Source organism: Ahaetulla prasina, chromosome 3, assembly GCF_028640845.1.
Source record: "Ahaetulla prasina isolate Xishuangbanna chromosome 3, ASM2864084v1, whole genome shotgun sequence".
Taxonomy (NCBI): Eukaryota; Metazoa; Chordata; class Lepidosauria; order Squamata; family Colubridae; genus Ahaetulla; species Ahaetulla prasina.
The window spans coordinates 12804629-12876717 of NC_080541.1; positions in this window are offsets into that span (position 1 = coordinate 12804629).

The window sequence follows — 72089 nt, forward strand, 5'->3', positions numbered from 1 at the left end:
TTCCCATCACCCATCTCCTTCCACTTATGACTGTATGACTGTAATTTTGTTGCTGGCAATCCTTATGATTTATATTGATATATTGACCATCATTTGTGTTGTAAATGTTGTACCTTGATGAACATATCTTTTCTTTTATGTACACTGAGAGCATATGCACCAAGACAAATTCCTTGTGTGTCCAATCATACTTGGCCAATAAAAAATTCTATTCTATTCTATTACACCACATAGATCCTCCAAAGATCCTCCAACCTTTTCTTTATAGATTACTGCCTCATGTTCCTTGCCTCTCTGTACGCTAAAAGCATGAAGGCAGCTTTTATAGGGAACCTCCCCTGAACCTTTTCCAATTTGTCTGAGTTCTTTTTAAAGTACAGTGGCCAGAACTGGACACAGTACAGAAGATGAGGCTTCGACTAGTACAAAATACTGAAGAAAGGTTACTTGCCAAAATTTGGTGATGAGGTCCATTGATTCAGACTATAACTGTCTGTGGGGAGCATCCGAAGGACCAGCAGTGGAAAATTTTAGTGCAAAAGAAAATAATCTCTCCATTTCTATCCCCAACGTAGTCCCAAATTCAAAAGCGACCTGACAAAGAGAATATTTGCAGCTCAGAATTGATCTGTAGACTCCTTGGTGCTCTCTGACATCGGTTGTTTTCTTGCAGATGTTTTATTACCAAACTAAGTAACACCATCAGGGCCAGTTAGAGTCCAGGAGATTGATTGATTGATTGATTGATTGATTGATTTTGTCACACAGTATATATCAGCATAAGCATGAAATAACTATACGATATATAAGCATATATATAAGTATGGGCATGTAATAACTATATTAATTGGATATAACGAAAGGAAACAATAGGACAAGAACAGTAGGCATACTTGTGCTCTTATGCACACCCCTTACAGACCTCTTAGGAATGGGGTGAGGTCAATGGTAGATAGTTTTTGGTTGAAGCTCTGGGGATTTTGGGAAGAGACCACAGAGTCAGGTAGTTTATTCCAAGTATTAACAACTCTGTTACTGAAGTCATATTTTCTGCAATCAAGATTGGAGCGGTTAACATTAAGCTTAAATCTATTGTGTGCTCGTGTATTGTTGCAATTGAAGCTGAAGTAGTCTTCGACAGGAAGGACAAAACCCAGTGGTTTGCAAGGGAGTTGAAAATCTAAGCATAGTACACAAAATTGTCCGCTACAACGTCTTATCTGTCAACGACTTCTTCAGCTTCAACCACAATAATACAGGGGCAAACAACAGATACAAACTGAAGGTTTCAAACTCGATTGCAGAAAATATGACTTCAGCAACAGAATGGTCAACGCCTGGAATGCTCTACCCAACTCCGTTGTTACAGCCTCAAACCCTCACAGCTTCAACCTCAAACTATCTACCGTGGACCTCACCCCATTCCTAAGAGGTCCGTAAAGGGGGCGTGCATAAGTGCACCAGCGTGCCTACCGTCCCTATCCTATTGTCCCCATTTATCTGTACTTACTTCCTTTGTTTATGTTTATAGAATAGAATAGAATAGAATAGAATTTTTTATTGGCCAAGTGTGATTGGACACACAAGGAATTTGTCTTGGTGCATATGCTCTCAGTGTACATAAAAGAAAAGATACGTTCATCAAGGTACAACATTTACAACACAATTGATGATCAATATATCAATATAAATCATAAGGATTGCCAGCAACAAGTTATAGTCATACAGTCATATTTATACCTATACCTGCTATTTTGTACATGTTTGACAAATACATAAATAAAATGGTTAAAGACATGAATTCTAACATGCAAGAACGACTAAGAAGGCCATGTAGGTGTTTTTTGGTTTTTTTTAATATAAAAAAGTTTTATTTTTACATTCATGTCCAATAACATATTTAATGTACGGTCATATACAATTAATCGGGCCTGCCCAGTCACCATCCTGTTCCTTTGACTCTCTTCCCTTCTCTACCTTCTTCTACATTCCACAACCTTCCTCCCCTTCTCTTATCTACATCCTTTCCTCCCTCCCCCCTACTCCTTTCTTCTCCCTCCTCTATCCCTCTTTCTTCCTTTCCTCTTTCCCCTTCCTCCTCCTTATCCCTTCTTCCTCCTCTTCTCTTTCCTACCTCCTTCTCTCTTCTCCTTTCTCCCTTCCCACCATTCTGAAATGGTAGCCGGGCAGCCCCGACCTTACATTAATTATACATCTTCAATCATCCCTGTACATTAACCATCAATCCATTTTAGGGGCATGTAGGTGGTGTTGTTGTTAGTTGCAAAGTCATGTATGTAGGTATGTAGGTAGGAAGTGCCATTTTGAGGTAGAGCTCAGAAGAGCTTTCCAGATATAGGTAGCCCAACCACAGTTGCAAATGTCCAACCTGGTGGTGACTAGGGCATAAGTAACTATGAGTAGAGCCTCTTGATCAGGAACAGGTGTAACTGGTGTACACTGTGAAGTTATGCAAAGACCCTCCTAGCCACGACTGCCATTTGTCCTAGACCAGGGGTCATGAGCAGTTGTTGCTGTTAGTTGAGAAGTCATGTCCGACCCATTGCGACCCCATGGACAACATTCCTCCAGGCCTTCCTGTCCTCTACCATCAGCATACTAAGTCTGTCTGTTATTAACACAGCTGCTTGCAATTACTGCAAGTTCAAGTCCCACCAGGCCCAAGGTTGACTCAGCCTTCCATCCTTTATAAGGTAGGTAAAATGAGGACCCAGATTGTTGGGGGCAATAAAATTGACTTTGTATATAATATACAAATGGATGAAGACTATTGATTAACACAATGTAAGCCGCCCTGAGTCTTCGGAGAAGGGCGGGATATAATTTTTTTTAAAAAAAATAAGCTCACGCCAACTGCTTTAGTGACTCCATCCAGCTGCCTCCTTCTCTGTCGTCCCCTTCTTCTTTTGCCCTCAAACTTTCCCATCATGAGGCTCTTCTCCAGGGAGTCCTTCCTTCTCATTAGGTGGCCAAAGTATTTGAGCTTCATCTTCAGGATCTGGCATTCTAAAGAACAGCCAGGGTTGATCTCCTCTAGGCTGACTTGTTCGTCTCATGAGCAGTAGTGGGTTTCACTCATGGACACACGCGCACTCTCACATGACACTTCAGTGCATGCACAGAGATGTCCAGGCAGGTGGGCGGAGCCACAACTGCCACTACCGGTTCACCCAATCCTGGGCAAACCGGTGGCAACCCACCACTGGTCATGAGTCCAGGAGAATACTCACATTGTGCATGGGGTCTATTTGGAGCAGTGTAGACTCACCCAGAACCTGTTGTGTCCCCCTCCCCCTCCGACAACCAGGTCTAGGAAGTCCGTATCAAGTGTGGCAACAAAGCCTCTGCAGCTTGTCAAATTCCTTCGAGGTTTCTCAGGGCAGGCAGGAGTCCAAGTTGTGACTTCAGCAATAGCAGCAAACTAGATGAGACTTTGCTTGACTCAAGGTTGGAATGCCAAAAGCAGGTCCTTTATATAGGCTGTGGGGTGTGGCTCCATGACTCAGCATTTATCCAGGCCTGCCCCTCCCTTCCTTCTGCTGGCATTGCCTCTCAGATCTCCAGAAGCGAGGATCCTCCCACTTGAATTCTCTTCAGCTGGATCTGCTGTCAGTAATTCTAGCACGTGGCTGGCTTCCTGCTCACACGCTGTAGGAGTGAAGTTTATCGGGCCAGGGCCAGGGACTGGAGGCACGACAGGCCGTTCATCTTCATTATCAGACTCGGAGTCTGATAACAGGCCCGGGTGTAAACGGGAGGGGCCCGGCTGAGGAGAGGAGGGAGGATGAGGCACAACAGAACCAAAGATGACATAGTCGCAGAATCGGAGGATCCCAAAACCCAAAGCCATTCGGTCTTGCCATGGTTCAGTTGCTGTTCTATCTGTTATTCGTTCTGGTTGCTCCACAGAGAATTTTACAATATGGATATCACAGATCACTTGTGAGATGCCGGTATTGGCCAGCCAGCACAGGACAGACTAAAGAAAGAGAAATAACATCAGAATATAGCATCCAACTTCGGAATGCTCCAGAGTAAAACCACATAGAAGAGTTTTGTTTTGTTTTTTAAATGAAAAATGACAAAATAATGAAAGAACCAGGCTGCAGTTCAAATTTTATGGACGTGAACCAATTTCCAGATTTGATCTCTGTGTCAGATGTGTCTGCTCTTTTCCCAGAGGGCTTCTAATGGAACTAGTCGGTTGCCTGTGTTTCATCAATGATGACACTATGTTTTCCAAATAGATCTGGTTATAATCTCTTTTCTCAGAATGTACTTTGTTTAAATAAAATGCCAGTTGTTTGCATTTACAGCCTCATTAATGCCATGGGCTCATTGGATGGATTTTGTCAGAAACCTGGTCCATAACAACAGGAGAATGGGACAATGGGATTGATTTGGGATTGTCAATTTTTTATTTTTGTTTTGAAAATGCCCAAGTCCTTGATGACAGAACAATTTATCAGTGGAACAACTTGGCTCCAGAAGTTGTAAATGCTCCAACACTGGAAGTGTTTAAGTGTTGCAGCCCCTTAGATATTGGAACACTGCTATCATGTCTCCTCTAGTCCTTCTTTTCATTAAACTAGATATACCCAATTCTTTCATATCCAAGTGGAGAGAAGTTCATGACATCACTTGGAACCACAAAATACCATTCATTATCACACTACTTAGCATACAGTCAATAGTACTTAGTTAAGTACATCATCTCCACAAGAATTATGTTTTATATAAAGGTCAGATGCTAATAATATTGCCAACTTTGCACACACTACATTACATCACACACACACACACATACAACGGCTAAATGAAACCTAAGCAAATCAGATTTCAACTTCGGCTAAAAATCCTAAAGCAAGTCATCCCCATAAGCCATAATGTGCCTTGTTTTCTTTCAGAATGGACTATAAATACAGCTATGGTCATTTGTAAACCTTGTTTGGTGCATCCTGTGTTATCACAACTGGTTAAGTACCGTCTGTCTGTTCTTTTTCAACTGCTTTCTTGCTGTTATGCTGAAGCTTAAAGATCTATTTGCAGGCAGGAGAAAATTTGGCTTGCTTCGACTTCAAGGATCAATTAAGTTTTGGCTTGCTTCCTCTTCGATAATCAATTAACATATCCTGCACAGTTACTGATTCTTTTCTACCACAGAGGTCTGACTTCTACAAGGCTGGCTGGTTTCCTTTCTAGGATGTTTAATTATTAGCAAAAGAAATTCACACACAGTAATTCTAGCACTCTAGCAGTCTTGGCAACTTTGAGATATGTGGGCCAACTAGCAAAATTTCCAAGCTAGCATAGGGAACAGGTCCTTACAGCCATGGCTGGCTGGGGAATTCTGTGTTGTGGTCCGCCAGCAGCCTGCAGAGCTGGCAGCGGAGTCGGACGGTGACAAGGCTGAGGAAGAACATGGGCCAGTCCTGGAGGCTAGGGAAGGCCCGGATGAGGGCTCTGCATCGGAGGCAGAGATGGGGCCAGGGCCATCTGGGAATGATGTGCAGACTCCAGAGCCTCCAGAGGCTGACAGTAGTGGGACAGAGGAACAGGAGGAGCCTGTTCCTAGCGCACGCATGAGAAGAGCTGCCAGAAGGCAAGATCAACTAAATCAAAGAGGACGACTTAGGAGTAGGGCCAAGAGATGATTGGCCCCTCCCATAAGGCTTAAAAGACCAGCAACGGCATTTGGGCTCTTTATCAGAAAACAACGTTGATAGTCTTGCTCCCTGTCTTGCTGCATTTATTTCTTGTCGGAACTGGTTGCGGCCTGGGAACGGGCCGCGGCGGGGGCCTTAGATCGTGTCGTGCCTTTGCGGCCTCTGACCCGGCGCAGGTCCCAAACGGCTCCTTGGTTCTCCGAGGAGCTGAGGGGGATGAAGCGCCGGAGAAGACGCCTGGAGAGTTCTTGGAGGTCCAGCCGCTCCGAGGCTGATCGGACGCTAGTGAAGTCCTATACTAGGACTTACCTAGTGGCACTGAGGAAGCAGGCGTTGCTACGCCTCCCTCATTGCGTCGGCAGATAACCGCCCAGCCGCCTGTTTGGTGACTCGTTCCCTCCTTCATCAGGGGCGGGATGACCCGTTGCAGGGGCGTGCTGAGAGTTTAACGTTATCTATCGATAAAATCGCTCAGCTGGGACGGTTTGGACCAAAATTGCAGTGGCCCAGGGGAGGCGTCCAAGGGTGGTCTTGGTGATATTTTATGGGATGAGTTTGACCTTGTGGCTCCCGAGGACATGGACAGGTTGTTGGGTAGGTTGAATGCCACCACATGTTTACTGGACCCGTGCCCCTCCTGGCTGGTGCTGGCCACCCAGGAGGTGACACGAGGCTGGCTCAGGCAATTCTGGCGCTTCCTTGGTGGAGAGTCTTCCGGCCGCCTTGAAAGAGGCGGTGGTGAGACCCTCCTCAAGAAGCCTGCCTTGGACCCAGCTGTTTTAGGTAATTATCGTCCGGTCTCCAACCTTGCCGCGGCGAAGGTTGTAGAGAGGTGGCATATCAGTTTCTACACCTGGATGAAACTGTCTATCTAGACCCGTTCCAGTCCGGTTTCCGGCCCGGTTACAACCGGAGCGGCTTTGGTCGCGTTGGTGGATGATCTCTGGAGGGCCAGGGATAGGGGGTGTTCCTCTGCCCTGGTCCTATTAGACCTCTCAGCGGCTTTTGATACCATCGACCATGGTATCCTGCTGCGCCGGTTGGAGGGATTGGGAGTGGGAGGCACCGTTTATCGGTGGTTCTCCTCCTATCTCTCGATCGGTCGCAGACGGTGTTGACAGGGGCAGAGGTCGGCTCCGAGGCGCCTCACTTGTGGGGTGCCGCGGGGTCGATTCTCTCGCCTTTGTTCAACATCTATATGAAGCCGCTGGGTGAGATCATCAGTGGCTTCGTGTGAGGTACCAGCTGTCGCTGATGACACCCAGCTGTACTTTTCACACGGGCCACCCCAATGAAGCTATTGAAGTGCTGTCCCGGTGTCTGGAAGCCGACGGGTCTGGATGGGGAGAAACAGGCTCAAGCTCAATCCCTCCAAGACAGAGTGGCTGTGGATGCGGCATCCCGGTACAGTCAGCTGCAACCGCGGCTGACTGTTGGCGAGTCATTGGCCCCGACGGAGAGGGTGCGAACTTGCCCTCCTGGATGAGCGGCTGTCCTTTGAAGATCATTTGGCGGCCGTCTCCAGGAGAGCTTTTACCAGGTTCGCCTGGTACGCCAGTTGCGCCTTTCTGGACGGGATGCCCTATGCACGGTCACTCACGCCCTCGTGACGTCTCGCCTGGATTACTGCAATGCTCTCTACATGGGGCTCCCTTGAAGGGCATCCGGAGACTGCAGTTAGTCAGAATGCGGCGCTGGTGATAGAAGGAGCCCTCGTGGCTCCCGGGTGACACCTATCCTGCGCAGACTGCACTGGCTACCTGTGGCCTTCGGGTGCGCTTCAAGGTGTTGGTGACCACCTTTAAAGCGCTCCATGGCATAGGGCCGGGCTATTTGGGACCGCCTTCTGCTACCGAATACCTCTCACCGACCCGTGCGCTCTCACAGAGAGGGACTCCTCAGGGTGCCGTCAGCTAGGCAGTGCCTCTGACGCCCCCAGGAAGGGCCTTCTCTGTGGGGCTCCCGCCTCTGGAACGAGCTCCCCAGGACTTCGCCAACTCTCGGACCTTAGAACCTTCCGTCGTGAGCTTAAAACACACTTATTTAGGTGCAGGACTGGACTAGGTTTTTAGATTTTTAAATTTTGAAATTTTAAATTTTATATTGATTTTAATTGGTTTTGGTAATCAGGCTGGTTAGAATAAGTTTTTATTTGTGTTTTAATCTGTATTTATATGTCCTTTTATATGCCTGTTAACCGCCCTGAGTCCTCGGGAGATAGGCGGTATACAAATAAATAAATAAATAAATAAATAATGTGCCTTGTTTTCTTTCAGAATGGACTATAAATACAGCTATGGTCATTTGTAAACCTTGTTTGGTGCATCCTGTGTTATCACAACTGGTTAAGTACCGTCTGTCTGTTCTTTTCAACTGCTTTCTTGCTGTTATGCTGAAGCTTAAAGATCTATTTGCAGGCAGGAGAAAATTTGCCTTCGACTTCAAGGATCAATTAAGTTTTGGCTTGCTTCCTCTTGATAATCAATTAACATATCCTCAGTTTGATTCTTTTCTACCACAGAGGTCTGACTTCTACAAGGCTGGCTGGTTTCCTTTCTAGGATGTTTAATTATTAAAAGAAATTCACACACAGTAATTCTAGCACTCTAGCAGTCTTGGCAACTTTGAGATATGTGGGCCAACTAGCAAAATTTCCAAGCTAGCATAGAACAGGTCCTCAGCCATGGCTGGCTGGAATTCTGTGTTGTGGTCCAGCAGCCTGCAGAGCTGGCAGGTCAGTGACAAGGCTGAGGAAGAACATGGGCCAGTCCTGGAGGCTAGGGAAGGCCCGGATGAGGGCTCTGCATCGGAGGCAGAGATGGGGCCAGGGCCATCTGGGAATGATGTGCAGACTCCAGAGCCTCCAGAGGCTGACAGTAGTGGGACAGAGGAACAGGAGGAGCCTGTTCCTAGCGCACGCATGAGAAGAGCTGCCAGAAGGCAAGAGCAACTAAATCAAAGAGGACGACTTAGGAGTAGGGCCAAGAGATGATTGGCCCCTCCCATAAGGCTTAAAAGACCAGCAACGGCATTTGGGCTCTTTATCAGAAAACAACATTGATAGTCTTGCTCCCTGTCTTGCTGCATTTATTTCTTGTCGGCATCTTCTGCCTTTGAACTTTTGCCAAGAAAAGCCTTTGGCAGTTTGCCTAATTAGACCAAGGTTGGTGATAAGAGTGAAGAATTGTGTTATGAAGAATTTGTTTTGATTTAGTTTGGATTACTCTGAGAATGAGTTAATTCTCAGCTGTTCTAATAAAGTCTGTTTGTTTTTGAACTGAACCTAATACTACCTACTTGGGCCTCGGTCCCAACATTCTGGGAGTTGAACTCCACACATCTTAAAGTTGCTAAGGTTGAGAAACTCTGTACTATAGAAGTCACTGCTTTGTTGAAACTTTCAAGCAGAGCAACACCTATCAGGCGATACTAAATAGTAATATTTTGCCTATTTCTTTGTTACAGTGATCCCCAGAATTTTTGTAACCCAATGTAGAAAGTTAGTACCCACCCCTGTCCTAGAAGAATGAAATATTCTGGGAAATACTTAAAAAGTTAGAATATTTCCCCTAAAAGAGAAATAGAAATCTTAAGGGAGACAGAAATTCAGCCCCAGTTCCCTGCCCCCGGCAGATATTTTGGTGCCAGCCTATCTACAAGACAAAAGACCTTCAGCACCAGGATGATGGGATTATCCTTCAGGGCAAAGCCATTCAGCCACAATAGGAACTGAATTGCATCAGCCCAAGTTTCAACCAAGCTTGACTCAAAAAACCTACAAAGTTAGCCATGACCCCTATATGGTCCCATGGGAGTCTGACAGCAACCAATAGAATACATGCCCTTGCCACAGGAACAGGAAGCTCAAGGGCAAGACCCAAGACAGGGTATAAATAACACTCCACTCCATGCATTCAGCTGCCCAGGACCAAAAACCCATGTGCTCCTGTCCATTAATAAACCATATTTCCAATCAGTCTCCATGTTTCCAGTGTCTCTCTCCCCAGTTGAGAAGTAACAATGGCTGGAAACTAATTAAGGAGAGAAGCAACCTAGAACTAAGGAGAAATTTCATGACGGTGAGAATAATTAATCAGCGGAATGACTTGCCTCCAGAAGTTGTGAATGCTCCAACACTGGAGGTTTTTAAGAAGAGATTGGACAGCCATTTGTCCAGAGTGGTATAAGATACCCTGCTTGAGCAGGGAAGACCTCCAAGTCCCTTCCAACTTTGTTATTCTGTTCTAATCTGTCTGTTCTGCTCCGCTCTGCTCCGCTCTGCTCTATTGTGTACCTACCAAAATTTTAAAAATAAGAATCTAATTTATTCAGTGCATGCTTCTTTTTCTTTTTCTCCAGCATACACACTCTCTCTTAAGCCTGAGAGGAATATTAAGAACTAGGACTGAAACAATAATTGCTCCCAAAAGTAATATTTATCCAAAGCCAAACCAGGTCAAAGATCAAAGAAGCCATTAAGTCATGGGTAAAATTGCTGCTAATTAACACCAAGCAGTATTGGAGACCTAGAGAAGCCATCATATAGTATCAAAGTTGAACCAATGCTGATACTTGAAAACAAAATTAGGCATGCAGGCATGAGAAGGAGAGAGAGAGGGAAAGACCTCATGTTGGAGATCCAATGATCCTGACTGTCCAGCTCTTCATGTCCTACTAATCACAAAGTGTTGTGTCTCGCCCGCTTTCACCACAGCCGGGGCCTTCTTATCTGCTTCCGAACGCTGATGAATGTCCTAGTATGCCTCCCGGCCCCAGCCCTGGCTCCATGCCCAGACAGGCGGAGGAGGAAGAAGTACCTCCAGCCCCCAGCTCTGGCTCCATGCCCAGGAAAACGGAGCAACTAGACCCCTCCCCCTCCCCCACAGCATGTGAGCCTGAGAAAGGTCAATTGCCAACAGCTGCAGACTGGAGTGACCCTCGCTTCAGAAGAATTGATAGCAGCGGCGACAGAAGGAAGGGAGGGGCAGGCCTGGATAAGTGCTGAGTCATGGAGCCACACCCCATGGCCTATATAAAGGATCTGCTTTCTGGCATTCTCTGAGTCAGGCATAGTCTAACATATCTTGCTGAAGTCACTTTCTGGTCTCCTGCCTGCCTTGAGAACTTTGCTAGGACTTTGGCAGAGCTGCAGAGGCACGCCTGAGTCGGATTTCCCTGACCCGGCCGTCAGTGGAGGAGTGGGACAATACACAAAGGGGCAGCATGGTCTAAAGAGTTCAAGATTGATCTTGTGTTCCCTCTACCTCCGTGATTTTCAACCTTTATAGTGCTGTGACCCCTTTAGTACAATTCCCCACGATGTGGCGACCCCAACCGTAAAATTATATTCGCAGCGATCTCAGCGCGCCTCAGCAGCCGCAGAAGGGGAAAAAAAGCGGCAAACTGTTTTTTTGAATTTATTGCACATGAAGCCGTATTGGCTAGCGATCGGAACTGCTTGCAATTGCCTTGAGGACGGAGGCATTAAAGCGGAGACTCCTCCCCTATTAAATTTATCGCGCCTGAAGCCAGATTAGGCTAGTGATTGGGAGTGATTGCTTGTGGAGTCAACCATTGGAGCGCGATTCTTCGACTCACAAGTATACTTCCCATATTTCCGATGGTCTTAGGCGACCCCTGGCAAATCGTCATTCGACCCCCCAACGGGGTTGCGATCCACAGGTTGAGAACCGTTGCTCTACCTGCATTTTTTTTCCAATAAAGCACAATTCTGAAGTCCTTTGCTTGTGACTTCCATAACAGACTCCCAAGCATTGAGCACATTATTTATTTATTTAATTTTTAGATCCCCTTTATTACTTTAAAGGTTGAACTCAAGATGGTGAACATATATACTACTACTTCCTTTTCCTATTTTCCCCACAATGGCAATCTTAATGAAGGGCTGCGAGAGAGTCACTAGCCCGATGACACCCAGCTGGCTTTCATGCCTAAGGCAGCACTGGAACTCACAGTCTCCTGGTGATTGGCCCAAAAGTCATCCAGCCAGGTTTCATTTCTAAGGTGGGACCAGAGCTCACCATCTCCTAGTCATTGACTCAAAGTCACCCAGATGCCTTTCATTCCTAAGGCAGGACTAGAACTCATTGTCTCCCGGTGATTGCCCAAAAGTCATCCATCCAGCTTTCTTATGTAAGGTGGGACTAAAACTCACCGTCTCCTGGTGATTGACCCAAATTCACACAGATGGCTTTCATTCTTAAGGCAGGACTAGAACTCACAATCTACAATATCCAACCTTGTGTTTAACCTACACCAAAGTGGCTCTATTCTATGAATCTCTTACTGGTAGGTGAAGTTAGCCAGGCACTAGGCTTTCCATACCCATTTTAAACATATCTCTGAGTAAATAGAATAGATTTTTTTTTTATTGGCCAACTGTGATGGGACACACAAGGAATTTGTCTTTGGTGCATATGCTCTCAGTGTACATAAAAGAAAAGATCACCAAGAATCATAAGGTACAACACTTAATGATAGTCATAGGGTACAAATAAGCAATCAGGAAACAATATCAGTATCAGTATAAATCGTAAGGATACAAGCAACAAAGTTACAGTCATAAGTGGAAGGAGATGGATGGTGGGAACAATGAGAAGATTAATAGTAGTGCAGATTTAGTAAATAGTTTGACAGTGTTGAGGGAATTATTTGTTTAGCAGAGTAAATCTCTGTTTCTATAGCATTTCTAAAACTCGCTTCACCAATATTTAATGTGCTAGATTTCCATTCACAGAAACACCCATACAACATGCTTTAATCTCCAACACTTGACGTCAACCCTAACTGAAGCCATTTTTCACCGCTTCAGTGTTGCCACACTGGAGCTGTGGGATAGGGAGGGGGGAATTGAGACGGGGGGAACCCATAGCCAAAACAATGTATTTTCTCTTGGGAATCAAGGTCAGAAGAAGGCAGGGTGATGCTACCCAGCTGCCAGCCCCGTACTGTGATTGCACCATGTGACTGATTGTTTTGAGAAAGTAGGAAAGCTTTTACTTTTAATTAGGTGAAAACTGCGGGAGACTCCAGAGTCGGTTTTCACCAGATATGTGCCAATATGATAATTCCAATAAATTTATTCTTTGAGGAATCTACACACCTCAGAGTCTTGCTGGCTTTAGATTTATTACTTGGAACCCTGACACTTAATCCTAAACCAAATGTTAGCCGGTCTGCCTTTCCTGATTAGCTCGGATTCACAAATCCCAGACTGTCAATTAAATGACATATTTTTTTCCAATTTTTGTGGTGCAATGCTCTAATTCAAAAAATGCACACCGAGACGTGCGAGTTGCAGAAAAGTGTTGAAAACAGGATAAATTGGGGGAAAGTATTTGCAAAAAAGGATAGCAATGCTAGAGGAAAAAAAAATAGTAGGGAAAGACCTACAGAAGGGCAAATCTGCCTCTGATCTTCCTCTTCCTTTTATTTCTTTAGCTTAAAAAACTGACATGGCACAAGCATCTTCACCTGTTGTTCTTGCAGGTTCTTAAAAACCCATTTTGGGAGTGATCATGATTAGAATGGGAGAAGCTTCTTGGATGAGAAGCGAAACCTTTTCAAAGAAAGAAAGAAAACAAGAAAGCCCCGTTGTCTCTTTGAAAAAGTACCCTCAGGGCAGGGGTGATCCAGATCCAGCAGGTTCTAACAGGTTTTGGAGAACCGGTAGCAGAAATCTTGAGGAGTTTGGAGAACTGAGAAATACCACCTCTGGCTGGCTCCAGAGTGAGGTGGGAATGGAGATTTTGCAATATCCTTCCCCCTGGAATGGGGTGGGAATGGGGTATTTGCAATATCCTTCCCTTGCCATGCCCACCAAGCCACACCACGCTTACTAAGCCACATCCACAGAACCGGTAGTAAAAAAAAATTGGATTTCACCACTGCTTCAAGGCAATGCTGTATGGTTTCCTGACCAACATTACATGATTATGCGACCAAGCTTCAAAAAGGAAGAATAACAAACAAACAAACAAAACAACCCAGAATCAGGGGGCCTCTGGTGGCTCAGACTGGTAAGACAGTCTGTTATTAACACAGCTGCTTGCAATTACTGCAGGTTCTAGTCCCACCAGGCCCCAAGGTTGACTCAGCCTTCCATCCTTTATAAGGTAGGTAAAATGAGGACCCAGATTGTTGGGGGCAATAAGATGACTTTGTATATAAATATACAAATAGGATGAAGACTATTGCTAACATAGTGAAAGCCGCCCTGAGTCTTTGGAGAAGGGCGGGATATAAGTGCAAATTAAAAAAAATAAATCACAGAGTTGGAAGGGAGGTCATCTAGTCCAAGCCTCTGCTCAAGCAGCAGACCAGGAGACCCGATACCTTTTCAGACAAATGGACATCCAGGCTCTTCTTGAAAGCCTCCAGTGATGGAGCACCACAACTTCCGAAGTTAAGTCGTTCCATTGCTTGATTGTTCTCACCATTAGGAAGTTTCTCCTTAGTTCTAGGTTGTTTCTCTCCTTGGTTAGTTTCCATCTATGGCTTCTTTTCTGACCCGGCTGCTCAAACCTCAGCTCCGTTCTCAGAAGAAGTGGAGATGGAGTGGTATGTATTTCCTCTGGACTTTTAACCAGCCAAATAACACAATAACAACAGAAGAACAGAATGAGTTGGAAGGGACCTTGGAGGTCTTCTAGTCCAGCCCCTTGCTCAAGCAAGAAACCCTAATACCATTTCAGACAAATGGTTGTCCGATCTCTTCTTGTTGGGGCATTCACAACTTCTGGAGGCAAGCTATTCCACTGCTTCATTATTCTCACTCTTAGGAATTTCCTCCTTAGTTCTAGGTTGCTTCTCTCCTTGGTTAGTTTCCATCCATGGATTCTTGTCTGATTTTTTTTTAATTTGAATTTATATTCTGCCCTTCTCCGAAGACTCAGGGCGGCTTACACTATGTTAAGCAATAGTCTTCATCCATTTGTATATTATATACAAAGTCAACTTATTGCCCCCAACAATCTGGGTCCTCATTTTACCTACCTTATAAAGGATGGAAGGCTGAGTCAACCTTGGGCCTGGTGGGACTTGAACCTGCAGTCATTGCAAGCAGCTGTGTTAATAACAGACTGTCTTAGCAGTCTGAGCCACCAGAGGCTCAGGGCTTGTTTTTAAAAAATAAAATTACAGCAAGAGAAAGTAAAAAGGAAAACAACAGCAGCAAAGAGAAGATGGATGGAAAGAGAACTCTTCAGTCATTTCCTGTATGGCAAATGACTTCTCTTTCAAGTACTTGAAAGAAAACCTCATCTTTTAAACATCTTGAATTCACCCAGCCACAAAAAGTAAAGGCAAATGAAAGGGCGAACAACAGTTGAACATTGCTTTGAAGGTGATCCTCGACTTAAGAGCGCTCACTTAGGGACCTTTGAAAGTTATAACGGACTTCCCAAAAGTTACTTATTTCCTGATTCTGAAGTTCTGACAGTCTCTCCACTCATGTAATCACATCACCACATTCAGAGAATAGGATAGGATAGGATAGGATAGGATAGGATAGGATAGGATAGGATAGGATAGGACAGGACAGGACAGGACAGGATAGGATTCTTTATTGGCCAAGTGTGATTGGAGAGACAAGGAATTTGTCTTGGTGCATATGCTCTCAGTGTACGTAAAAGAAAAGAAACGTTCATCAAGAATCATAAGGTACAACACTTAATGATAGTCATAGGGTACAAATAAGCAATCAGAAAACAATCAATATCAATATAAATTGTAAGGATACAAGCAACAAAGTTACAGTCATACAGTCAGAAGTGGAAGGAGATGGGTGGTGGGAACGATGAGAAGATTAATAGTAGTTCACACTTAGTGAATAGTTTGACAGTGTTGAGGGAATTATTTGTTTAGCAGAGTGATGGCCTTCGGGAAAAAACTGTTCTTGTGTCTAGTTCTGGTGTGCAGTGCTCTGTAGTGTCATTTTGAGGGTAGGAGTTGAAACAGTTTATATCCAGGAAGTGAGGGGTCTGTAAGTATTTTCTGTGACTCGTGCAGTATACAGGTCCTCAATGAAAGGCAGGTTGGTAGCAATTATTTTTCTTCAGTTCTAATTCTCCTCTGAAGTCTGTGTCTGTCTTGTTGGGTTGCAAAACCAAACCAGACAGTTAAAGAGGTGCAGATGACAGACTCAATAATTCCTCTGTAGAACTGGATCAACACTTGGCAACTGGCCTGCATTTATAGCCATTAGCAGCATCCCATGGTTTTGTGACTGTAAGGTAAAGGTAAAGATAAAGGTTCTTGCATACTGTTGTGGTCCAGAGCTGGCAGTGGAGTTGGACAGTGAGGAGGCTGGGAGGACCATGGGCCAGTCCTGAAGCCAGGGAAGCCCCAGATGAGGGCGCTACATCAGAGGCAGAGATGGGGCTAGGGCTATCTGGGAGCAATGCATGGACTCCGGAGCCTCCAGAAGCAGACAGCAGAGAGGGAGAGGAACAGGAGGAGCCTGTTCCTAGTGCATGCATGAAAAGAGATGCCAGAAGGCAAGAGCAGCTAAAGCAAAAAGGACAACTCGGGAGTAAGGCCAGGAGATGATTGGCCCTTCCCATAAGCGTTAAAAGAGCAGCAATGGCTCTTGGGCTCTTTTTAGGAAAGCAACATTGCTACATCTGTTTTGAGTCAGCGTCTCTTGTTCATGAACTTCAAGGGGCTTTGCCAAGAAAGGCCTTTGGCAGGTTGCCAAGGAAGATAAAGGTTTGTGCTAAGCCCGAAGGACTTTTACTGAAGGAGTTGTTTTGGAATTAATTTGGACTAAGCTGAGAATGAAGTAATTCTCAGCTGTTCTAATAAAATATGTTTGTTTAGGACTAATTGTGTCTGGTAATAACTACTTGGGCCTAGGTCACAACACATACCTTCATCTCTATTTCTTAACCGAAGAGTCAGCGCTGTCTGATGACAATTCCATGGTCATGTGGCCGGGCATGACTAAACCCCAAAGACACATGGAACGTTGTTACCTTCCCACCAAAGGTGGTCCCTATTTTCTACTTGCATTTTTGATGTGCTTTTGAACTGCTAGGTTGGCAGGCTGAGTCAACCTTGGGCCTGGTGGGACTTGAACCTGCAGTAATTGCAAGCAGCTGTGTTAATAACAGACTGTCTTAGCAGTCTGAGCCACCAGAGGCTCAGGGCTTGTTTTTAAAAAATAAAATTACAGCAAGAGAAAGTAAAAAGGAAAACAACAGCAGCAAAGAGAAGATGGATGGAAAGAGAACTCTTCAGTCATTTCCTGTATGGCAAATGACTTCTCTTTCAAGTACTTGAAAGAAAACCTCATCTTTTAAACATCTTGAATTCACCCAGCCACAAAAAGTAAAGGCAAATGAAAGGGCGAACAACAGTTGAACATTGCTTTGAAGGTGATCCTCGACTTAAGAGCGCTCACTTAGGGACCTTTGAAAGTTATAACGGACTTCCCAAAAGTTACTTATTTCCTGATTCTGAAGTTCTGACAGTCTCTCCACTCATGTAATCACATCACCACATTCAGAGGATAGGATAGGATAGGATAGGATAGGATGGCATTCTTTATTGGCCAAGTGTGATTGGAGAGACAAGGAATTTGTCTTGGTGCATATGCTCTCAGTGTACATAAAAGAAAAGAAACGTTCATCAAGAATCATAAGGTACAACACTTAATGATAGTCATAGGGTACAAATAAGCAATCAGGAAACAATCAATATCAATATAAATTGTAAGGATACAAGCAACAAAGTTACAGTCATACAGTCAGAAGTGGAAGGAGATGGGTGGTGGGAACGATGAGAAGATTAATAGTAGTTCACACTTAGTGAATAGTTTGACAGTGTTGAGGGAATTATTTGTTTAGCAGAGTGATGGCCTTCGGGAAAAAACTGTTCTTGTGTCTAGTTCTGGTGTGCAGTGCTCTGTAGTGTCATTTTGAGGGTAGGAGTTGAAACAGTTTATATCCAGGAAGTGAGGGGTCTGTAAGTATTTTCACAGTCCTCTTTTTGACTCGTGCAGTATACAGGTCCTCAATGAAAGGCAGGTTGGTAGCAATTATTTTTTCTTCAGTTCTAATTCTCCTCTGAAGTCTGTGTCTGTCTTGTTGGGTTGCAAAACCAAACCAGACAGTTAAAGAGGTGCAGATGACAGACTCAATAATTCCTCTGTAGAACTGGATCAACACTTGGCAACTGGCCTGCATTTATAGCCATTAGCAGCATCCCATGGTTTTGTGACTGTAAGGTAAAGGTAAAGATAAAGGTTCCCCTTGCACATACTGTTGTGGTCCACCAGCAGCCTGCGGAGCTGGCAGTGGAGTTGGACAGTGAGGAGGCTGGGAGGACCATGGGCCAGTCCTGAAGTCAGGGAAGGCCCAGATGAGGGCTCTACATCAGAGGCAGAGATGGGGCTAGGGCTATCTGGGAGCAATGCATGGACTCCGGAGCCTCCAGAAGCAGACAGCAGAGAGGGAGAGGAACAGGAGGAGCCTGTTCCTAGTGCATGCATGAAAAGAGATGCCAGAAGGCAAGAGCAGCTAAAGCAAAAAGGACAACTCGGGAGTAAGGCCAGGAGATGATTGGCCCTTCCCATAAGCGTTAAAAGAGCAGCAATGGCTCTTGGGCTCTTTTTAGGAAAGCAACATTGCTACATCTGTTTTGAGTCAGCGTCTCTTGTTCATGAACTTCAAGGGGCTTTGCCAAGAAAGGCCTTTGGCAGGTTGCCAAGGAAGATAAAGGTTTGTGCTAAGCCCGAAGGACTTTTACTGAAGGAGTTGTTTTGGAATTAATTTGGACTAAGCTGAGAATGAAGTAATTCTCAGCTGTTCTAATAAAATATGTTTGTTTAGGACTAATTGTGTCTGGTAATAACTACTTGGGCCTAGGTCACAACACATACCTTCATCTCTATTTCTTAACCGAAGAGTCAGCGCTGTCTGATGACAATTCCATGGTCATGTGGCCGGCATGACTAAACCCCAAAGACACATGGAACGTTGTTACCTTCCCACCAAAGGTGGTCCCTATTTTTCTACTTGCATTTTTGATGTGCTTTTGAACTGCTAGGTTGGCAGAAGCTGGGACAAGTAATGGGAGCTCACTCCATTATGTGGCACTAGGGATTCGAACCGCCAAACCGCCGACCTTTCTGATCGACAAGCTCAGGGTCTTAGCCACTGAGCCAATTTTTACAGAAACTGGCATTTTCATCTGGTTTCCAGCAAAAACAAAAACAAAAACCCCAGCTCATAGCGAACAATTGGTTTGCTTGAGGATTGCTACATTAGCTGAACATCTGCTGCTGCTGCTGCTGCAAAAAAGGATAATAAACATGGGTCCAATCACACAGTACGATCATCACAACTTAACCATCATAATTTGCAAATCTCATTACAGTCCTAAAATGAGGACTAGCAGTTTTGGTCACCACAATATAAAAAAGATGTTGAGACTCTAGAAAGTGTACAGAGAAGAACAACAAAGATGACTAGGGGATTCAAGGCTAAAACATATGAAGAATGGTTGCTGGAACTGGGTATGTCTAGTTTAATGAAAAGAAGTGACATGATAGAAGTGCTCTAATATCTAAGAGGATGTCACAAAGAAGAGGGGGTCCACCTGTTCTCCAAAGCACCTGAAGGCAGGGCAAGATGGAATCAGATGGAAGATTATGAAGGAGAGAATCTATCTAAAACTAAGGAGAAATTTCCTGACAGTGAGAACAATTCATCAGTGGAACAACTTGCCTCCAGAAGTTGTGGGTGCTCTAACATTGTGTTGTGTCCCACTCCTCCGCTGACGGCCGGGTCAGGGAAATCCGAATCAGGTGTGCCTCTGCAGCTCTGCCAAAGTCCTAGCAAAGTCCTCAGGGCAGGCAGGAGACCAGAAAGTGACTTCAGCAAGATATGTTTAGACTTTGCCTGACTCAGAGAATGCCAGAAAGCAGATCCTTTATATAGGCCATGGGGTGTGGCTCCATGACTCAGCACTTATCCAGGCCTGCCCCTCCCTTCCTTCTGTTGCCTCCGCCTATCAAGTCTTCTGACGCGAGGGTCACTCCAGTCGGCAGCTGTTGGCAATTGACCTCCCTCAGGCTCACATGCTGTGGAGGAGGGGGAGGGGTCTAGTTGCTCCGTTTGCCTGGGCATGGAGCCAGAGCTGGAGGCTGGAGGTATTTCTTTCTCTTCAGCCTGTCTGGGCATGGAGCCAGGGCTGGGGCCGGGAGGCATACTAGGACATTCCTCCGTGTTCGGAAGCAGATAAGAAGACCCCGGCTGTGGTGAGATCGGACGAGACACAACACATTGAAGGTTTTCATGATTGGACAACAATTTGCCTAAAATGGTATAGGGCAGGGATTTCAAATTTCCATCATCATGGCATCATCATGTGACATATCAGGACTTTTTCCCCCTTTGCTAAATTGGGTGACGCATCCGTCCTGCGGGCCGCAAGTTTGATAACCCTGGTACAAGGTTTCCTGCTTGAACAGTGGATTGGACTCAGGGGTGGGATTGAAAAATTTTAGAAACCGGTTCTCTGCCCAGTTGCTGGGTGGGCATGGCCATGGGGCATGGTCTACTTGACCTCCTGCACCATGGGAGGGTTGGTTTCACCCTCCCCAGGCTCTGGAGGCTTTCCTTGAGCCTCCAGGAGGGCAAAAATGGCTTCCCCAGGGCTCCGGAGGCCCTCCAGAGGCCGAAAACAGGCACATTGACGGACTTCTGGTACTTCTGGTAGGCCCATTTTTCATCCTTCCCAGGCTCCAGAGGTTTTCTTTGAGCCTCTGGGAGGGCGAAATCAGCTTCCCCCAGGCTCTGGATGGCCCCTGGAGTCCAGAAACGGGCCCATTTCCATACTTCCAGAACTTCCGGAACTTCTAGGAGGCCCATTTTTCGCCCTCTCCCGGAAGCTCTGCATGGGCACTGTACTTACCTGGTATTCAAAATGGGCCACATGGAGGGAAGGGTCAGCCAGTCCTTGCAACTACCAGTTTGGCGAACCAGATGTAAAATTAGCATCTGGTTCACTCAAACCATTCCAAACCGGCTGAATCCCACCCTAGAACTTGGACTAGAAGACCTCCAAGGTCCCTTCCAGTTCTGTTATTCTGTTCTGTTCTGACTCCGTATAGGCTGAATGGCTAATAACAAAATTATTATTCAAAATTGGACCTTTCGCCGCGAACTTAAAACTTATTTATTTCATATGGCTGGACTAGCCTGATTTTTATTTTTATTGGATGGGGTTTTTAAAAGTATGTTATTTTACAGGGGAGTATGTTTTTTAACGTTTTGGGCATTTAAATTAGTTTTTTAAGGGTTGTTTTTAAATTATTGTGTGTATTTATATTTTATCTGCCTGTTCACCGCCCTGAGTCCTTCGGGAGAAGGGCGGTATACAAATTAAAATATTATTATTATTTTTATTTTTATTATTATTATTATTATTATTATTATTATTATTATTATTATTATTATTATTATTATTATTATTATTATTAAAATTGCCAGCCTATTTTACGTAGTTGCACCCACAAGTTATGGAGAAACCTTGAGCTTCCTTCCTTCCTCTGGCTAGTCTCTCATGAGCTGGAAGGGTTCCTAAATGCCTATTTTGAGAACAATACAACCAAGCGATCTCCTTGGTTTCCACATGGGCAGCTTTCATCAGCATTAAATTTTCTGGTTTTTGAAATGAATGCCATGGACAGCGGGGGGCGGAGAAGAAATAAAATCCTCAGTCACACCGGGAAATACGAACCGCATACACATTAGACTATAATGGGTCCATAACGCTGTCTTATTAAAACCATCTTGATAATAGAGATTTATTATTGGGTTAATCATCCATAATGAGTCTTTAGCAAGCAGATTCCTGGCTGCAATGGTCACACTCTTCCAGCTAGTCATTTGGTTAACTTTTCATTAGATTGATTCACATTGTTCTTTAAATTATTTGCCCTTGTAGGTTCATCCTGAAATTGTTCTAAGAATAATGATAACTGGGTGACTGGGGAGTTAATAGACAAGTAGTGTTGAGACCTCGGCATCGGTCATTTCTCAAGAAGACATAACATGATTGCCTAGAGCCGTGATGGCACATAGGCCACAGGTGGCACGCAGAGCCGTCGCGCAGCCCAGCTCCATCACACATGCACCTCCCGCTGGCCAGCTGGTCTTCAGGTCTCTGCCATGCATGCATGGTGGGGCGGGGTGCATGAGTGGGACATATGCATGCATCCCACAGGGGGCAGGAAAGTAACCAAGGAGAGAGGCAACATAGAACTAAGGAGGAAATTCCTAAGAGTGAGAATAATGAAGCAGTGGAATAGCTTGCCTCCAGAAGTTGTGAATGCCCCAACAAGAAGAGATCGGGCAACCATTTGTCTGAAATGGTATTAGGGTTTCCTGCTTGAGCAGGAGGCTGGACTAGAAGACTTCCAAGGTCCCTTCCAGTTCTGTTATTCTGTTCTGTTCTGACTCCGTATAGGCTGAATGGCTAATAACAAAATTATTATTCAAAATTGCCAGCCTATTTTACGTAGTTGCAGCCACAAGTTATGGAGAAACCTTGAGCTTCCTTCCTTCCTCTGGCTGGTCTCTCATGAGCTGGAAGGGTTCCTAAATGCCTATTTTGAGAACAATACAACCAAGCGATCTCCTTGGTTTCCACATGGGCAGCTTTCATCAGCATTAAATTTTCTGGTTTTTGAAATGAATGCCATGGACAGCGGGGGGCGGGGAGAAGAAATAAAATCCTCAGTCACACCGGGGAAATACGAACCGCATACACATTAGACTATAATGGGTCCATAACGCTGTCTTATTAAAACCATCTTGATAATAGAGATTTATTATTGGGTTAATCATCCATAATGAGTCTTTAGCAAGCAGATTCCTGGCTGCAATGGTCACACTCTTCCAGCTAGTCATTTGGTTAACTTTTCATTAGATTGATTCACATTGTTCTTTTAAAATTGATTTGCCCTTGTAGGTTCATCCTGAAATTGTTCTAAGAATAATGATAACTGGGTGACTGGGGAGTTAATAGACAAGTAGTGTTGAGACCTCGGCATCGGTCATTTCTCAAGAAGACATAACATGATTGCCTAGAGCCGTGATGGCACATAGGCCACAGGTGGCACGCAGAGCCGTCGCCGCAGCCCAGCTCCATCACACATGCACCTCCCGCTGGCCAGCTGGTCTTCAGGTCTCTGCCATGCATGCATGGTGGGGCGGGGTGCATGAGTGGGACATATGCATGTATCCCACAGGGGGCAGGAAAGTAACCAAGGAGAGAGGCAACATAGAACTAAGGAGGAAATTCCTAGAGTGAGAATAATGAAGCAGTGGAATAGCTTGCCTCCAGAAGTTGTGAATGCCCCAACAAGAAGAGATCGGGCAACCATTTGTCTGAAATGGTATTAGGGTTTCCTTCTTGAGCAGGAGGCTGGACTAGCCTGATTTTTATTTTATTGGATGGGGTTTTTAAAAGTATGTTATTTTACAGGAGTATGTTTTTTAACGTTTGGGCATTTAAATTAGTTTTTAAGGGTTGTTTTAAATTATTGTGTGTATTTATATTTTATCTGCCTGTTCACCGCCCTGAGTCCTTCGGGAGAAGGGTATACAAATTAAAATATTATTATTATTATTATTATTATTATTATTATTATTATTATTATTATTATTATTATTATTATTATTATTATTATTATTATTATTATTATTAAAATTGCCAGCCTATTTTACGTAGTTGCACCCACAAGTTATGGAGAAACCTTGAGCTTCCTTCCTTCCTCTGGCTGGTCTCTCATGAGCTGGAAGGGTTCCTAAATGCCTATTTTGAGAACAATACAACCAAGCGATCTCCTTGGTTTCCACATGGGCAGCTTTCATCAGCATTAAATTTTCTGGTTTTTGAAATGAATGCCATGGACAGCGGGGGGCGGGGAGAAGAAATAAAATCCTCAGTCACACCGGGGAAATACGAACCGCATACACATTAGACTATAATGGGTCCATAAGCTGTCTTATTAAAACCATCTTGATAATAGAGATTTATTATTGGGTTAATCATCCATAATGAGTCTTTAGCAAGCAGATTCCTGGCTGCAATGGTCACACTCTTCCAGCTAGTCATTTGGTTAACTTTTCATTAGATTGATTCACATTGTTCTTTTAAAATTGATTTGCCCTTGTAGGTTCATCCTGAAATTGTTCTAAGAATAATGATAACTGGGTGGCTGGGGAGTTAATAGACAAGTAGTGTTGAGACCTCGGCATCGGTCATTTCTCAAGAAGACATAACATGATTGCCTAGAGCCGTGATGGCACATAGGCCACAGGTGGCACGCAGAGCCGTCGCCGCAGCCCAGCTCCATCACACATGCACCTCCCGCTGGCCAGCTGGTCTTCAGGTCTCTGCCATGCATGCATGGTGGGGCGGGGTGCATGAGTGGGACATATGCATGTATCCCACAGGGGGCAGGAAAGTAACCAAGGAGAGAGGCAACATAGAACTAAGGAGGAAATTCCTAAGAGTGAGAATAATGAAGCAGTGGAATAGCTTGCCTCCAGAAGTTGTGAATGCCCCAACAAGAAGAGATCGGGCAACCATTTGTCTGAAATGGTATTAGGGTTTCCTGCTTGAGCAGGAGGCTGGACTAGAAGACCTCCAAGGTCCCTTCCAGTTCTGTTATTCTGTTTTGTTCTGACTCCGTATAGGCTGAATGGCTAATAACAAAATTATTATTCAAAATTGGACCTTTCGCCGCGAACTTAAAACTTATTTATTTCATATGGCTGGACTAGCCTGATTTTTATTTTTATTGGATGGTGTTTTTAAAAGTATGTTATTTTACAGGGGAGTATGTTTTTTAACGTTTGGGCATTTAAATTAGTTTTTTAAGGGTTGTTTTTAAATTATTGTGTGTATTTATATTTTATCTGCCTGTTCACCGCCCTGAGTCCTTCGGGAGAAGGGTATACAAATTAAAATATTATTATTATTATTATTATTATTATTATTATTATTATTATTATTATTATTATTATTATTATTATTATTATTATTATTATTAAAATTGCCAGCCTATTTTACGTAGTTGCACCCACAAGTTATGGAGAAACCTTGAGCTTCCTTCCTTCCTCTGGCTAGTCTCTCATGAGCTGGAAGGGTTCCTAAATGCCTACTTTGAGAACAATACAACCAAGCAATCTCCTTGGTTTCCACATGGGCAGCTTTCATCAGCATTAAATTTTCTGGTTTTTGAAATGAATGCCATGGACAGCGGGGGGCGGGGAGAAGAAATAAAATCCTCAGTCACACCGGGGAAATACGAACCGCATACACATTAGACTATAATGGGTCCATAACGCTGTCTTATTAAAACCATCTTGATAATAGAGATTTATTATTGGGTTAATCATCCATAATGAGTCTTTAGCAAGCAGATTCCTGGCTGCAATGTTCACACTCTTCCAGCTAGTCATTTGGTTAACTTTTCATTAGATTGATTCACATTGTTCTTTTAAAATTATTTGCCCTTGTAGGTTCATCCTGAAATTGTTCTAAGAATAATGATAACTGGGTGGCTGGGGAGTTAATAGACAAGTAGTGTTGAGACCTCGGCATCGGTCATTTCTCAAGAAGACATAACATGATTGCCTAGAGCCGTGATGGCACATAGGCCACAGGTGGCACGCAGAGCCGTCGCCGCAGCCCAGCTCCATCACACATGCACCTCCCGCTGGCCAGCTGGTCTTCAGGTCTCTGCCATGCATGCATGGTGGGGCGGGGTGCATGAGTGGGACATATGCATGTATCCCACAGGGGGCAGGAAAGTAACCAAGGAGAGAGGCAACATAGAACTAAGGAGGAAATTCCTAAGAGTGAGAATAATGAAGCAGTGGAATAGCTTGCCTCCAGAAGTTGTGAATGCCCCAACAAGAAGAGATCGGGCAACCATTTGTCTGAAATGGTATTAGGGTTTCCTGCTTGAGCAGGAGGCTGGACTAGAAGACATCCAAGGTCCCTTCCAACTCATTCTGTTCTTCTGTTGTTATTGTGTTATTTGGCTGGTTAAAAGTTAAAACCAGGCTTGAAATCCTGGGACTTGAAAACTTACAACTCCGTCGACTTTGACATGATCTGTGTTTAACACACAAAATCATCTATTGCAATATCTTTCCTGTAAAAGACTACTTCAGCTTCAATCGCAATATTACAAGAGCAAAAAATGGATTCAAGCTTAATGTCAATGCTTCAAACTTAATTGCAGAAAATATGACTTCTGTAACAGAGTTGTTAATGCTTGGAACTCATTATCTGATTCCATAGTCTCTACTCAAAATCCCAAAATCTTCAACCAAAAGCTGTCTACTATTGACCTCACTCCATTCCTAAGAAGACTATAAGGGGCATGCATAAGAGCACAAACGTGTCTACCATTCCTGTCCTGTTGTTCCCTTCATTATATCAAATTAATATAGTTGATGCATATTTTTTTACATACATACATACACACACACACATATATATATATATATATATATATATATATATATATATATATATATATATATATATATATATATATATATATATATATATATATGTAGCTCTTTGGTTATTCTGGTTTTCTCCCGCATAAAATTGAAGTGTCTTGGCGTTTGACGAAGTCTCATCCGTCATCTTCAGGCTTCAGCTTCCCCCTGCAACTCAGACTAATCTGAGCACAAAAAAAACCCCATCCAATCAGAGCACAGCCAAGCTCCACCCAATCAGTTCAAACCCCCACTAGCAGTTAAAAAGGAAGAAACAGCTGCAATCACACATTGCTCCCAGAAGCACGAAGCTGAAGCCTGAAGATGACGAATGAGACTTCGTCGAAACGTCGCCAAGACACTTCCAATTTTACGTGGGAGAAAACCCGAATAACCAAAGACCTACATACAAACACCCACGAAAACCTCAGAAAATATATATATATATTTTCTTCAAGATATGTTGTTTTATGTATGACAATGTTTGTGTATACTGTTGTGACAAAAAGAAAATTAAAAAAAAAAGTCCAAAGCAAATACATACCACTCCATCTCCATTTCTTCTGAGAACGGAGCTGAGGTTTGAGCAGCCGGGTCAGAAAAGAAGCCATGGATGGAAACTTACCAAGGAGAGAAGCAACCTAGAACTAAGGAGAAACTTCCTGATGGTGAGAACAATCAAGCAATGGAACGACTTAACTTCGGAAGTTGTGGGTGCTCCATCACTGGAGGCTTTCAAGAAGAGACTGGACATCCATTTGTCAGGTTGGTGCAGGAGGCTTTCCAGGCCCAAAGTGGGGTGCGGGGGTGCGGGATGCATGCACAGGGCCCCGAGGGCGCATGCACGGGGATGCATGCGGATGCATGGGAGACGCATGTATGGGAGGATGCTCGCATTGCCTTTTGGGGTTTGGGCACTTGAACAGTTTGGGCACTCGGCACCAAAAAGGTTAACCATCACTGGCCTAGAGTCAGTAGGCCGCGGTGTGGCTCAGGCTGTAAGAAGCCTGTTATTAAACACAGCTGCTTGCAATTACTGCAGGTTCTAGTCCCACCAGGCCCAAGGTCGACTCAGCCTTCCATCCTTTATAAGGTAGGTAAAATGAGGACCTAGATTGTTGGGGGGCCAATAAGTTGACTTTGTATATAAATATACAAATAGAATGAGACTATTGCCTTACACACTGTAAGCCGCCCTGAGTCTTCGGAGAAGGGCGGGATATAAATGTAAATAAAATAAATTAAAAAAATTAAAAAAAAGTAGGAGTCAGGGGGCATGCAAATGTGATTAATAAAATAAAACCAACCAACCAACCAATCAACCAATATGACTTCTGTAATAGAATCATCAGTGCTTGGAATACTTTACCTGACTCAGTGGTCTCTTCTCATAATCCTAAAAGCTTTAATCAAAAACTTTCTACTATTGACCTCACCCCATTCCTAAGAGGACCATAAGGGGCGTGCATAAGCGCACAAACGTGCCTACCATTCCTGTCCTATTGTTTTTCTTTTCTTCTTCCTATATATATATATATATATATATGCTTATACCTCCTTATATTTACTCATATATGTGTTTATATACTATATAATCTTTTTTTTTTATTGAAAGAGTTTTAAAAAACAAAAACATTTTTCTCCCTTTTTCCCCCCCTCCCTCCCAAAAACCCTTCCCCTCCTCCCCCCCGGCTTCCCGGGCCAATCACAAGGTATTGTTATACATAAACCAAACATAGAATAAAATTTTCCCTTCCAATCCAAATAACCACATCCAAAGCTTTTCATCTCCCAACCCCCTCCCCATTACATAAAATAACTTTTCATTCAACCTCCATGTTCTACCACCTTTTTTCCCTTGTAATAATTCCATCCATACTGGGCTATGGTCAGTTAAACACCTCGGAAATATCTTCATTTTCTTCACCCTAGAAAGCAAGTCATTAGAAATTAAAATAAAATCAATACGTGAGAAAGATTGATGCCTATCGGAAAAAAAAGTAAAATCTCTCTCATCTGGATTCCGTAACCTCCATATATCTCTAAACTCAAAGTCTTCCATCATTTCAAAAAAGGATTTTGGTAGTTTTGCATGTATAGGTATCTTCTTGGAGGAGGTTCTCTTATCCCTTCTTGTATCAATTACTCCATTCCAGTCTCCTAATAAAATAAACGAACTATAATCCCAGAGGGTCAACCTCTCATGTAACATTTTGTAAAACTTTTCTTGTTGCTGATTAGGTGCATAAATACCTATCAGCAAAGTCTTTTTTGCATCTATCACCAGTTCAATAGCAATAAATCTTCCTTGAATATCTGCCTCAATTAACTTAGCTGGTATATCCTTCCTGATATATACAACAATTCCATGCTTCTTTTCCAAAGCTGATGCAACAAAATGGTTACCCAATTTTGAATTAATTAAATATTTTTGGTCTGATAATTTTATATGTGTCTCTTGCAAACAAATCACATCATTTTAAATTGTTTCAAGTAGTGAAATATTTTCCTTCTTTTCTGAGCTGAATTCAAGCCATTAACATTCCATGACAAAATTCTATTTGCCATTACTGGCCTCCTGAAGCTTTGAAGCAGACAACGGAAGCTCCTCCTCCGGTATCTTCCGTCTAGCTCCTCCCACAGCTTCCATACTGGGATCCTGACTTTTACTTTGAGACTGTTGCTCTTCTTTACGCTTAAGAGCTCCTCTTGTCACCCTTTGCTCTTGTGGTTCCTCTGATACTGGCAGCAATGAAGGCTCTTGGATCACCACGCCTTCTTGAATCTCTTGAAGTTTTCTATCACTTCTATTTCGACTTTCAAAACTGTAGAAAGAAAATCCTTTGCCTTTAAAACAGTGTCAATTCTATATCTCCTTCCTTGATAGAATACTGTCAGTCCAACTGGCACCTCCCATCTGAATTGAATCTGATGTTTTTTAAGTTCTTGTGTAAAAAAAACAAATTCCTTCCTATCTCTTAACATCTTTGAAGGAATCTCTTTCAACACCTTCAACTCCTGTTCTCCAATTTTTAAAGGTGTCTGATATGAAACTTGCAGAATCTGATTTCTCATAGTCCTTTTCACAAAATAAACCACAATGTCCGAGGAAGCTTTCTCTGTCTTGCAATCCAGGAATTAACTCTATATATTTTATCAATTTGGTAAGCTACCTCTTGGGGTTCCACTTCAATAAATTCAGCCAATGCTTCTGATATAATTTTTCTTAAGTCTTCTCCTCGCTCTTCTTGCATACCACGAATTCTAAGAGCTCCTTCCATAAGTTTATATTGTAATATCACAACCTGATCTTCATTTTGATCCACTTTTTTCTGAACACCTTTCATTTTGTCTTCTAAATGCTTATTTGACTGAGAGATCTGTTGCATTTCCTTCCAATCCTCAATTTTTTACTCAGTCCTTGAACTGCCATGAGAATATCTTCTCTTATTTTTGCATTAAAATTCTCCATGATCTCTTTTTGCCTATCTTCAGAAAGTTTTAATTGTTCTTTCAATATTTCCTCAAGACTTGGTTCAGATCCCCTTCTTCCAGAAGGCTTTAAAGGTTTAGCTGCCATTCTGTCTTCAAAAGAATCAGGAATTTAAACTTAATAACTTTCCTTCTTTCCTTTCAGTATAAAAAAACTCCGTTTGTAACAATCCACAAATAACGCTACTTTATCGTACTAAAAAAATTTTACTTTCACTTTCAGACGCCATTTTAAAAGTCAATTAATCAAAGACAAAGAAAGGTTTCAGGTTTCAGAAAGGGAGTCGGTACTTGCCGTGCTGATTCTACATCAAAGATCGAGCGCTTGTGAAATTCCCGTCTGCTTAGAAAATCAATCAATTTAATAAGTCCTTTTGAGCAGAAGCGACTCTCCACTCCTTTTTCCTGATAAAAAACAGGAGCGTGTTTGAAGTTGGAGGGAGTGGAATTCGGTGGGGTCATAAATCCAGGAAAATTCGCTCTTAAGAGCAAACCCCCTGTCAGACCTGCCACTTTTCCACAACTCTGCATAACCCTCTTTTGCCCAAAGGGTATGCTAAGCTCAGTGAACAGTGATTTTTTCTGTTTCACTGACTTTTACAATCTTCTAACACGGAGTGCTCTGTTAGAGCACTCAGCAGGAGCGGTGACGTCACATATAATCTTTTTTTGTATGATACCTACATATATTGTTGTGACAAAACAAATAAATAAATAAATGTTGAGACTCTAGAAAGAGTGCAGAGAAGAGCAACAAAGATGATTAGGGGACTGGAGGCTAAAACATATGAAGAACAGTTGCAGGAACTGGGTATGTCTAGTTTCATGAAAAGAAGGACTAAGGGAGACATGATAGCAGTGTTCGAATATCTCAGGGGTTGCCAGAAAGAAGAGGGAGTCAAGCTATTCTCCAAAGCACCTGAAGTCAGGACAACTGTTGTTGTTTTTCTTTGTTTTCTGCCATAATTTTAAGCCCCTCTCAGTCTCTCTCTGTCTCTGTCTCTCTCTCTGTCTCTGTCTCTCTCTCTCTCCCCCCTCTCTCTCTCAGTGTGTGTATGATCTAACACAATGAATACCCACACAACTTATCAAAATGCATCTGACTACTCAACCAACCACACCACAACCAACCCAAGCTATGAAAAGGATAACACTACCATATATCAAAACGTCTCAGAAATAGAGGGAGTCGGGCTGTTCTCCATAGCAGCTGAGGGTAGAACAAGAAGCAATGGGTGGAAACCGATCAAGGAAAGAAGCAACTTAGAACTAAGGAGAAATTTCGTGACAGTTACAACAGTCAATAAGTGGAACGACTTGCCTGCAGAAGTTGTGAATGCTCCAACACTGGAAATTTTTAAGAAAATGTTGGATAACCATCTGTCTGAGATGGTGTAGAGTTTCCTGTCTGGGCAGGGGGTTGGACTAGAAGGCCTTCAAGGTCCCTTCCAACTCTGTTATTGTTGTTGTTGTTGTTGTTATTATTATGACAATGAACCACACTTTTATAATTATGCAGCAACTAAAGCACCCCAAAGCATCTTAAGTAAACCACAAGCCCCAGCAGCCCAAGAAGGAAAAAAAAAAATCAGGAGTCATCTACAATATACAGTATATGGACTGTAACAGCCACTGTGCAGGACAAACAGGCAGAAGATTAGCAGAACATATCCATGCACACCAACTAGCAGCCAGAAGACACAATGCAAATTTCTTAATCTCACAACACACGGACAATCTCAACCACAGTTCCAACTGGGAAAATGTGAGCATCTTAGACCCAGCCCAATCCAAAATGCTAAGGGATTTCCCGTACCTTGGCCCTCATACAAAACATCCATTCAGTAGACTCCTAGAAATAAATCACATTTGCACACCATTCAAAAAATACAAATAAAAAAACTAGGAAGGAAACTAAAAGACCAAAACACATAGATCTCTAGCAGCCAACACCCAGATAAGCAGGTATTGATACCAAACAAATCACTTGCTCTGATGATGTTACCTGGTTGGGTAATGAAACATCTACAAGCAATGAAATCAGTGAGTACCAAGGACTCCAATATGTTCAGTGCAGGGGTGAAATCCAGCAGGTTCTGACCAGTTCTGGAGAACCGGTAGTGAAAATTTTGAGTAGTTCGGAGAACCAGTAAATACCACCTCTGGCTGGCCCCAGAGTGGGGTGGGAATGGAGATTTTGCAATATCCTTCCCCTGCCATGCCCACCAAGCCATGCCTACCAAACTACACTATGCCCACCAAGCCACATCACACCCACCAAGCCACGGCCACAGAATCGTTAGTAAAAAAAATTGGATTTCACCGCTGTTTCAGTGTCAGATAGTGATGTTGAAGTCAGATGAGTTGTCATCAGCTCACGGAGAAATAATGCTTTTAAAATATGCACAAGCATTGAAGAAATATGCAACCAGTGGCTAAATTTAATGGAAATTGAAAACAGAAGGAAATAAATTAAAGCATACCCTAAATTTTGAAAGAGAGGGCCTGGAATGGAAGTCTAGAGCCCTAATTAGCAGAAAGAATCAATTTAAAGAATACCTAAACTTTGAAAAGAGAGGACTTGGAACGGAAGTTAAGAGCCCTAATTAAACAAGGAAGGAAAATAAATGCGGATAGTGATATGAGATTGATAGCAAGTTGTGTCATTTTTAAGGTTGTCTTAGCACCATACAGTCCATGAGCTAGTTAAAAAAATAGATTTAGCATGGAAAGTAATAAAGAACATGAGAAAAATAATAAGTTAAGTAGCAGAATTAAGAGGAGACAACAAAGAAAAACTAGACATAGGGTAAGCACTCCTGAGTCATGATCCTACAGTCAGAAACAATCATTTTGGGATTCAAGGCTACATCCAATCCTGTATGGTGTTCAATTTTATACAGCGTTTCAAAAGTACCAAAATACCAAAAGTAATAAGAGACAGAATAATAGCAATGAGCCAGCAGTGTGCAGCAGCTGCCAGAAAAGCCAATACAGTTCTGGGCTGCATAAACAGAGGGATAGAATCAAGATCACGTGAAGTGTTAATACCACTTTATAATGCCTTGGTAAGGCCACACTTGGAAAATTACATTCAGTTTTGGTCGCCATGATGTAAAAAGGATGTTGAGACTCTAGAAAGAGTGCAGAGAAGAGCAACAAAGATGATTAGGGGACTGGAGGCTAAAACATATGAAGAACGATTGCAGGAACTGAGTTTGTCTAGTTTAATGAAAAGAAGGACTAGGGGAGACATGATAGCAGTGTTCCAATATCTCAGGGGTTGCCAGAAAGAAGAGGGAGTCAAGCTATTCTGCAAAGCACCTGAGGGTAGAACAAGAAGCAATGGGTGGAAACTCAAGGAGAGAAGCAACTTAGAACTAAGGAGAAATTTCCTGACAGTTAGAACAATTAATCAGTGGAACGACTTGCCTGCAGAAGTTGTGAATGCTCCAACACTGGAATTTTTTAAGAAGATGTTGGATAACCATGTGTCTGAAGTGGTTTCTTCCAACTCCAAGGTCTCTTCCAACTCTGTTGTTGTTGTTGTTGTTGTTGTTGTTGTTGTTGTTGTTGTTATTATTATTATTATTATTATTATTATTATTATTATTATTATTATCAATAGCACTTAGACTTATATGCCATTTCACAGTGATTTACAGCCCCCTTTAAGCAGTTACAGAGTCAGCCTATTCCCCCAATGGTCTGGGTCCTCCTAATATGTAATACAGAATATATAATACAAAAAGTTAAGAGAGAAAATAAAATAGACAGCTACGATTTGAAACATGAGAAAGTCAAACAAATCTTAACAAACACAAACACACACATTTCGCAATCATTGGCCAGTAGTGTTGATTTTGGAAATAGTTGTTGCAATCTGCTTATTTGCTGTTGCTAGCTGGGGGGGGGGGGAGAGAGAAAAATGAAAAGGTGTTATTTAAAAAATCAAACAGACCATTGCAACAACATTTAAGGTAACAGACAACACACATATAAGTCATTCATTTAGACCAGCCTGACGATTCATTTCTCTTCTAGATACAAAAACATAAGACATTAGTGTGGGTGTGGGTTGCAGTTGCTTTGCTGCAAACTTTCAGTTGAAAGTCACATTACTTCTGATTTTGGATGATAAATGAGGAAGATGCTCTCAGAAATGTAGCAAACTCTGAGGCGGGTGTTGGAAGAAACGTCCATCTGGGTTCAGTTCCAAGTGGGGACAAAGACACTGGGAACATGGAGGCTGCTTGGAAAGATGGTTTAATGGTGGACAGGATCACATGGCTTGAGTTCCTGAACAGAAAAGGGATGAGATCCTGTGTGCTCCCTGGCTTTATGCTTTTTCTGAGCTTTGAACTTTCTGGGGCACAGGAAGAGTATCCTGATTGGCTGTCAAACTCCCAAGGGGTGGAGGTCTTAGCTAGCCTTCCTGGCTGATGTAATCTTCCTAGGTGCCATGTGGTGAGTTTCAGTTGCTAGATGGGTTCTATTATGTTGCAGATGATGGACCATTGACAAAGGTGGGGAGAATGAGTTTCTACCTCTGACCCATTGACAAAGGTGGGGGGGAAATGAGTGAGCATGGCTGAGGCTTTAATGGCCCATTGACAAAGGTGGGGGGTGGCAGGAAGTTGCAGGGAGCTGCTTTGTCTTTAAAACATGTTTCTCCATTTCTCATCCAGAGAAATATATTCTGCCTTTTTAAATATTTTCTAAAATATTTCATTCTTCTAGGAGGGGGGTGGGTGCTAAATTCCTACACGGGGATAGGGACCAGCTATTAACGTGAAATCTTTTATTGGGGGGGGGAGGGAGAGGGAGTCAATTATTCTTAAATGCCATACAGAGGATTATAATTATATCCAAGAAGGTGAGTCTGCAACACTTCGCATCCCCAATTAGCATCACCTCTGGATAGATTTCCAGTGCTGTTGAAATGCACAAGTCACACGATGCTGCAAACAAGAAGGAAAGGTTTGATGTTGGAAATGTGTGTCTTGAGGGGTTTGAGCTTGTTTGTTTTCTTGCAGACATTTCATTACCCAAAGTAGGTAGCAGTGGTAGTGATGACTAGCACTGAATATCATCTCATTCGAGACAATGATGAATCTGCATACAGACGGGAGGTTGAACAACTAGCCTCGTGGTGCGACCGGAACAATCTGGAACTGAACACACTCAAAATCATAGAAATGGTGGTAGACTTTAGGAGAAACCCTTCCATACTTCCACCTCTTACACTACTAGACAACACAGTATCAACAGTAGAGACCTTCAAATTGCTAGGTTGTACCATATCATTGGCGTAGAGTCATGCCGGCCACATGACCACGGAGATGTCTTCGGACAGCGCTGGCTCTTCGCCTTTGAAACAGAGATGAGCACCGCGTATGTGCGAGGGGAACCTTTACCTTTACCTTTACCATATCAAACGATCATATCACAGCTACCATCAAAAAAGTCATAAAAAAAGCACAATAAAGAATGTTCTTTCTGTGCCAACTCAGAAAGCTCAAACTGCCCAAGGAGCTGCTGATCCAGTTCTACAGAGAAATTATTGAGTCTGTCATCTGCACCTCCATAACTGTCTGGTTCGGTTCTGCAACCCAACAAGACAGACAGAGACTTCAGAGGATAATTAGAACTGCAGAAAAAATAATTGCTACCAACCTGCCTTCCATTGAGGGGCCTATATACTGCACGAGTCAAAAAGAGGGCTGTGAAAATATTTACAGATCCCTCACATCCTGGACATAAACTGTTTCAATTTGTACCCTCAAAACGACACGATAGAGCACTGCACACCAGAACAACTAGACACAAGAACATACCTTATGATTCTTGGTCAATGTATCTTTTTTTGTTTATTTACACTGAGAGCCTATGCACCAAGACAAATTCCTTGTGTGTCCAATCACACTTGGCCAATAAAAAAATTCTATTCTATTCTACTCTATTCTATTCTATTCTATTCTATTCTATTCTATTCTATTCTATTCTATTCAGTCCTTTTTTTTAATGGCTAAATTGACATCGTTGGTCCAAATTTTATTAAGCAATCTCCCATAAACGGGGATGTGAGGTACAATTTAAAATAGAGTAAAAAGACAGAGGAAACCTTCAGTCCTTCTTTTGGTCTACTTATATCCTGTCTTTTTTATTCAGCTGCATGTACAATAGCAATAACACTTAGACTTATATACCGCTTCATAGTGCTTTTACAGCCCTTTCTAAGCGGTTTAAAGAGTCAGCATATTTCCCCCAACAACCTGAGTCCTCATTTTACTGACCTCAGAAGGATGGAACATTGAGTCAACCTTGAGCCGGTGAGAATCAAAGTGCCAAACTGCTGGCAACGGGCAGTCAGCAGAAGTAGCCTGCAAGACTGCATTCTAACCACTGCACCACCACGACTTGTGGTGGCTCCACAATATTAGTTGTGTATCATAAGAAGGAGGTGATAAGTTTGGCCAACTCTGGGAAGATCATAAGAGTCAACACATTTGGATGTGTTGAGTTTTTTTAGAAGGTTTCAATAAACTTACTGCCATAAAGGTAAAGGTAAAGGTTTCCCTCGCACATTCGTGCTAGTCGTTGCTGGCTCTAGGGGGCGGTGCTCATCTCCGTTTCAAAGCTGAAGAGCCAGCGCTGTCCGAAGACATCTCCGTGGTCATGTGGCCGGCATGACTCACCACCAAAGGCACACGGAACGCTGTTACCTTCCCATCAAAGGTGGTCCCTATTTTTTCTACTTGCATTTTTATGTGCTTTCGAAACTGCTAAGTTGGCAGAAGCTGGGACAAATAATGGGAGCTCACCCCGTTACACAGCAGCACTAGGAATTTGAACCGCTGAGCTGCTGATCTTTCGATCGACAAGCTCAACGTCCTAGCTCCTGAGCCACCGCGTCCCTAAAACTTACTGCCATACTGGGTTGCAAAAATTCAGATGATCAGTAGATGATAGCAAAGACCTATGGAAAATTCTAACTCCCTACTGTCATCTTGCAGAATCTGGAAGTATTCAGTTAGGGTGGCAGGGGCTTCATCATCAGAAAACATAAAGGGCTGGGTTATGTATTTGAATTTTTGGAGGGAAATTTGGGCGGGAAAAAGCACATTTCTGATTGGCTGGTGCCTCAGCCAAAATACTATCTAAAGAGGGCTGTTTGCCAGTTGCTTTTGCTGGGTTCCCACAATAAACTTAAGAGCTGTTGTCACCAATGACTGCCTCCTGCCTCCTCATTGCCCGAACTTAACAGGCTGGGTTACAAACAGATCATCATGGAGATGATATTTTCCCCCAAAACTATCAAGTCATCTCACTCAGTGGCTTTATGTAGATGTTAAGCAGGAAGAGAGACAGTATTGACCCTTGCAGAACTCCACAAAATAAGGACCAGGGATTGGTCCTCCCTGCCCCCCCAATCAACAATGATGGGAATTGACCCTGGAAGAAGGAGGAGAACCTGCATGTCACCCCCCAGTACTGTTGGAAGAAATGTCCCACTGGGTTCAGTTCCAAGTGGGGAGAAAGACACTGGAAACATGGAGACTGCTTGGAAAGACGGTTTGAATGGTGGACAGGATCACATGCCTTGAGGATCTTGGGTGAAGAAAAAATGGAAGAGATGCTGAGAGTCCCTGGGTTTTATACCCTCTTCTGGCTTTGAACTTCCTGGGGCACAGGAAGAGTATCCTGATTGGATGCTGTCAGAGGTCATAGCTAGCTTTTTAGGTTGTCTGTGTGTTAAGTTTGGTTGAATCTTTATTTATTTATTTTAAAAAATAATTGCTACCAACCTGCCTTCCATTGAGAACCTGTATACTGCACGAATCAAGAAGAGGGCCGTAAAAATATTTACAGATCCCTCACATCCAGGACATAAACTGTTTCAACTCCTACCCTCAAAACGACGCTATAGAGCACTGCACACCAGAACAACTAGACACAAGAACAGTTTTTTCCCGAAGGCCATCACTTTGCTAAACAAATAATTCCCTCAACACTGTCAAACTATTTACTAAATCTGCACTACTATTAATCTTCCCATAGTTCCCATCACCAATCTCTTTCCACTTATGACTGTATGACTGTAACTTGTTGCTGGCAATCCTTATGATTTATATTGATATACTGACCATCAATTGTGTTGTAAATGTTGTACCTTGATGAACATATCTTTTCTTTTATGTACACTGAGAGCATATGCATCAAGACAAATTCCTTGTGTGTCCAATCACACTTGGCCAATAAAAATTCTATTCTATTGTATGAGGACCCAGATTGTTGGGGGCAATAAAAAAAAGCTGACTTTGTATTTATTTATTTGTCAAACACAACAGTACATATAAGTATAAGCCATGAAATAACCATACGAATTGGATACAATCAAAGGGAACATTAGGACAGGAACGGTAGGTAGGCACGCTGGTGCTCTTATGCACACCCATCTTGCTGGGTGAAGCAATGAAGGGCAATTAAATGGCTCTGCCTGAAGGAGGCAGATCTTTGTTATGTAGAATAGACTGGCCTGGGCCTTAATGGCCCATTAACAAAGGTGGGGAGGGCAGGGATTTTTGCTACTGGTTCTCCGAACCACCCGCCACCATCACTACCGGATCGGGCGATCCAGTCCAAACTGGGAGCATTTCACCCCTGGTTTCACATAATTGTACCACCGGCTTGCCATGCACCAAAAATGTGAACTCACGTGCCTTCTGCACATGTTCCCTGCCTTCCACACATGCACTTGGCTTGCACGCATGTGCGCAGCTTAGAAAACATGGCTAACTAGGACGGCATAGCGCTGGGGTAGGTGTGTTTATTCCTAAATCATCCAAAGTCATCAAGAATTTGGGCATCAAATATTTAATACTGCATATATTAACTGCTGCTAGGATGGCCTTCGCTCAATGTTGGAAACAGCCATGTATACCTACAGAGAAACTTGTTATGCAAAAGGTCATGAACTGCGCAGAAATGGACAAACTAACACTGAGTTTCAAAGATAAAGATAATATATGGGAACAGTGGTATAAATGGATAGAACAGAGATAGACAAGGATATTTAGTTACTAGGTATAAACAATAGATAAAACAAGAACATAAATACCTACAGTATAATGTTTGTAATCAATGCGCAGATTATTGTTATAAGAAAAGCACCACAAATATCTGTTAAGCGATATAACCTTTTCTTTCTTTTTTCCTATGTTTTTAATGTAAAAAAAGTTTAATAAAGTATATTTTTAAAAAAAAAGAATTTGGGCAACTTCAAAACTAAAATATGGATGACAAGGGCCAGATTTATACACACACACGCACACACACACAAACACACACACACACACACACACACACACAGAGAGAGAGAGAGAGAGAGAGAGAGAGAGAAACATACATTGATGTTTTATTCCCCAAATTAGTTTCCTTCTATTTTTGGACGCAGGCCAATAATTGCTAAATTCCAGGCATTTCTTTCACAATATACCAAGAGTTTGTGGCTTGCTTCCAGAGTTCAGCTGAGAAAAATCACTTTAAGCTCATTTTGTTCTCCGATAAATTCTGAATCATTTCCCAGAAGCTTACAGGATATACTTGACTATATACTTGTGACTACCCTTATGATCAAGAACTGCTGTGATTCTACATTAGAGGGAGACTGAAAATCATGAATTAATCAATGAGGGCATTATTTTGAAAAAAAGTACAATCATTCTTCTTTTGGAATCGTGGGCCACCAAGCCAACTGTCCTTTGAATTCACAAACAGTTCTGGATTTTTAGAACCTTGGTAGCTATCGAACCACCTTTTCACAAAACAACCTGTAAATTTATATTTCGCTAAATCAGAACCATCACTTCATAACATAACATAATAACAGAGTTGGAAGGGACCTTGGAGGCCTTCTAGTCCAACCCCCTGCCCAGGCAGGAAACTCTACACCATTTCAGACAAATGGCTATCCAACATTTTCTTAAAAATTTCCAGTGTTGGAGCATTCACAACTTCTGCAGGCAAGTTGTTCCACTTATTGATTGTTCTAACTGTCAGGAAATGTCTCCTTAGTTCTAAGTTGCTTCTCTCCAAAGCACCTCTCCTTGGTGCTTTGGAGAATAGCCTGACTCCCTTGATTTCAGGACTTTCTTCTCCGGTTGACACTGTGACTTCAACCTTTTTTTTTAATTTTATTTATTTATTTTTATTTTATTTATTTTGTCACAACATCATACAAAAAGATTATATAGTATATACATGTAATGTATCTTTAAAAGTTTTGGCGGGAATTAGCACGTTGCTGATTGGTTGAAGCCACCGGCTGAAATGTATATAAGGAGAGGTTTTCCTCAGTACTAGTTGCTGGGTTCACTGTATATTAAAGAGCTGTTGTCACTACCCTGGTCTCCTGCCTCGTTATTGCCCAAACTTAACAATACACATATAAACATATATAGGAAGAAGAAAAGAAAAACAATAGGACAGGAACGGTAGGCACGTTTGTGCGCTTATGCACGCCCCTTTTTACAGTCCCTGTAGATGCTTATAGAATAGAATAGAATAGAATAGAATAGAATTTTATTGGCCAAGTGTGATTGGACACACAAGGAATTTGTCTTGGTGCATATGCTCTCAGTGTACATAAAAGAAAAGATACGTTCGTTATAGCTAATGATACTATGGTTTACATTGGGTGGCCTTATATACCGTATTTTTCAGACTATAAGACACACCGGAGTATAAGACATACCAAGATTTTGGAGAGGTATGTTTAGTTTCAATAATTGCACGCAAGATTCGAGATGGTCAGCAGTGTGCAAGCAAGCTAGCGTGTTCACACAGGTTTATTGAGCAAGCGTTCCTTCCAGCCTGTTCACATAGTTTTGTACTTCCTCTTTTATACACACAAGCATTTTTATACATGAAAAGTTTATAAGGCGTGATGGGATGGCCTATCGTCAAAGATGTGAGACATGAACTTCGGCTGAACCCTCCCAGATCACCCAGGCATAACAGAAAGTATCGAGTATGTAGGAAAGAGAGAATGAAACAGCTAAAATATAGTTGTTATGCTGATATGCAGCGAAGCATCAAGGGTGGTGCCCCATAATTTTTTGACTTCTCACTGAAGCAAGTTTTAATAGAATTATGAGATGGGCCAGGATGGCCATCTTAGTGACCATCCACTCTACAGAGGTAAACAAGAAAAAAAACAACGCTTTTGCCCTCCCCAACTCCCAGGAGAGCTCTGTGGGCCTCCCAAACCCTCCGCGCACCCCATTTTTGCGAAAAACAGGCCTGGGTTTTGGCAAAAACTGGACCTTTGGAGCAGGGCTTCAGGAGGCTGAAAATGGCTGTATTTGGTGTATCACAAATATTTTTACCCTCTTTTTTTGGGGGGGGGAGTGTGTCTTATAATCTGAAAATTACGGTACCTACAGATTGTGGTCTGCTAATTTATGATCCTCCCTGCTGCATGATTATGAACTTAAGGGTTTGTAAGATAATCAGACCTTCTCAGCAACCATCCATTTTTATTTCAAAGATGAGATCACCATGGGGAGTGAGAGAAAAGCATGAATTATTGCCAAGACCCGGTGGCCTAGAGGTGGAGCTTTTGCCTCACAGTCAGGAGGTTGTGAGTTTGATCCTAGGTAGAGGCAGATGTAGGGTCTTCTGCTTGGTCAGGGGGTTGGACTTGATGACCTGCAAGGTCCCTTCCAACTCTGTTAATCTGTTGAATCTGACTGTTCAGCAGAATCTCCATATTCCTCTCCATATTAGGGAGTTTTCCCATCCAGATAGAAACCACAGCTGTGGGAATATATAGTATCCACTGCAAGTAAAACCTGGATATGGTCATGAACTCAGGGGCTTATAAGAAATTCACAGCAACCATCCATTTCTCTTCTAGAAATGAGAAGTAAGGGATAAGTATGAATTATTGATGCAGGAGATGACCAGGCACAGCCTGAGGGTGGAGTCAAGCCCATCATCAGTCTTGGGTCCTTTTCTGCTCACAATAGATCTAAATTCTATTGAATTCCTTTGATTCGTATGTAACCCCCAATTTGCTTTGATCATTAGTAGTTCAGAATCTTGTAGAGAGCATCAGCATACAATGAACCTATATCCATTGGAACTGCCTGGACTCCTGATTTCATGGGCTTGACATTAGGGAAGTGTTCTCTTCCAGACAAAAACCTTTATCTGGAAGCTTTATGGAGCTTTATGGATGTATAGTATCCACAGGATATATATAGTATCCACTGGAAGTATGGATTTATGGATATATAGCCGTGATGCCACAGGTGGCATGCGGAGCCATATCTGTGGCCACGCAAGTGTTGCCCTAGCTCAGCTCCAGCATGCATGCACATGCCAGCAAGCTAATTTTCGGGCCTTCCGAGCCCACCAGAAGTCAGGAAATGGGCAGTTTCTGGCCTCCAGAGGGCCTCCAGGGGGATGGGGAAGGCCATTTTTGCCCTCCCCAGGCTCCAAGAAAGCCTCTGGAGTCTGAGGAGGGCAAAAAACGGGCCTACTGGGCCAACCTTTTTGCTGTCACATGCCAAAAGCAGGGGGCATTTAATTATGGGTGTGGGCATGCATGCACGTGACCGCCCCCACATTCCCCCCAACTTTTGGCACAAAAGTTAACCGTCACTGATATATAATATCCTAATGCTAATGCAGCCTGTTATTAACACAGCTGCTTGCAATTACTGCAAGTTCAAGTCCCACCAGGCCCAAGGTTGACTCAGCCTTCCATCCTTTATAAGGTAGGTAAAATGAGGACCCAGATTGTTGGGGGCAATAAGTTGACTTTGTATATAAATATACAAATAGGATGAAGACTATTGCCTTATACAATGTAAGCCGCCCTGAGTCTTCGGAGAAGGGCGGGATATAAATTCAAATTAAAAAAAAAAATATCCACTGGAAGTAAAGCTTTATGGAGTAAAGCTATATAGTATCTTTACTATATAGTAAAGCTTTATATAGTAAAGCTATATAGTATCCACGGAAAGTAAAAGCTGGTCCACCATGTTCAATGGAAGAGAAATCAGGAAAAAAGATGCTAAAAAGGTCTGAACCTCTAAAGTCCATGTTTTTTTTCACCTATATATCTACTAAGAGTCTAAATGGAGAGACTCAGACTGGAGTCTCTAAGCCAGGGCTGTCAAACTCATAGACCATGGGCCAAATGCGTCATGAGCTGGCCAGTCCCATGCCTGGTGTAGCAAAGGGGAAAAAAGTCCTGATACATCATGTGACACCGCCATGATGATGTGAGTTTGACACCCCTGCTCTAGGCAAACCACTAGGGAGAAAAAACCATGAAATCAACTCTCTCGATGTAAATATATTCATGAACTGGAATAGGCATAGCAACAGGTCAACCAACGAAGGTTGTTTGGTGACTAAAACAGTCTTGTCTCTGCTGTCCCCGGCCTGTGTTTGTACCTACTTACAATCTCTTCTCTCTACCACATTGGAAAAACCAGCATGGGTATTGTATATTTGCCTTATGTGTTATTATATATATATAAAGAAGTTTTGAATCCTGCTGAATTGTCTGGTTGTATGCGCTGAAACAAACTCTGCCAAACTGTTCTATTTCCCTCCCCCAATACTCCCAACAAAGGGTCAGTCAAAGGCCTCCTCTTCTACTTTATTTACATAGATAAATGTCCTGGCCATGTCTACCCACGGGCCTGCCAAGTTTCTGGAGATAACGAGGAAATTAGACTATCTAGACCCGTTCCAGTCCGGCTTCCGGCCCGGATACAGTACGGAGACAGCTTTGGTCGCACTGGTGGATGATCTCTGGAGGGCCAGGGATAGGGGTTACTCCTCTGCCCTGGTCCTATTAGACCTCTCAGCGGCTTTCGATACCATCGACCATGGTATCCTGCTGCACCGGTTGGAGGGGTTGGGAGTGGGAGGCACCGTTTATCAGTGGTTCTCCTCCTACCTCTCTGATCGGACGCAGACGGTGTTGACAGGGGGGCAGAGATCGACTCCAAGGTGCCTCATGTGTGGGGTGCTGCAGGGGTCGATTCTCTCACCCCTCCTGTTCAACATCTATATGAAGCCGCTGGGTGAGATCATCAGTGGCTTTGGGGTGAGATACCAACTGTACGCTGATGACACCCAGCTGTACTTTTCCACCCCGGGCCACCCCAGTGAAGCTGTCGAAGTGCTGTCCCGGTGTCTGGAAGCCGTATGGGTCTGGATGGGCTAGGTGGTCATGTGACTGGGTAGGGGTGGCCAACTCGATGTCACTCACGTCGAGGGGTACCTCATCAGCTTCTACTCACCCCTCTCCTCCCAGCCACTTCTGGCTGATTTTTGGGCCTTCTGGGCCCACCAGAAGTAGGGAAACAGGCTGCTTCCTGCCTCTGGAGGGCCTCATGGGGGTGGGGGGTGAGGAAGGCCCATTTTTTCTCTCATCTGGATTCAGAGCCTCTCTAGGAGTCTGGGGTGGGGGGACCAAAACGGCTTTCCACCAGCGCCACCGAGGTCCTCTGGAGGCTGAAAACAGCCCATTTGCCAATTTCCGATAGGACGGGAAGGCCTGTTTTTTGCTGTCCCCAGCCTCCAGGGCCTCTCTAGGAGTCTGGGGAGAAGAAAAATAGACTACCCCACCCCCACCCTGGAAGTCCTCCAGAGGCCGAAAATGGCCCATTTGCCAACTTCTGGTCCCACTGTGAGAGAGAAAAATGGTTCTACTGGGCCATCGCATGCCAGGAGCGGGGAGAGCGGGGATTCGCACGCTCATATGCTGGGGTGGGGCGCATAAAATTATGGGTATGGGCAAGCATGCATGCAACCCTCCCATCCCCCCACCTGGCATGCAATAGCAAAAAGGTTAGCCATCACTGGCCTAGAATCTCTAAGTAGCCAAAAGCTAACATCCCTTGAATTCCATTGACTATTATCTAACTCCAAGCAGGTGCTAACCATGAGCTGAGGAGATTTTCAGGTGCAAAATATCAGATCCAAACCTGAAGGTCCAATTAAATTGATTTATTGCTAATCATAGCTATTCACAAGGAATCTTCTCAATCAATTTGCCATAACAGAAAAATCTAGAGATGTACTGGGGGCCTTTGAAATTCTTTAAAATGCCCCCAAGTTTCAACAATCCAAAATTGTGTCGGCTCAGCCCATCACTGGAACTTTCCCCCCTCCACACACACTCCAACTTCAACTCCTACCCTCAAAACGACACTATAGAACACTGCACACCAGAACAATTAGATACAAGAACAGGTTTTTTCCCCGAACGCCATCACTCTGCTAAACAAATAATTCCCTCAACACTGTCAAACTATTTACTAAGTCTGCACTATTAATCTTCTCATCGTTCCTATCACCCATCTCCTTCCACTTAGGACTGTATGATTGCAACCTTGTTGCTGGTATCCTTAAGATTTATATTGACTGTTTCCCTATGACTATCGTTAAGTGTTGTACCTTATGATTCTTGACAAATGTATCTTTTCTTTTATGTACTCCGAGAGCATATGCACCAAGACAAATTCCCTGTGTGTCCATTCATACTTGGCCAATAAAGAATTCTCTTCTCTTCTCTTCTCTTCTCTTCTCTTCTCTTCTCTTCTCTTCTCTTCTCTTCTCTTCTCTTCTCTTCTACTCTACTCTACTCTACTCTACTCTACTCTACTCTACTCTACTCTACTCTACTCTACTCTACTCTACTCTACTCTACTCTTCTCTTCTCTTCTACTCTACTCTACTCTACTCTACTCTACTCTACTCTACTCTTCTCTTCTACTCTACTCTACTCTTCTGTTCTCTTTTCTTTTCTTCTCTTCTCTTCTCTTCTACTCTACTCTACTCTACTCTACTCTACTCTACTCTCTCTTCTCTTCTCTTCTCTTCTCTTCTACTCTACTCTACTCTACTCTACTCTACTCTCTCTTCTCTTCTCTTCTACTCTACTCTACTCTACTCTACTCTCTCTTCTCTTCTCTTCTCTTCTCTTCTCTTCTCTTCTCTTCTCTTCTCCTCTCCTCTCTCTCTTCTCTTCTCTACTCTACTCTCTACTCTCTCTCTCCTCTCCTCTACTCTACTCTACTCTACTCTGCTCTACTCTACTCTCTCTTCTCTTCTCTTCTCTTCTCTTCTCTTCTCTTCTCTTCTCCTCTCCTCTCCTCTACTCTACTGCAAAGAAAACAAAAATTGAATACTTCCTATGTATATCATGCTGGAGTGGTTGATGGGTTAATAAAATATCCCACCTCCCCACTCCTGTTCATCCTGCTGCCTTCCTCCTCATCTTCAAGTGGTACTCTTTTTCTGATTGTAAGCCCATTTTTATTGTTTTTGAAATAGTTATGTTTTGTAGCTTTTAATGTTGTAAGCCACTGACAGCTGCTGTGAGGCAGGATGGGCAGCAAATACATTAAACAAACAAGCAATAACATATATTCTCACAGTTTATGCTTGGGACATTGCCACACAGAACTCTCCATTTGCTTTACTGTTCCTCTGGAAAACTTAACCAACTTATCCAGCTGTCATTTATTCCTTAAATCTGCATTTCGTTAAATTTGGAGTAAAGTCTCAAAAACGTTACTTGGAACCCAAGTGGGATGCTAATTAGTGGTTTCCAAATTGAATCCTTTGAGTTGACTCCTCTGGGAATAATTGCTAGGGGTAATAACTCTTTGGTTTTTAGTAGGAGCACTATTTAATATCCATTTCGTTGGGATATTGTTGTCCATGTTGGCACACCTTGCTAATCAAGATACAGTTGAACAATTTATAATTAAGGGTACCCAATCATTGTCTTAGCATTTGAATCACAGTATAACTTAATCTGGATACCACACTTTACATTAAGATAGCATTTAAGGGGCTGCCACAAAGAAGAGGGGGCCAACCTATTCTCTAAAGCAGCAGAAGGCAAGACAAAAAGCAATGGATGGAAACTTACTCAGGAGAGAACCAACTTAGAACTAAGGAGAAATTTCCTGATCATCAGAACAATTAATCAGTGGAATGACTTGCCTCCAGAAGTTGTGGGAGCTCCAACACTGTTGGTTTTTAAGAAGAGATTGGACAACCATTTGAAATGGTATAGGGTCTCCTGCTTGAGCAAAGGGGTGGACTAGAAGACCTGCAAGATATCTTCCAACTCTGTTATTCTGTTATTATTTGAATTTGCATGTAACACCGCATTTTCTAAAAGTATGTAGCCCAAAAACTCTAGAATCTGGGCTGGATAAGTCCTCTTCTTAATGCCTATTTTGAAGTCAAAAGAATTGCACTCATCCATCAATGTGACCACTTCAATTATACCCAAGATCAGAGGTGAAATGCTCCCGGATCGGACCGGCTCGCGCGATCCGGTAGTGATGGCAGCTGCTGGTTCGGAGGACCAGTAGCAAAAATCCCTGGCCCTGCCCCCTGCCTCTGCTGATCCCCACCATCAGCAGAGGTTGTTTTTTTTTACTTTTTAAAGCAGTTTTTCTTCAGCCAAAACATGCCTTGAAAAGTAAAAAAAGCCTTTGAGGATCCCGCCCCTCAGCTGAGATCGGCAGAGCCTTTAAACTTAATTTTTTTTAAAAAAAAAGCTACTCTGGGGATCTCACCTGATTTCCTCATCGGCAGAATCTTAAAAAACATGTTTTCTGTAGAAAACATGTAGAAAATCTCCTTTTAAGAGATTCTAAGGCACTTACCTGATTACTGGTGACCTCATAGCTTTTTTCCCAGCCGGAAAGCCCCAGTTTCGCTTTCAGCACCAGACAGAACTAATCTAAACTTAGCTAATCTATTTCATCAATGAGTGATTAATGCTGTCTGGCTTTTCTGGCTGAGGAACTCTGGGAATTGAAGTCCACAATAAAATAATATAAAATAATAAAATAAAATATTTGTGCAGCTTTCTGAGATTTGGTGTGTTTCTGTAGTGTTTCACTCTAACTACACAAACACACAAAATCTCAGAAAGCTGTATGTGGTATTTTGTGTGTGTGTGTGTGTCAGTTATGGTGTGTGTGTGTAAAGTGTGAAAGTTGGTTTTTGAGCTTTTTGTGGCTGTGTGAAGTGTGAAGTGCAGCTGCTTTTACATTGTGCGTGAGTCAGTTGTGTTGTGTTGTATGCGTGTAAAGTGTGAAAGTTGTTTTTTGAGCTTTTTGTGGCTGTATGAAGTGTGAAGTGCAGCTGCTTTTACACTGTGTGTGAGTCAGTTGTGTTGTGTTGTGTTGTGTGTGTGTAAAATGTGAAAGTTGGTTTTTGGTACCTCTTATTGTTTTTTATACTTTATTATTTTTATTATTTATTATTATTGGCCACGCCCACCCAGCTATCTGACCACCAAGCCACGCCCACCAATTAAGCCACGCCCACAGAACCGGTAGGGAAATTTTTTAGATTTCACCCCTGCCCAAGATATGAAATAAATAAGATTAGATCAAGAAACAACTTTTAATTATTCTTTCTTGAGCACCTTTTAATCAAGGGATACAATCAAGATCAAGTGAGGTACTAATGCTATAAAGCTCTAATAAGAGCACACCTAGAGTACTGCATCCAGTTTTGGTCACCACACTATAAAAAAGATGTTGAGGCTCTAGAAAAAGTGCAGAGAAGAGCAACCAGGATGATTAGGGGACTGGAGACAAAAACATATGAAGTACGGCTACAGGAACTGGGCATGGGTAGACTAGTGAAGAGAAGGACCAGGGGAAATGTGATAGCAGTCTTCCAATATTTGAGGGGCTGCCACAGAGAGGAGGGGGGGGTCAAGCTATTTTCCAAAGCACCTGAAGGCCAGACAAGGAATAATGGATGGAAACTGAACAAGGAGAGATTGAACCTAGAAATGAGGAAGAACTTTCTGACAGTGAGCGCAATCAACCAATGGAACAAAGTTGCCTTCGGAAGTTGTGGGAGCTTCATCACTTGAGACTTTCAAGAAGAGATTGGACTGCCATTTGTCAGAAACGGTGTAGGGTCTCCTGCTTGGGCGGGGGCTTGGACTAGATGACCTACAAGCTCCCTTCCAACTCTGTTAATCTGTCAATTAATCCTATTTTGTACCCTATGTATCCTGATTGCTTATTTGTACCCTATGACTATCATTAAGTGTTAAATTTGTACCCTATGACTATCATTAAGTGTTGTAAGTGATGTACCTTGATGAAGGTATCTTTTCTTTTATGTATACTGAGAGCGTATACACCAAGACAAATTCCTTGTGTGTCCAATCACACTTGGCCAATAAAGAATTCTATTCTATTCTATTCTATTCTATTCTATTCTATTCTATTCTATTCTATTCTATTCTATTCTATTCTATTCTATTCTATTTGGACTCATTGGAGTGTCTTCAGTCAACAGGAATTCCTTCTTTTCTAAAGAAAATTCTTCAGATGTGCCAAACAACACACTCCACATTGTGTCCATGTTCCAATTCCAGGTCACATTTATCATCCAGACCCATCGTATTGCTTCATCCTTATCTGGCTATAACTACGACGTGCTCCTACTTTTGCATTTTGTGTTTCTTCATTTCTACCTTCATTATTTTATATTAATACCATCTGCTGGCTCTTTTTTTTTTCTTTCCAAAAGAGATTTTTCTAAAAAAAAAAAACCTCTTCCTTTTTTTTTTTTAATCCCAAAGAACCCTTTCAATAATGGAAGCCAAATGATTTACATCCTGGTGAGGAAAACATTATTCCGCTACTGGAAAAATGAAAAAGATTTGTCCTACGTGTTCTCCCCCAGAGGCAGATTTTGTAGCCAAGTGGGTGATATTTATAATTATCATCTGCAAACATTCAACGTCCTACAGATGTAAGTCCTGATGGATAAACTGTGGGATCCATGTATATTAGCACCCTCCAGAAATGATTGCCTAATAATTCCAGACACCCCTTAAAAAGAGGAAATAGCTAAATTCTTGCTTTCTATAGAAAATAGAATTGTCTTTGTATGGAAAAGGGGGAATTACAATTTAAATCCAGAGAAAAGATGGGGGAAGAAGGGAAAAATTATACATGGTTCCAATATGGACAATTACAAGCTAGATGCAAATTAGATCAAAAAATAGGTGTTAAGCAAACTGAGGATAATTTGTTAAAACAAATGCGAGATCAAGGCCAACAGCATATTAAGAGGTTGTATAATGTATTAGTAGAAATAGACTCAGAGACTGAATTGGTTAAGGATTGTATGATTAAGTGGGCACAAAATTTTCAGCAACCAATAATGTTGGAAACTTGGGAAAGAATTTGGGTGAGGAATGTTAAATTTACACAAGCACAAAATATGAGAGAAAATTTTTATAAGATGTTTTATAGATGGCATTTAGACCCCAAAAAGTTGTCATGTATGTATCCTAATGTACAGGCTAAATGTTGGAGATGTGATTGTGAAGATGCCACTTATTACCATATATGGTGGACTTGTAAAAAAGTTAAAGCATTTTGGATTAAAGTATGGTGGATCATGCAGAATATTTTGAAAAAGAAGATTAAGTTTACTCCGCAGTTCTTTCTACTAGGAATAATTATGGATTGTACAGCTATAGAGACTAAATTGATTTTGAACTTAATAACAGCCACAAGACTTTTGATTGCTCAATATTGGAAGAAAGAAGAATTACCTACAATTGAAGAATGGACACTCAAAGTATCAAATCTGGCAGAAATGGCAAAAATTTCTGCTTACTTGAAAGACTATACACAAGAAAAATATATTTTAGAATGGAAAATGTGGATTGATTATATTCAAAATAAGTATCAGATAAAAAAATATCGAATAGCATATGAGTAAATTTAGGAAATATTTTGTATTAGATATATTTCTGAAGGAGAGGGGAATTGAGAGTGTGATTATGTGTGGAGTGACTAGAGATTATAATTTAGGAATTATTTTGGATTATGATTGTTAGTTTTGATACCCTGCATTTTGTTCTGGGAAGTCGGGTGGGGGTGGGGGTAAGGGGAGGGAATTGGGGGTTGAGGTAGAGGATGGAGTGATGGTTAATGTACAGGGATTATTGAAGATGTATAAATATAATTAATGTAGGGTCGGGTCTGCCCAGTTACCATTTTAGAACGGTGGGGAGGGAGAAAAGAGGAGAGTAGGAGGTAGGAAAGAGGAGAAGAGGAAGGAAGAGGGGTAGAAGAGGAGAAGGAAGGTGTAGGGTGGAGGAGGAGAGGATGTAGATAAGAGAAGGAGAGGAAGGTCTGGAAAGTAGAAGAAGGTAGAAGAGGGAAAAAGGGGGGTGGTGTTAAAAAGGGGGATGGTGACTGGGCAAGCCCGACTAATTGTATATAACTGTACATTGGATGAGCTGTTTGATATGATTGTAAAAATATAACTTTTTTATGAAAAAAAAAAGAAAAAAAAAGAAAATAGAATTGTAGGGCTGCAAGGAACCTCAAAGGTCTTCTAGTCCAACCCCCTGCTCATGATAGGAATCTCATTCCATCCCAGTCAAATGATATCCAGTCTGTTAAGGCTAATCTGGGTTCACAACCAAGGTTGTGGACTGTTGAGCAGAGTACCCTATGCATGAAAATGACTGAGACTGGTTGTATACAATAACAGTCACTTGCAGACAAACTGGGGTTTGATATTCCTTTACTTTTAGGGAAAAGGCAAAGCCATAGTCCAAAAACAATCCAGGTCATACACATATAAAGCCAGTCAGGGGTGTTACAAATATCAAGTCTTCTTAAAAACGTAGACTTGTACAACAAACAAAGTCTTCTTTCAGTTTGGCAAAACACAGTTCAATTCACAACAGTCAGTATCTTGAGGAATCAGTAACTAGCCATGATCAAGCAACGATCATAAAGCTCAAATATACAGTTTGTCATCAGGTTACAATGCTGCAGCGTCCCTGTAGATTCCCCACAAGCCATAATTTAGTAGTCCTTTTATACATTGGCTACAGAGCTCAACCAGTCAGGATGCTTGCATGATGCAGCACAGCCTTAAAGCAATATCATGCCTTTCTACAAACATACAGAGTTAGTTTATATATTGCCTGGCCAACTAGTTAGGCAAGTAACAAATTCCTGACACAGTCTAATTTTGAAAACCTCCAATGATGACTCACCCATAACTCCAGGAGACAAGCTATCCCATTAATGAATTGTTCTCACGATCAAACAAAAATTTTATCCTTATTTCTAGGTTGGATCCCTCTTAACAAGACTCCACCCCTTACTGCTTGTCCTGCCCTCTGATGCTGTGGAGAGTAAGTCAATTCCCTCTTCTCTGGGGCAGCCCTTCAAGTGTTGGAAGACAGTTATCATGTCCTCTCTAATCCTTCTCTTTGATAGGCTGGACATACCATGTTGTGAATAGTGAAATCCAGCAGGTTCTGGAGAACCGACAGGGGAAATTTTGAGCAGTTCTGTACTATGCACAGGTTGCTAGAACACAGAACAGAGAATAACAGAGTTGGAAGGGACCTTAGAGATCTTCTAGTCCAACCCTCTGCTCCACGTTCAAATCAGTGTGCGTTCATAACTGAAACAAGAGTACCAAGAGAAGAGAAGATTTGTAGGTCAGGTTTGAACCGTGGGGTCCTTCATGTTCTCTGAGCTTGACGGTTTACTTGCAGATGTTTTATTACCAACTTAGGTAACATCATCAGTGCTGAGTGGAAACAAGAATAGATTTTCCACCCTCCCCCATCTTCTAATCCCTTGAGATAGAAAAATGTCTCAGGTGTCCTTTCCTCTTAAGATTCCTCTATAGGTAGTCCTCGGATTCCCAGAATTCCCCAGCCAGCCATGCTGCTAATTCCAGTAATTCTGGAACTTGAAGTCCACAGGACTTAAAGTTGCCAAGGTTGGACACACACACCCGCTCTAGATTAATGTTTCTCAACAGTGGTAATTTTAAGATGTGCAGACTTTAATTCGCAGAATTCCACAGCCAGAATATTGAAATTGCCAAGGTTGAGAAATACTGATCCAGAATAGGCCTCCAATAATTAGAGGGTCTACGGAGATCTCCAGTCTACAACACAGTTCTTTCAACAGTTCCAAGAAGGCTCCACACCCATTTTCACTACTCAGGTGATCCTGATGACACAGATAAACCTCCAGGTGACCTCAACATCTCTATAAGGTAAAGATAAAGGTTCCCCTCGCACATATGTGCTAGTCGTTGCCGACTCTAGGGGATGGTGCTCATCTCTGTTTCAAAGCCGAAGAGCCAGCGCTGTCCAAAGATGTCTCCGTGGTCATGTGGCCAGTATGTCTCAACGCCAAAGGTGCACAGAACACTGTTACCTTCCCACCAAAGGTGGTCTCTATTTTTTCTACTTGCATTTTTACGTGCTTTCGAAACTGCTAGGTTGGCAGAAGCTGGGACAAGTAACGGGAGCTCACCCCGTTACACAGCAGCACTAGGGATTCGAACTGCTGAGCTGCCAACCTTTTGATCCACAAGCTCAACATCCTAGCCCCTGAGCCACCGCATCCCTCAATGACTCTATAAAAGCATGCAAATGACCAGCTGTCTGCAAGGAGTATAAATCCTCCCATTCCCCACCATCCAGTCAGAGCTGAAGAAGCTTCTTGGATAAGAAGTGAAATGTCTTAAAAAACCAAGAAAGTCCACTTGCCTCTTGAGAAAACACCTTTGGGACAGCCAAACACACCTTTCTGGAGACAGTCCAACCATTCAGATGTCATCGGATGTTTTGATTCATAGGACTTGAGTGAAATATCTGCAGGTGATCATTGAATGAATAAAACCTTGGGGCCTCTGGTGGCTCAGACTGCTAAGACAGTCTGTTATTAACACAGCTGCTTGCAATTACTGCAGGTTCAAGTCCCACCAGGCCCAAGGTTGACTCAGCCTTCCATCCTTTATAAGGTAGGTAAAATGAGGACCCAGATTGTTGGGGGCAATAAGTTGACTTTGTATATAATATACAAATGGATGAAGACTATTGCTTGACATAGTGTAAGCCGCCCTGAGTCTTTGGAGAAGGGCGGGATATAAATTCAAATAAAAAAAATAAAAAACAACAACAACAACAAAGTGGTTATTTGCAAGCAGAGCCTTATGCAGGGGGTGTCAAACTGGGGGCCTGCAGGCCAGATGCGTTACCCACAAGCCACACCCATTCCAGCTCCATGAAGGGAAGAAATGTCACAAAATGTCCCATGATGACAATGTGACGACGCAAGTTTGACACCCGTGGCCTTATGGAACAGAGAAATTTCGCTGCTCCAAGAATTAGGCCATCCGTCTGGTAAACTCACAAGATTTGTTTCTCTCACCATGCACATGGATACATCTGAACTAGACTGAGCTGTTTCTCTGTGTCGTAAAATATATGTGGGTAGGTGCATAATTCTGTATTTATTTATTTATTTTGTCACGTTTATGTAGTGTATATTGGAGGTGGAGACCCTCTGAGAGCTGTATGTAACGAAATTTCATTTTAATGTAGGCCGATTAGTGTACATTCAAAGCGACAATAAAGTTATTCTAAGTTCTACACGCAGTTTTAGATTTTGCAGTGCCCAGTCAGGCAACAGGCTGTGTTGGGAGATGGCGCCATGTCCTTTGCTTAGCATGTTTCAGCAAAGCTCCATTAGTGATGTTTTGCTTTCAAGATCCCTTCCAGCTCTACCCTTGAATGATGTCAGTTCATAAGCTCTTAAAGCCTTCCATCCTGATGGTCATCATCGCATCCTGGGGTAGAAAAATTCCCTGTTATGTCTACTCTCTGAATGAATCCTTTATTTCTGTCTATTCTTAACTTGATCCCAGAGGGCAGTTTCTGGACATTTCCTGCTGTTTTTGTGGACGGAGAAATCGCAAGGGAGGAGGGTCATGTTATATTATCAAGCATTCCTAGCAGGGCTACCAGATTCTGGAACGGCTTCATTCCCTAGGCCATCCCTCTGGTAAACTCGCAAGATTCGTTTCTCTCGCCATGTACATGTAACAGTAACAGCGTTGGAAGGGACCTTGGAGGTCATCTAGACCAACCCCCTGCTCACGCAGGAGATTACTATACTAGGGATTCAAACTGCCGACCTTTCTGATCGACAAGCTCTTATACATCCAGACTAGACTGTGTTGTTTCCTTGTGACATATAACAATATATGTGGGTATGTGGGTATATGCATAATTTGTTATTTGTTTGTTTGATTGTTTATTTACATGAGCCGTGGTGGCACAGTGGTTAGAGTGCAGTACTGCAGGCTACCTCTGCTGACTGCCAGCTGCCTGTAATTTGGCAGTTTGAATCTCACCAGGCTCAAGGTTGACTCAGCCGTCCATCCTTCCGGGGTGGGTAAAATGAGGACCCAGATTGTTGGGGGCAATATGCTGGCTCTGTAAACTGCTTAGAGAGGGCTGTACAAGCACTGTGAAGCAGTATGTAAGTGCTATTTGTTTGTTTGTTTGTCATATTTATGTAGTATATATTGGAGGGGGTCACCCTTTGAGGGCTGTATGCAACAAAATTTCATTTTAATGCATGCCGATTAATGTACATTCAAAGTGACAATAAAGTTATTTTAAGTTTAAGTCATATGTTTCTTACACTTGAGAACCTTACTACTCTCTGTATCCCCCCAATTTTATTTTATTTTATTTTATTCTTTCTTTCTTTCTTTCTTTCTTTCTTTCTTTCTTTCTTCCTTCCTTCCTTCCTTCCTTCCTTCCTTTCTTTCTCTCTCTCTCTCTCTCTCTCTCTCTCTCTCTCTCTCTGCCTTCCTTTCCTCCTCTTTCTCCCCCTTCTTTTCCACCTTCCCCTTCCCCTTCTTTTCCCTTTCTCTCTTTCCATTTTATTTTTCTCTCTCTTCCTCTCTTTCTTTCTTCAGTGTATTTGGTTCAGTTTCTTCCTCTCAAGTATATTACATCAGGTATGAAGAGAACTGCATGTGGAGTATGGAGGAAAAGAAGCGGGGAGGGAAGGAAGGAAGGAAGGAAGGAAGGAAGGAAGGAAGGAAGGAAGGAAGGAAGGAAGGAAGGAAGGAAGGAAAGATTTTCTCAAGTCAATTTCTGTAGAGAGAATTTTTAATAAAATTTAAATAAAATGATGAGAATAGGGAGATCCATTCTCAGGCAGCTCTTTCTGGGTATATAATTGGCTTTCCTCCTTATGCCAAGGGTTTATCATAGGATTTGTCATGAGGATTGAAAACTTTCCTGAACTACATTCCAAAACCCAAGGCAGTGTAGGATTTCTGGTTTTTTTTTTAATCCAGACCAGCTATGAACAATCTCTTTCTTCTCTATCTCAGTGAGACAAAATAAGCTAAACATCTCATAAATTGTTGCAACTATCCTAGACGTCTCAACTTGTCCTATCATTATGAAGCAAAGGGAAGTAAAGTTGCTTTTCTTTCATTTATCTTGAGCATGAGTTGGAAGGAACCAAAGAAGATGCTTGCATTTTCTCTCAGATGGTTGCTCTTTCTTGCATTCAAAAAAGGAAGAGATTGATGGATAGATACCATAGATGATGGATGGATGGGTGATACGTCACTCTGCTTATTGCACACTGTGCATCCCTTAACAGGATAGCATCATTTGGCTATAAGTGAAATGAGAAACAATAGAGGCAGGATGCGGAGTGGTTATGCAGGCAATGACTTTCGTACTAGAATAATTTTCCACCAACAATACACGAATAACAGAATAACAAAGTTGGAAGGGACCTTAGAGGTGCAGGGGTCTCCAACCTTGACAACTTTAAGACTTGTGGACTTCAACTCCCAGAATTCCTCAGCCAGCTGGCTGAGGTATTCTGGGAGTTGAAGTCCACAAGTCTTAAAGTTGTCAAGGTTGGAGACCCTTGTTCTAATGCAACCCACTCTTAAGCAGGAAGCCCTCTACTATTTCAGATAAATTGTTGTCCAGTCTCTTCTTAAAAACCTCCAGTGTTGGAGCATTTACAACTTCTGGAGGCAAGTTGTTCTACTGATTAATTCTTCCAACTGTCAGGAAATTTCTCCTTAATTCTAGGTTGGTTCTGTCCTTGATTAGTTTCCACCCATTGCTTCTTGTCCAGTCTTCTTTCAAAGGTCCAAGCTCTGAACCTAGGCAAAACAGAAGCTCAATTGCTCTGGAACCAGTAAAGAGAAACAAGGTTTATTCAGGCTGGAGCCTTGGCATTCAATGAGTCCTTTGGATCAAAGTTTGTTGCCAAGTCAGCAACAAACTTCTGCCTTCCGCCTGGACATGCGGAAGTTGGGAGCTTCTGCCATCCACCTGGAAATACCTCTGGGCAATCAACCAGCTGGCCCCAGTCAGCAGACATAAAAAAAAGAGCCACCCGCCTGTTACATGGGCACATGCTCCACTCATCCAGCCAGCCTGGGATCGGCTCCGTAGGTCCCTGCTGATCATCTGCGAGTTACACTGGGAAGCACCAATCAGCTGTTCGGCAGCCAGATCTCGGCCTCCTGGCGCACTGCCGATCAGCTGATCTGGGTGGCTGGGAGCACTGCTGCGGCTTGCCGCTGCTGCTCACCACTACTGCAGTCCACCACCATAACTTCAGGATAAGCATGTGGACAGCACTCAACCCAATAAAAAGGTAAAGGTAAAGATTCCCCTCAGACATACATGCTAGTCATTCCCAACTCTAGGGGGTGGTGCTCATCTCTGTTTTAAAGCTGAAGAGCCAGCACTGTCCAAAGATGTCTCCGTGGTCATGTGACCAGCATGTCTCAACACCAAAGGCGCACAGAACACTGTTACCTTCCCACCAAAGGTGGTCTCTATTTTTTCTACTTGCATTTTTACGTGCTTTCGAAACAGCTAGGTTGGCAGAAGCTGGGACAAGTAATGGGAGCTCACCCCATTACACGGCAGCACTAGGGATTTGAACCGCTGAACTGCCGACCTTTCGATCAACAAGGTCAGTGTCTTAGCCCCTGAGCCACCGCGTCCCCACTCAACACAATAGCAAAGGACAATGGATTTTGATTTGAAAACTCATTCTGATCAATAGTTCTGTCATTAAACAAATATATTCTCTATTTATTATGGGCAAAGCTTTCCAAGTATCTGTTTTCTAGAAACATTACGAACAGTTCAGTGCAGTTAGCATGCCAACTATACATAAAGATTCTTGGCCTTGTAACTTTTTGGTGTTCAAATGCTCAGCACAGATTATTGGCTCTGTCCCAAGACAACAGAAACTGGAGTTCGGTTACAAGCTGGTCAGGAGCAGAAGAGCAATAGCTTGAGTCAAGAAATGTTAGCTTGCTGCACCAGCCAAGGGGCAAAAAATATTGGTTGGCTTCACCAGCCAGATGAAAACTATATTCTGATATAGGCGCTTGGGTTAGTGGTGCAAATCAGGCAGATGAGAATATATGTATCAATCCTGAAACTGGCCTGACTGAGGCCATTTTGAGACTTTAGCTGGAGAAGAGAGACGGGGGGGGGAATAGAGATAGTTGAAGTCTTGTAGCCAAAACAAAATGTTTTCTCTTGGGAACCAAGGACATTCCTGCAGGTGCTCGGAAGGAGGAGACTGGAGTCACCTACCATGTTTCCCCGAAAATAAGACCTTGTCTTATATTTTTTTGAACCCTGTTTTTGAACTTGGCCTTATTTTCGGGGAGGTCTTATTATTTTGGGGTGCGTGAAGCAAGATGGGGCTCCTCTTGCCGTCTTACCTGATTTCCAGCTCTGCATTTAAATCTTTTCGGGGAAAGCTTATTTTCAGGGGGGAGGCTTATTTTAGCGCATGCACTCAAAAACCCGATTGGGCTTATTCTCAGGGGATGTCTTATTTTTGGGGAAACAAGGTAGCAACTGGACAGCATCCCGATTGGGCCATGTGACTGATTGTTTTGATAAAGTGACAAACTTTTACTTTTAATTCGGTGAAAAGCACGGGAATAGTCAGAGTCGGTTTTCACCCGCCTGTGCCAATAGGACATATCCAATAAAATTATTCTTTGAGGAAACTACCTGCCTCAGAGTTTTGTTTGCTATGGGTATGTTACTTGGAACCCTGACAATATATTTGTGATGTTACAATGCAGACTATTTGACTAACCTACTTGGAACTGGTGCCGGCGTATCAAAAAAAGCCACATTTGAACATTTTAACACTGTGATTAGTGTGAGGTTCTGGGTGCTCTCTGAGTTTGGTCCTTTTATTGCAGATGTTTCATTAGCCAACTTGGTAACATCATCAGGTTGAGGTTATCTAGCTGGGTAATAATAATAAAATGTCTGCAAGAAAACAACCAAGTTCAGAAAGCAACCAAACTCAAACAAACCTCACCCTGGGCTACAAATATTCTCTTCGGTTGATGTCGTGATTATTGTTGGCTACTCTAAGATAATTTGTCAGTTCTAATGGCCCATCCTATTGGAAAAGAGCTGTGTCCATTTACCCTGATATAAATTATGACGGTTTTACTCAAGAAATGTGTTTTTCAGGCTAGGATTGATCTGCTCTACAGAACTAAAAAGAATATTTGTTTTTTAATTACAAACTGAACACTAGAAATTCTGTTCTGTATAACAGGCTGCTATTTGTATGATAAACATAGGACCACAAAGGAAGTTTACCTCAGAGGCAAGATTGCTTTTAGTAACATAGCTGATCTCTGGGTAATTTGCACGCAGCGATTGCAGAATAGTTAGAATAGAATAGAGCTGGAAGGGACCTTGGGGGTCTTCTAGTCCAACCCCCTGCTCTATTATTATTATTATTATTATTATTATTATTATTATTATTATTATTATTATTATTATTATTATTATTATTATTATTATTATTATTATTATTTAGATTTTTATACCGCCCTTCTCCCGAAGGACTCAGGGTGGTGTACAGCCAGATTTAAAACAATACAATATACAGATTAAAACAACAATTAAAATAACATATTCTATTAATGGCCGAAAATTTAAAACCGTCAAATTTGACCCATAAATAAAATACCTCAATTAAAATTATTAAAATTCAAAAAATTTAAAAAATTAAGCCAGTCCCGCTTGGATAAACAAGTGCGTTTTCAATTCACGGCGAAAGGTCCGAAGGTCAGGAAATTGACGCAAACCAGGGGGAAGTTCGTTCCAGAGGGTAAGTGCTCCAACAGAGAAGGCCCTTCCCCTGGGGGCCACCAGCCGACATTGCTTAGTGGACGGCACCCTGAGAAGACCCTCTCTGTGTAAGCGTACGGGTCGGTGGGAGGCATAAGGTAACAGCAGGCGGTCCCGTAAGTACCCAGGCCCTAAGCCATGGAGCGCTTTAAAGGTGGTAACCAACACCTTGAAGTGCACCCGAAAGACCACAGGTAGCCAATGCAGACTGCGCAGGAACGGTGTTACACGGGAGCCACGTGTGGCTCCCTCAATCACCCACGCAGCTGCATTCTGGACTAACTGAAGCCTCCGAGTGCACTTCAGGGGTAGCCCCATGTAGAGAGCATTGCAATAATCCAGACGGGAAGTGACAAGAGCGTGAGTGACCGTGCATAAGGCATCCCGGTCAAGAAAGGGGCGCAACTGGCGAACCAGGCGGACCTGGTAAAAAGCTCTCCTGGAGACGGCCGCTAAATGGTCTTCAAACGACAGCCATCCATCCAGGAGAACGCCCAAGTTGCGCACCCTTTCTGTTGGGGCCAATGACTCGCCCCCAACAGTCAGCTGCGGTTGCAGCTGACTGTACCGGGGTGCCGGCATCCACGTCGATATCAACGCGGCTAGTAGGCCGCTGGTATTAAAGCTGCTGGTATCAAAGCCGCTGCTCTAGCAGGAGACCCTATAACATTTCAGACAAGTGACTATCCAGTCTCTTCTTGAAGACCTCCAGTGATGGAGCACCCATAACTTCTGAAGGCAAGCCATTTCGCTGGTTAATAGTCCTCACTGTTACAAAGTTTCTCCTTAATTCCAGATTGCTTCTCTCCTTGATTACTTTCCATCCATTGTTTCTTGTCCAGCCCTCTGGGGCTTTGGAAAATATTTCTGAATTGAATGCCTAAGTCAACCAACATCTACAAAAACTTCCCTCCTGAGGTAGAAAACGAAAGAAGAGGCAATTTCCTCAAGCCTGTAGCTTACACAACCTAAATACATTTTAAAGCCCTGAAATGGACCTTTTTCTGTTACTAGTCCAACCATCTATCCACTTTGACTCCAACACAATGTCCCGAGTTCCTAGTTGAACCAGAGGCCAGTGCCCCAGAAGTATCAATAGAAGAGAATATTTGTAGTTCAGGTAGGAGCTTGAGATTCTTGGTGCTCTCTGAACTTAATTGTTTTCTTGCAGACATTTCATTACCCAACTAGGTAACATCATCCATGCTAGAAGCGAGTGGGGTTTGGTCTCTGTTTATACACCAGTGGCTTCTCCTGTCAGTATTGGAAGGAACGTTTTGAGTGATTCCTTTATTTGGCTGTGATTGACTGTTTGTCTGAGTTGGTAGTTCTTTGATTAGGTTATTGTGTACTTCTTGATCCTTGGCTTAGTATTAACTTGGGTTTAATCTCTGTTTATCCAGGTGTTGATTGAGGTGTTTATGTTACACCCATATACCATTCAAAAGAGACGATCGAAAAGCCAAAAAAGTAAACAAAAAGACCACAGGCCAGAAGCATCTAAGGGATGAAATGCTCCCGGTTTGGACCGGATCAGCTGATCTGGTAGCAATGGCGGCAAAAATCCCCCCCAGGCCCAGCTGAGTCATGCAATTGTCAGAGGCTTTTTTTTTTTACTTTTAAAAGCATTTATTTATTTATTTATTTATTTATTTATTTATTTATTTATTCGAATTTATATACCGCCCTATCTCCCGAAGGACTTTGGCTGAAGAGGTTGTAAAAAATGCTTTTAAAGGGTTAAAACAAGGCTCTGATGATCCCAGCTGAGGTGCCTAATCAGCAGAGGATTTTTTTTTTTACTTTTAAAAGCATTTTTTAAAAAGTAAAAAAGCCTGCTAGGCAAAATATGGTGGGTTTAGAGAGAGAGAGAGACAAAGAGAGAGAGAGAGAGGAAGAGAAAGAGAAAGAAAGAAAGAGAGAGAGAGAGAGAGAGGAAGAAGGAAGGAAGGAAGGAAGGAAGGAAGGAAGGAAGGAAGGAAAGAAGGAAAGAAGGAAAGAAGGAAAGAAAGAAAGAAAGAAAGAAAGAAAGAAAGAAAGAAAGAAAGAAAGAAAGAGGGAGGGAGGGAGAGAGGAAAAAGGAAAGGAAGGAAGAACTACAAACCTGGCACTAGACGCAGCTTCAGAGGATAATCCAGGGCTGGAAGGGACCTGGAGGTCATCTAGTCCAATCCTGCTCCAGCAGGACATTGTTAGTGAGTGTCTGTCTTTTGATGCCCCCAGTCACATAGCCACGCCCACCCAGTCACATGACCCCCACCAAGCCACACCCACCAAGCCACACCCACAGAACCAGTAGGAAAGAAATTTAGATGTCGCCACTGGGATGAGGTCACCTTCATACCCATCAACGTCCGACCATTTTATTGACAGGGAAATCAAATGGATACCACATTAATCTGATCATTGGGGTTTCCCCCCCACCCTCATTGAGCGGGTTCCATAAAAATGTCAGCCTTCCCTGGGCCTCTGAAATACAGACAACCATTCAAGCTGTCTCCGGACTCCCATTTGCAAAGTCAAGATAAAAGTCTCAAGAAGACAGGCAGTCTTCAATGAACAATTGTCTGCCCTGGCCTGTCTTGTTCCATTCCACGGAGCATTTATTGACAAATACAAATGCAACCGGCCTGTATTTATCTCTCCGGTTAATGGAATTGCCCTGCATGATCTATGAGGACTCTGTATAATGGCTACCTGTAATATTGGCTGTCAGTGTTAATGAGGCCGAATAAAACTCCCCCAGATGGATGGTCTGCTCTTTAGTGGTCTTTGTGATGACAGTGGATGAACTCGTACATGTAAGGAGGGGAAATGGAAAGAAATATGCTACATGTCTCATGAACAAGGTTATGGGAAACAACAGACTGGAAAATGTGACCGGACTGGAAAATAGATGAAGAGAATGAAGTCTTTTTTTATTGGGTTCAATGCAGTGGTGAAATCCATTTTTTTTTTACTACCGGTTCTGTGGGCATGGCTTGGTGGGCATGGTGTGGCTTTGTGGGTATGGCAGGGGAAGGACACTGCAAAATCCCCATTCCTTCCCTACTTCTGGGGGAAGGATATTGCAAACTCTCCATTCCCACTCCCCTCTGGGGCCAGCCAGAGGTGGTATTTACCTATTTTTATTGGCCAGCAATAGAATGGTGTATTGAAATGTTATTTCATCCATAAAGGTTGTTTTCTAAGACTGATCCAAAGATATCATATTATTTAGGATAGACTTCAGTGAAGAAAACCAACCTTCTTTTTTTTTTTTTTTATTCAAAAAGTTTTACAAATTTTTTTTTCCCCCTTTCCCCCCCTCCTCCCCCCTCCCTTCGCAACCCCCCTCCCCCCCCTGACTTCCCGGAACGAGCACAAGGTATAGTTAAAAATAAAACAAACATATGCTAAAAAATTTTCATCCCAACTTAATTATACCCCTACAATCATCAATTCCTAACTTCCCCCAAAAGCAATCAAAAATAATACATCATAATCATTCAAAAACAGTCTGATAACTCTTAGTCTGATATCTACGTTGAATATAGTCAATCCATTTTTTCCATTCCTTTAAGTATCTTTCTTGCGTATTGTCTTTCAAAAAGGCTGATATCTTCGCCATCTCAGCCAAATTGGCAACTTTCAATATCCATTCTTCTATTGTTGGTACTTCTTTTTTCTTCCAATATTGTCCTATTAGTAATCTTGCTGCAGTTATTAGATTTAAAATCAATTTAGTCTCAATTACTGTACAATCCGTAATAATTCCCAACAAGAAAAATTGCGGCAGGAACTTTATCTTCTTTTTCAAAACATTTTGTAAAATCCACCAAATTTTTATCCAAAAGGCCTTTATGTCCTTACAAGTCCACCAAATGTGAAAATATGTAGCGTCATCACAATTACATCTCCAACATTTTGCTTGCATTTCTGGATACATACACGATAATTTTTTAGGATCTAGATGCCATCTATAAAACATTTTATAAAAATTTTCCCTCAGATTCTGTGCCTGCGTGAATTTAACATTTCTAACCCAAATTTTTTCCCACGTTTCCAATAATATTGGCTCCTGAAAATTTTGTGCCCACTTTATCATACAGTCCTTTACCAAGTCCCTTTCAGAATCTATTTCAACCAACCTTCTTAACTGTTTAAACCAGTGGTGAAATCCAATTTTTTTTACTACCAGTTCTGTGGGCGTGGCTTGGTGGGTGTGGCTTGGTGGGTGTGGCTTGGTGGGCATTGCAGGGGGAAGGATACTGCAAAATCCCCATTTCCACCCCACTCCAGGGGAAGGATACTGAAAAATCTCCATTCCTACCCCACTCTGGAGCCAGCCAGAGGTGGTATTTGCCAGTTCTCCAAACTACTCAAAATTTCCGCTTCCGGTTCTCTGAACTACTCAAAATTTTCACTACCGGTTCTCCAGAACCTGTCAGAACCTGCTGGATTTCACCCCTAGTTCATTGTCCTCAGTACAAGCCAGCTTGAAGACCACAGTCATGTAATTACACAAAGGACATTGCCTACTTCCATTGCACACACCCGTGGCTGGTGTACAAAGCCTTTGCAAAGCCTTTGTAAGACCACACCTGGAATTCTGCATTCAGTTCTGGTCACCACAATATAAAAAAGATGTTCAGGCCCTAGAAAGAATGCAGAGAAGAGTAACAAGAACGATTAGAGGCTAAATATATGAAGAACGGTTGCAGGAATTGGGTATGGCCAGAGCCTTGATGGCGCAGTGGTTAGAGTGCAGTACTGCAGGCTATTTCTGCCGACTGCTAGCTGCAATTTGAACTGCAATTTGACAGTTCAAATCTCACCGGGCTCAAGGTTGACTCAGCCTTCCATCCTTCCGAGGTGGGTAAAACGAGGACCCAAACTGGGGGCAATATGCTAACTCTGTAAAAACCGCTTAGAGATGACTGTAAAGCACTGTAAAGCAGTATATAAGTCTAAGTGCGATTGCTATTGCTAATGTAAAGAAGGACTAGGGGAGACATGATAGCAGTCTTCCAATAGTTATGGGGCTCCTACAAAGATGAACGGGGAGTTTGTCAAACTATTGTCAATATGAGCAAAGCTGGCTGAGGAACTCTGGGAGTTGAAGTCCACAAGTCTTAAAGTTGCCAAGGTTGGAGACCCCTGGTCTAGGCAACCATTTCTCCAAGCAGCTGATCAACATCTTGGTATGCACATTTGAGATTCTTGCTGGAATTATTTCAAGCCCTTAACCTGGATTTTACCCTGGCGAATTGCCTCACCTTTTAGAATTTTGTTTATTTTCCTTTCTTTCTTTTTATACATCTGTGAATGGCACAATTCGATCCTGCTTTTGTTTATCCTAAAAATAAAAGCCCTTTGTGTAGGTTTCCCGGAAGATATATTATGTCAACAGCCAAATTACGTGGTGATAGTCGCACTCACTGGTATCAAATCTTTTCCTTGGATGCTGTTACATTTTGTGGGGATTATTTGCATTGCATAAGATTATCATCACACAAGTTCCGAAATGTAAGCACCATGCCATTTTAGTGAACGTGCTTCAAGTTTGCTTCATACTTTGTGTTTATTTGAAAACTGGTTCTCTCTAGGTAACCCCGCTACTTCTTTTTATAATTTTTTTTATTTTATTATATAAAATATAAAATACAAAAAAAAAGAAGAAAAGAAAATAAGGAATTAAGTTGTGGGAAAGGGAATGGAAAATGGGGGGGTGTGGAATTCCCACCTCAGTACAAGATAAACACACTTCAGCCTCAACATTTTGCTTTTACCGACTAATATATAATTAGCCATATCTATAACACCAAATCTTTCTAATCAACAAAACCAAGGTCAACGTTTCATTTTTTTTCCTCACAGCACAAATTCCAGAAGTGATTTCCAAATAAGAACATATTTTCCTGCTTTAACTTCCTTGCTATGGAAATGTGTTTCTATTTGTAACCCTGCTGCTTCTGACATGATATAAGCCGGGGGTCTCCAACCTTGGCCACTTTAAGACTTGTGGACTTCAACTCCCAGCAAAGGTGGCTGAGGAACTCTGGGAGTTGAAGTCCACAAGTCTTAAAGTGGCCAAGGTTGGAGACCCCGATATAAAACAGTGGTTTTTTTAAAAAAAAATCAAATTTGGTAAGTTTGAAAATGTGGATTTCAATTCTCAGAATTCCCCAGTGTGGATTTGTGGATTTCGACACTTGGAAACTGACTCATATTTGTGACTGTTGCTGTGTCCCGGGGTCACGCGATCACCTTCTGACAAGCAAACTCAATGGGGAAGCCAGATTCACTTAACAACCATATTTCTAACTGAACAACTGCAGTGATTCACTTAACAACTGTGGCAAGAAAGGTTGTAAAATTGGGCACCACTCACTTAACAGCCCCATTGCTTAGCAACGGAAATTCTAACACCAAGTGTGCGGCTGTAGATTTGGGGACTTCCTGTATTTTAGGTGAAGGCCAGGTTTGATAATTTTCCATTCACATTGTCAGTGTTCCAAGTAATCCACCAAAAGCAAAACTCCGAGGAAGGCAGATTCCTCAAAGAACATGTTTATTGGATACATCATATTGGCACAGCTGGTGAAAACTACTTCTAAAAATTCCTGTGTTTTCCCCCATAAGTAAAAGAGCAAATATTTCCCTCCCAAGATGTCACCGGTCACATTGTCCAGTGAAAGTAGCTGGCAGGCTGCTCGGTCACTCCTCTCCTCCTTCAACTGTCACCTGTTGGGATGACCTTGGTTCTCACAAGAAAACTTTTTTGTTTTGACTGTTAGCCGGTCTATCTACTTCCCCCTCTCTTCCTCTTCTCATAACTCGTGGCAACTATGAGGCAGCAAAAGATGGCTTCAGCCAGGTTCGCTTCAGAGTTGACACACATATGAAGCAACCACAGCATTATCTGCAATCTCCTCGCAGAACCCTTTTTGGGAACCTTGTCTTGGGCTACCTAGATAAAATAACTATTAGCATCTGGGCATTGCTGAGTTATTTACAGTTCCTCTCAACAGCCCGTGGCTTCTTCCATGATGGGGTCGCCCTCGTTTCCTTAAACTCTGCCAACTTCATGCCTCAAACTCTCCCCGTGCTGTTCTGAATAATGATGCAAGGGCCCCGCCAGAACCTGCTACGGAGATTCCAGGTGGGAGCAAAGAGATGTTAAGCAAAAACATTTTGTACAAATTCTCCAGCAGCGTGGAGCTCGGATGATAGGAGGCCACTCCAATTAGTTCCTCAATGAATCTGGCACCAAATTTTTCAGGTGCTAGCAAGCTTCTAATTAAGCCATATGTCTTTGCTGCACAAAAGCTGGGCAGATTTGCATGCTTCTTGCAGTCATAATCAAGTATCATTAGCTAAGGGGGTACCGATGCAAGCCCGCTGTGTATTAAGCCTGAAGGAGACTGGTCTTTTAACAGGTTTTATTTCTCCAAGAAATGGTTATTCTCTTATAGACCTGGTGCAGGTAGCCCTTTACTTACCACCACAACTGAATCCAACATTGTTTGTTGCTAAACAAAACGGTTGTTTGGTGAGTTGTGCTCCATTTTACGACCTTTCTTGCCACAGTTGTTAAATGAATCACGGCAATAAAAACATAGAAAGAAAGATTGCTGGAATCGGGAATTTATTTATTTATTTATTTATTTATTAGATTTTTATACCGCTCTTCTCCCGAAGGACTCAGGGCGGTTTACAGCCAAATAAAACAACATAGACATAGACAAAAATTAAAAATGTATTAAAAAACTGATTATAAAATGGCCAAATAAATTTAAAACTAAGGTAAAACCATCCTAAAACCCCACTAAAAATTTCATCAAGCTAGCCCCGCATGGTGGAATAAAAAGGTCTTGAGCTCCCGTTTAAAAGTCCGGAGGTCAGGGAGTTGCCGCAACCCCGGAGGCAACTCATTCCATAGGGCTGGAGCCCTCACGGAGAAGGCCCTCCCCCTGGGGGCCGCCAGTTGACATTGTTTGACTGACTGCACCGTGAAGAGGCCCTCCCTATGGGAGCGCACAGGCCGATGGGAGGCTATAGGTGGCAGTAGGCAGTCTCGTAACCCGGTCCTGTGCCATGGAGCACTTTAAAGGTGATAAACAACACCTTGAATTGCACCCGGAAGACCACCGGCAACCAGTGCAGGCTGCGCAGGAGAGGTATTATATGAGAGCATCGCGGTGCCCCTTCTATTACCCGCGCAGCCGCATTCTGGACCAGTTGGAGCCTCCTGGTGCTCTTCAAGGGGAGCCCCATGTAGAGAGCATTGCAGCAGTCAAGGCGGGAAGTGACAAGGGCATCAGTGACCGTGCGTATGGAATCCCGGTCAAGAAAGGGACGCAACTGGTGAATCAGGCGCACCTGATAAAAAGCTCCCCTGGCAACGGCTGTCATATGTTCTTCTAAGGACAGCCGATCATCCAGGAGAACGCCTAAGTTGCGAACCCTCCCCTGGGGGGCCAATGATTCGCCCCCAACAGTCAGCGATGGAGTAAGCTGGCTGTACCGGGATGCCGGCATCCACAGCCACTCTGTCTTGGACGGGTTGAGCTGAAGCTTGTTCTTCCCCATCCAGACCTGCATGGCCTCCAGACACCGGGACATCACGTCGACGGCTAAGGCAAAGAAGGGAATGTCTAGTCTAAGGCAAAGAAGGACTAGGGGAGACATGATAGCAGTGTTCCAATATCTCAGGGGCTGCCACAAAGAAGAGGGAGTCAAGCTATCCTCCAAAGCACCTGAGGACAGGACAAAAAGCAATGGGTGGAAACTAATCAAGGAGAGAAGCAACCTAGAACTAAGGAGAACTTTCCTGACGGTTAGAACAATTAATAAGTGGAACAACTTGCCTCCAGGAGTTGTGGATGCTCCAACACTGGAAGATTTTAAGAAGACATTGGACAGCTATGTGACTGCAATGTTATAGAGTTTCCTGCCTAAGCAGGGGGTTGGACTAGAAGACCTATGTAGAGGTAACAACAGTCAAAGAGAATATTTGTAGGTCACAGTTGAACTGTGAAATCCTTGGTGTTCTCTGAGCTTGGTTGTTCACCTGCAGACATTTCATTACCACTCAGGTAACACCGTTCAGCTATACCCAATTAGGTAACATCATTGAGACTAGCACTGATGGTATTACCTAATTGGGTAATGAAACGTCTGCAAGAACCAAGCTTAGAGAGCACCAAGGACCCTACAGATATGCCATATGCTGTACCCAGGGAGCATGAACTAATTCCCTGATACACAAACAGTCCAGGGGTGGGATTCAGCCGGTTTGGACCAGTTTGGGCATACCGGTAGCTCCAACAATCAGCTGGGAGCGAACCAGTTCGCTCCGATGATCAGCTAGGCCCTCCCGCCTGCCCCTGCACACGTTACTTACCTTTATCCTCTCAGCTGATTCACACAGCAGAGCAGATTGCTGTGCCTCACCTGTGTTAGTCCCCAGAAGTAACATGGAAGTTTAGTTTTGTCAAAACTACCCCCGCGCCCGCAGCAAAACACACGATCACCGAACCGGTTGTTAAACCGGTAGGATCCCACCACTGAGACAGTCCCAATTCTTTTTAAGACTTTAAAAGCCTGGTTTTTCCTGACCGTTGTGCCAGGCCTTGACTGATCTTGTCCTGGAACGATTGTTAAAACAACGATGGGCCAACTTTAGTTGTCTAGCATTGTGCGGTGGTTTTGTTGTTAATTGGTGTTTTTGTCTTGTGGTTATCCCCAGGTCAGATATCTAAGATGCATGAGTTTGGCAGCTATATAAATGGTTTATACACCGTTGCTGGGACACGGTGGTTCAGGGGCTAGGACATTGAGCTTGTTGATCAAAAGGTCGGCAGCTCAGCGGTTCGAATCCCTAGTGCTGCCGTGTAACGGGGTGAGCTCCTGTTACTTGTCCCAGCTTCTGCCAACCTAGCAGTTTTGAAAGCACGTAAAAATGCAAGTAGAAAAAATAGGGACCACCTTTGGTGGGAAGGTAACAGTGTTCCGTGCGCCTTTGGTGTTGAGTCATGCCGGCCACATGACCACGGAGTCGTCTTTGGACAGCGCTGACTCTTCGGCTTTGAAATGGAGATGAGCACCACCCCCTAGAGTCAGCAACGACTAGCACATATGTGCGAGGGAAACCTTTACCTTTTTATATATGGTTTAAATCAATCAAGCAGCCACTTGATATGATCCCTGATCATTCCAGACAGCAGGAAAATTAACTGCAAAGCAACAGCCTTTCTGAGATTCTTGTGGTTTGCGCATGGTCACACCCATAGTTGAAAATATTACACTTGGACAGATAATTTGGTCCTTCTTGAATGGAGAGATGTCCTCCAACATCTAGAACAAAGGTCTGCAAACTTGGATCTTTTAAGACTTGTGGACTTCAACTCTGAGAGATCCTCAGCCAGCAAAGCTTGATTCCAAACCCAACAATGTCGTAATCAAGAGAATAGATTTTTATCTTTAGGAAGGGAACAATGTTAAGATCTGAAGATAATAGTTTGCTGCCACAATTTTACAGAGAAGATTTATATGTATAAGTTAATAGCTAACAGACAAGGAAGTGAGGCAGATACAAAACTATAACAGACAGAATAACAGAGATGGAAGGGAACTTCTTCAGCCCAACAAGACAGACACAGACTTCAGAGGAGAATTAGAACTGCAGAAAAAACAATGGCTACCAACCTGCCTTCCATTGAGGACCTGTATACTGCATGAGTCAAAAAGAGGGCTGTGAAAATATTTAAAGACCCCCTCGCAGCTTGGACATAAATTGTTTCTGTTAAGTTTGGGCAATAACGAGGCAGGAGACCAGGGTAGTGACAACAGCTCTTTAATATACAGTGAACCCAGCAACCAGTACTGGGGCAAACCTCTCTTTATATACAGTTCGGCCGGTGGCCTCAACCAATCAGCAACGTGCTAATTCCCGCCAAAACTTTTAAAGATACATTACACTCCTTCCCTCCCAGAAAACACTTTACTCATATTTGCATACATTTAGCATATTATTTCTCTACGTAGTCGCGCAGGTACGCTGGGCGTTTCCTAACTCTCCCGGACCTGCGCAGTTCATTTTCTGGGAGTGAGTCGAGCTGACGGGAGGGACTGCTCGTTCCTCTCAGCTCCTCCTCCGGGCCATCCGGCCTTGGATTACTTGCCGAGTCGTGCCCGCTGTCCTCAGGAAGGACCGGATGGTGTCGCTGGACCTCGTCTGAGCCAGATAAGTCCCCCGTTTTTTCTCGGCTTGAGTCAGCTGCGGGTTCAATCAATGAGTAGTCAGGGCCCGTCCCATCTATCTCTGGTCTAGTGTTAATTCTATTTCTTAGCTGATCTATGTGGCGTCTCCACACCCGGCCGTCCTCTATCTCCACGAGGTACGACTTGGGGCCCGTGGTGTCTATGATTGTTCCCTTTAGCCAGTTTGGGCCATCACCGTAATTGTGTGCCCATACATAGCTTCCTATGGCCAGTTCTCTTGTTTTGCCTGGTGTTGTTTTGTACCCATCTGGCGTGTAATTCGGGTTTAAACGGTCTAATGGGCATCTTAGTTTTCGTCCCATCAGTAGTTCTGCTGGGCTGCGGCCAGTGGCCACACAAGGGGTTCTGTGTTGTACCGTTAGGAATGCATCAATTTGTGATTGCCAATCGCCTGGGCCACTTCTGGACAATGCCTCTTTCGCGCTCCGGACGAAACGTTCAGCAAGGCCGTTCGTCGCAGGGTGGAAAGGTGCTGAGAGGGCATGTCGGATGCCCTCTTCGGCCAAGTACCCTCAAACGTGTCGCAGTGAACTGTGGCCCATTGTCTGACACTAGAGTGTCCAGCAACCCGTGCGTTGCGAAAAGGTGCCTTAGTGCTGAAATGACAGCTTCAGCGGTTGTGGATTTCATTAGGATGATCTCCAACCATTTGGAGAATGCATCCACCACTATTAGAAACGTTTGGCCGTGGAAGGGGCCGGCGAAGTCTATATGTATACGGGACCATGGGCCTTGGGGTTTCTCCCACTCCCGGATTGGGGCCGTAGGTGGTAGTGGTCTGGACTCCTGGCACACTTGGCATCTGCCAACCTTGTCGCTAATCTCTTTGTCCATTAGGGGCCACCACACATAGCTCCTAGCTAAACCCTTCATTCTCACGATCCCAGGGTGACCTTCGTGCAGAAGTTCCAGAACTTTTCCCCTCAGTTTCTCTGGAACAACCACCCTATCCCCCCAGAGCAGGCAACCCCCTTGCAC